At 43.4% G+C, this 63,384-nt stretch overlaps 2 protein-coding genes across 2 annotated transcripts; both read left to right on the top strand.

The window, feature by feature from the left end:
* Positions 1–32,583: 32,583 nt before the first annotated feature.
* Positions 32,584–40,498, top strand: Thg1l (tRNA-histidine guanylyltransferase 1 like). The gene is given in 7 exon segments (XM_036196524.1): positions 32,584–32,795; positions 33,959–34,135; positions 35,535–35,704; positions 36,919–37,007; positions 38,067–38,174; positions 40,270–40,317; positions 40,319–40,498. Coding segments are annotated over 7 exon segments (897 nt in total). The 5' UTR covers positions 32,584–32,604; the 3' UTR covers positions 40,433–40,498.
* Positions 40,499–43,690: 3,192 nt separating this feature from the next.
* On the top strand, positions 43,691–62,716 carry Lsm11 (LSM11, U7 small nuclear RNA associated). Its single transcript, XM_036196936.1, has 4 exons — positions 43,691–44,194; positions 51,023–51,162; positions 58,649–58,732; positions 59,242–62,716. Exons 1-4 carry the CDS (start codon positions 43,744–43,746, stop codon positions 59,653–59,655), a joined length of 1,089 nt encoding a protein of 362 aa, XP_036052829.1. The 5' UTR covers positions 43,691–43,743; the 3' UTR covers positions 59,656–62,716.
* The last annotated feature ends 668 nt before the right edge of the window (positions 62,717–63,384 follow it).

Here is a 63,384-nt window from a genome sequence, read left to right as displayed (position 1 = left end):
CATCCGCCATGGCCCAGCCGAAGCTCCTGTGTCCCATTTTCCTCCCGCCTCTTCACTCGCCCTCTCTTCCGGATTCTCTTCAGCCTTGTCCTTGGTTACCCTACCCCACCCCCCGCCTGGAGCGCGACAATGGCGTTGCCCAGGAAACGCTTGTGGTTCCACGCCTTTTCAAATGACCTGCCAGGACGAAGGTGTGGGCCTTTCTGGCGGGCTGGGGAACCCTGCCTGAGTCTTCATTAGGCCCCAGTGTCGTAGGGTCTTCTAACAGTTCTCAAGGGATAGTGGGGACATCTTACACCTTACCACCAACCTCATTCGGCGTTCTTACTGGAACAGGTCTTTGGCTGGTAGAACTGTTCTGCTAGTTGAATTTTCAATCACCCTACTGTCAAAATGCAACCTAAATTCCTCCACGTTCTGAGTGAGATTCTACCAGCCATTATCCTTGTCCAAGGTTCCATCATCCTTCCCTGTTTCCACATGGATGTTGCAGTCCTATTGTCTTGCTCTTCATCTTTGTCCCACTAGTCCCCAACTGCCAGTGGTTATAAAAATACAAGTCTTAACCTGTCACATTTACCCCAAATCTTTCTGCTGCTCTAACTGGTCATGAAATAAAAACCCCAAATTCTTGGCAGAGCCTGATAAGTCTGGTAGTGGCTTGGGCTCTACCAATAATTTCTTTATGTGAGTTTTGTGCGCTTCAACCACATTGCACCCCAGGCCATTCTTTTTCACTACAGGACGTTTTCATCATTTCAAGCTTTTATGTCTCTGAAACTCCTGCTTATTTTTTAAACAGACACAGAACTGCACTTCAGAGAAAACAATGACTCAGCATCTGTTGGAATCTCCTTTATGCACTCATACCTGATCACATCCTTTGAAGTGCTTTATTTGTGTGATTATTCTGTTGCTTCTTCCAGTTGATTGTTACCTCCTTTGGGGAAGAACTCATTATGTCTTGCTCATCATTGACTCCCTAATGCCAACTGTTGAGTAATCGTTCAATAAATTCTTATTGAAAAGGAAATGAATAAGAACTTCCACTGCCTAATAAAATAGTAATGCTACTTACATGAAGGGTGCATTCTAGGTTTTTTTCGGTGTGTGCTTCTTCTTTTAAGTAGGATTGTGCTTGTTTTTCATTAAATATCACCAAGTAAAAGAATTCTCGTTTACTGCATCACTAGACATCTTGACTAAATGCTACAGCTATCTTGAGGTAGATGAGGCTATGTCTAAGACAATCAAAGATGAATTCAATTCTTTCTAACACTTTTCTCAAATTACTAAACAGAATTTTATACATAAATACATGGAAGAACACATCACACACAGACAACTGAACCTCTAAAATGTGCTTAGGAAGTTGAGGCAGGAGGATTGATTGCCACAAGTCTGAGGCCAGATTTATGTCAGTTAAAGTCCAATGCTGGCTACAATATGAGATTCTGTCTCAAAAAAAAAAAAAATCAAACTATTAAAATTAAAATTGGATTTTAAAAACCTTGCTAGGTTCTATACCTCAATATTTCCAAAATATAGTACTTAGCTTAAAGAAAGCAACAAAATTAAATTGTTACACTAAAAAAAAATTTAAAATACTATGAAGAAAAGAAAGGAAGTAAAGAGAATGGCAGACAAGTGTTACTGAATTAAAGCTCCAATCAGTGGTAGAAATAAGGTTAAAAGTCTATTTTGTCTAATGAAGAAATACTTTAACATACAGTAAACTGAAAATAATTGGAGAGGGGTGGATATGGCAAAGACATATCAAACAATGATCACAGGAGATTGGGAAAGGCTATGTTAAAACATTTTAATATAAGAAATGTCACTAGAGACAGACAGACATTTCATAATACAGAAGAACTAACTAATCAGAGCATGGTACATACCAATATAGTAGCTAGTCAACCTCACTACCTCAAAATAGATGACACAAAAACTGACTGAATGGAGAGGAGAAAGACTACTCAGAAGTTATATTTGGATACGTCAATATTTCTTCAAAGTCTTAAAAGTTACATTTATTTATGGTGTGTGTTGTGGAGTGTGTGTGTGTGTGTGTGTGTGTGTTTGTGTGTGTGTGTCTGGGGAAGTTATACACATTCCACAGTATGAGTCTCTAGGATTGAACTCAGGTTGCTGGGTGTGGTAGCAAATACCCTGACCCATTCACTGAACTATCTTGCTGGCTCAATATTTCTTTCTTACTAACTGGTAACATGGCTAGAATAGCAAATCGGAAAGATTTGAGAACAGCTGAGCAATTAACAAGAATTCTGTAGTCAGTAACAGTTTTCTACATACTCTTTTCAATGCAACTGAAGTGTTCTCCAGGGACTGTATGCAGTGTCCTAATCCAAGCCATATTGCACCTAAGAGGATCAAAGTCACACAGACTCTGACCTCAGAAAATTATAGATCAACAAGTGACAGAAGGAAATTATAAATGTATAACACTGTTTCTAAACAACTGATGATTACAGAAGAAATTGGGAAAATCAGAAAATACCTTCTATCAAATCAAAAATGTAATATAAATAGAGCAGTTCAAAGTGGAAATTTTATGAAAGATTAAAAAAGAAAAATTTAAAAGCCAATAATTAAAAAATAGCCTTTACCTTAAAACACTAAAAAAGGACCAATGTAAGTACAATAGAGGAAGTAACAAAAGAAAAATCACAATAGAAATAAATAAAACCAGCAAAATAATAGAGAACACCAGTGAAACTTGGAGTTTATTCTTTGATCTTACAAAAGATCTAGGCTATAGATCTTACCAAAATAGTAAAGACATGAAGACAGTATTGAATACCAAGACTAGTAAATAAAATGGAAACATTCTAAACACTACAGAGAGACAAAAGTAATACAAAATATTGTGAACAAACTTTATCAACAGTTTAACTGACACCTTAGATGAATTAGTAAAATCTCCATGTAGAAATGACAGAATCAACCTAGGTGTCAATCAAAAAATGGACAAAGAAAATGTGGCATATATGCACAATGGAGTATTATTCATTCATAAAGAAAAATGAGATCACTTCATTAGCAACAAAATAGAGGGACCTCGATATCATAGTATTAAGTAAACTAAGCCAGATGCAGACACTCTGTATATTTTCTCTGGCATGTAAAATCAAAAACAAAAAGAAAAAGACATGAAAATAGGAGATATTACAACCTCTGAGACCAGCTCCAAGGCTGATGACAGGGCTCAAAGAGGAAAGTCACTGCATAGTGAAACTTTTATCTGAGGGCTTTTTTAGGAAGTGAATGAATTCAGATGCATTCTGATGGTTTCTTTATTCTCTCATGTTGAAGCCTCCCCATTCTCTCGTGTTGGCTTCTCTAGTGCCATCACACTCATGTTGTTCTCTCGTTTCTCTGTTTTATCATGTCTTTTTAAAGTTTATACATCCCAACCAATTATTTCAGGCAATATGAAAGTCTTAAAAAAAAAAAAAAAGGTCACATTCCAAAGGAAAAGATTGTGTGTAACTTCTAAGTATCTAAGAACACTGGTAGTCCTCATTAGGGGCTACAGAGTCAAGTTATTTTCTGTATCTTGACTAGTCAGAATAGGAGGTCAGTTATGGGTGCAAGAACTAAATAATTTGCCAGCTAGCAGTAATTGGGCTTTTTGTGTTTATGACCTAGCCAGATAGCTCAGTATGTCCTTGTGAACTAGCAGAGGGAATGTTTATCTTAAAAACTATTAGCAAAACACCTGGTCTAATCTAAAGTTACTCTGAAGTTTTAAATCAACTAATGGTAACAGTTCTCCTGGCATCTGGGGAAAAGGAACTAGTTTCCTATGTCAACTTGAGCTATGATAAAAATTAGGTCCTAAGATTCTCATAGTCTTCATGGAACAAAAGACCTAGTTATGAAACATATCCTATTATTATTTCTATTTATCAAAATTATACAGCTTAAGGAGAGATAATATTCCTGACAATCCACAGATAAAATGTGCCTAGTACAGGGAATATATTCATGAGATAAACACACTACAATACAGGCAATGGGGGATTTTTCCATAGCCATTTAGGAAAAATTTGCAATAGCACATGTGAAGATTACAGACAGAAGTAAACAATATTCCAGAATGTGTAGCACCATGGCCATGCCTAATGACATTTCCCATCACAGAAATATTCTTCTGGTGGGTTGACACTGAATATTAATTGCCATCTGCTGTTCAATGCCATGGCTCTTGGCAAGGAGGATTCGCCCAGAACAAGTTTTTATTCATGTGAAACTATCTTTTGCTTTGGTGATGAGTTGAATCAATCTTTTTCTTTATTCTCTTACTGGGCCAGGGAAAGTTTCAATATTGAAAAGACTACTTGGGAAGTGAAAGGGGGCCAGTGAATGGGAGGGAGCAAGAGAAGAAATAAACTTTTATCTGAGGGTATATAGGAATAAGTTTCTGTCTATCTGACTGGTAAAATAAGGAAACATACATGCTTTCTGATGGCACCTTTCTACTTTACTTCATCTTAAAAATGGTCTCTGACACTTTCTTTCTCCACACAACTACATATCTCCACACTGTGGCATACAACTACACATTTTTTTTTCATATACATACAGCCATACATCTCTATACACAATTACATCTATTTTCACATGTCTATACATCTTTGTTTTACATACATTACTCTTCTGCATCTCTTTTTTATATAGGTTCTTCTTCCTTGCCTCCACGCAGTTATAATTCTCAACACAGCTATAGCTATGCATCTCATATACATAGCTCCCTCACTATATTACACTTTACACTGTTCCTACACACTCTCATACAGCTTTTTGCACACTTTCTATACATAGCAGCAGCTCTTTCAGTTTTCTCACACACTCACTCACATACATATACTTTTATTTCATTCACTCACTCTTTGCTCACTCTCTCATTCATTAATTCCCTCACATTTCTCTCACCCTCTAAACTGTGGTGATATTTTGTTTGTACTGTAACAAATGGCAACAGATCTAAGAGCTGTTAACAACGTGATTCAGCCAATGGGCTCTCTACAGTCTGGAATTCCTTTGCCTTCTCTGTTACTTAAAGAATTGCCTCTTATAGTTATTGATTTAAAAGACTGCTTCTTTCTTATATCTTTACAAGAAAAAGAGAAAAATTTGCCTTCATGGTGCCTACTTATAACAATTCTCAGCCTGTTAAAAGATATCAATAGAAGGTTCTCACACAGGAAATGTTAACTAGCCCTACACTGTGCTGATATTTTGTATGATAGCCTTTGGAAATGACACATAAGCAATTTCCTCAATCTATAATGTACCATTACATGGGTAACATCTTACTAGCTGATTCAAATGTAGATACTTTAGAAAGAATGTTTGAAGAAGTAAAGGAAATGTTGCTTATTGGGGATTACAAATTGCTCCTGAAAAAATAGAAGAGGAGATTCTATTAATTATTTAGGATATAAAAGAGATCTACAAAAAATTAGACCCCAAGGTGCAAATTAGGAGAGACTGATTATGGACTCTTAATGACCTTCAAAGATTGCCAGGAGACATTTCCAATCTGTGGCCCACTATTGGGGTAAAAAAAAATCATGAACTGAGTAATTTGTTTAAAACCTTAGAGGGTAATAAGGACTTAAATAGTTCAAAAGAATTATCAGCTGAAGCTGAGAGAGAATTGGCTTTGGTGGAAAAGAAATTAAAGGATGAACATGTGGATGGTTTGGATCTGAAGGTTGATTGTATTCTGGTTATTTTACCCTCTAAGCATTCTCCTACAGGAATTTTAGAGGAGAGGGAATATATTATATTGAAATGGGTATTTCTACCAAATAAACAGAGTAAGAAATAAAGACATGTATGGAAAAAAATGTTTGATTTGATTTTAAAAGCAAAATTAAGACTTTGTCAATTAGCAAGAATAGATCCAACAGAAATTGTAGTAGCTATAACTAATGATGAAATTGACAAATCATATGTAGAAAGTGAACCTTGGCAAAGAGCTTGAAGTAATTTTTTAGGAGAGATTAACAACAAATATCCCAAAAGCAATAGAATTCAATTTATAAAGAGAACTAACTGGATCCTCCCTCATATTGTATTGGGAACACCAATTTCTGATGTCCCTACATTTTATGCTGATGCAAATATATCAGGAAAGGCAGGATACAAATCAGAAAATTTAAGTAAAGTGGCTCAAAGCCCTTATAATTCTGTCCAAAAGTCAGAATTATATGCTATTCTGATGATATTGATGGATTTTATAGAACCTCTTAACATAGTTACTGATTCTCAGTATGCAGAAACTTATTTTACACATTGAAACTGCTGAATTTATTCCTGATGAGTCAGAATTAACTTCATTATTTCTTCAATTACAAGAAATAATTAGGAATCATCCCTTATATATAACACACATCCAATTCCATAGGGATTTGCCAGGCCCTCTAGTGCGAGGTAATGATGAAATTCATCAACTATTCCTAGGAAATGTGCTGGAGGCCTCAGAGTTTCATTAAAAAACATCATGTCAATAGCGAGGATTTGACAAAGGATTTTCCATAACTTGACAACAAGCCAAGGAAATTATAAGGAAATGTCCTACTTGTTCTTTACACAAAATCTACTACCTGCAGGAAGTAACCCAAAGGATATACAAAGTAATGAAATCTGGCAGATGCATGTGTTTCATTTTGCAGAATTTGGAAAATTAAAATATGTACACCACACCATTGATATCTATTTAGGATTTCAATGGGCAACTGTTCTGAGTTCCGAAAAGGCTGATTCTATAAACATATATTTGCTAGACGTTATGGCCATCATGGGTATACCTGTACAAATTAAGACCAAGAATGCTCTAGCATATGTCTCTGGTAAAATGAAACAGGTTTTTTCTTATTACAATATAAAGCATATTACAGGTATACCACACAATCCCATAGACCAAGCAGTCATAGGAAAGATCAAATCAAACTCTAAAGGATATGCTAAATAAACAGAAAAAAAGTAATAAAGACACCCAACAATAAATTGCATAATGCTTTATTAACTTTGAATTTTCTCAATGCTAATGAAAAATGAACAACAGCTGTGGAGAGACATTGGATAATAGAAAAGACTACAGAATTAAATCAGCCTATATACTTTAAAGATGTGTTGACCTCAGAATGGAAACCGGGATATATGTTACATTGGGGAAGAGGTTTTGCTTTTGTTTCTTAAGAAGAAAAGCTATAGATGCCATCAAAACTGATAAAGATTTGATTCAAACAAGAGAGACCTCTTAATTAGAAGAGGTGATAGATCATCAATCAGCATGAACATTCAATTTAAATTATCATTAAGATTAACAAATGCTTCTCATTTGATCAGATATAATTTGCCAAAAGAGAACCTACCCAATGTTAGGGTCGGGCAGGGTTTTCTTTGTTTTTCAGGAGACTAAAGGCACCCAGCTAAGGAATATGAAGACCACTGGGCAAATGAGACAAAATCAAAAAGGACAAATCATCCAGAAAAAAATGTCCCAAGAAAAAGAGTACATTGAACTATTATCACATCTCCAACAGGATAAATTTCATAAATCTTCTTAAATATTTGTTTCTGTTTTTCTCTACAGACATATAATGCAAATGGTCTTTTTGTAGTCCCAGTTCAATTTAAAATTAAAGCTGGCTTTGGAGTTGGAATATGACTCTCTCTTTCTCTAAACTCAAGCATGCTTGTTAAAGGAAAATGCAAAATCTCTGTATCATGTCAGAAGAGCCACCTGATATGGAACAGGAGAAAAACCAAAATTAAGGGACTATTCTATTGCTACTAATCTCATGATCCTTTGGTTTTATTTTGACTCTTTAAAACTTTTTTAAGATATGAATTTTATATCAATATTTATAAGATTAAAATATATATATATATATATATATATATATATATATATATATTAAACTTCTTGTCAAGATGTTAATGGTTCTATGGAATACTAACTAATTCTAGAAGAAAGGCTTCATCTAGCTTCCTGTACATGATTTCAGGTTTGAGTCTGTATCAGTTTTCTGCAGTGAACTATGACCACATCTAACAGTGACCTTTGAAATCTTCAAATGGATGATGGGGCTCCACAATGATGATATCACAGGAACTATGATAATGCCACCAAGCTGACAAACACCATCCAAAGATTGGCTTTGTATTGCAGTTTGCAATCCAAAGCAATAAGTTATAACCTTTTATTATTTTAGACATAAAAGCAGAATATTTTGTTTGTACTCTAAGAAATAAAATTTGCCTGAAGATCCGAGAACAGAGCCAGCCACTAGATTAAACATAGAGGCTAGACAATGGCAGCACATACCTTTAATCCTAGCTCTCAGGAGGCAGAGATCTATCTGGATCTCTGTTAATTCAAAGCCACCCTAGACTACAGGAGATTGATCCAGTCTAAAAGAGAAACAGAGCAGGCAGTGGTGGCACACATCTCTAATCACAGTACTTGAGAGCCTTTAATCTTAGCACTAGTAAAGTTGAGAAAGGAAGTGACATGGCTGGGCAGAGAAAGGAATATAAGTCAGGAGAAGACAGGAGTTCAGTCCCCTTTGCAGCTGAGAACTCAGAGCATTCAGTCTGACAGTTGGAGAGGTGAGAAGTGGCTGTGGTTTGTTTCCTCTGATCTTTCAGCATTTACCCCAATATCTAGCTACAGATTTTTTTTTACTGTAAGACCAATCAAGATTCGTGCTGCATGAAATGCTTCTTCTTCATTGCTCACTCAGCATACATAGCACTTCACTCACATACTAAATAGCTTCCTCCTCTACATTGCCACTGTTTGATCTCTCTTAAGCCAAACTCTGGACAATTATATGTTACATTTTCAGAGCTTGACACATAAAGTCACACAGTTTTTCTCAGGCTACTAAGGTTACAAAGAATGGCCAGTGAGTAATGCTTGGCCTTGGACATAACTTTATCCCAGACAGAGAATGACATTGGAATTCAGGACTTAACACTAACAGTAGCAGGCTGAACCTTCAGTGGTCAGGGTACACGCAGAAAGAAAACTACTGCAGGGAGCTGTATCTCAATGTAAACGGTCTGGCCTTGATTTAGCAATAAGCAACACCTGGGAATTAGTCTTTGTGTGTTTTCTGTGGGGGCAGCTTAGTCTGTCTTTGAATTTGTTCTAAAGTCTAAAATTAGCTGTCTTTGAGACTGAGAATACTGTTACTTTCCTGTTTCAGTAAAGAAGAATATCCTGGTATTATTTCTGTTCATCAGAATTATACAGCTTAAAGAGAAATCATCTTCTTGACTATCCACAGCTAAATGTGTGCCCAATAAGTGTAAAACACACTGCTGAAGGGCTGTGGAAAGAACCCCACAGCTGTTCTTATTAGGGCGGTATAGCAGTGGCACCAAAGAAATTATGAACAAAAAACGAGTCATGTACAGCCAATAACCCCATGGCTTTGCCAAGTGGGGCCCACCAACAGGAATCATGCCTGGTGGGTTGCCCTGTTAAACACTACCTGTCACTGGTGTACATTCCAATGGTCCCCTGTAAAGAAAATTAAGGGTGGATATGATTAAAGCATATTACATACATGTATGAAAATGTTATCACAAGACCTATTGTTTTGTACAATTACTATATACTAATCAAAAAGCAGATTCAAAAGTATAAAATTGAACAACAGCTCTGAGCCATGTCATGCAGCTGGGGTGAACAGGACTCAACCAAGCGCAGTCCTTGGTTTCTAACCCTGGCCCATTAGAGGACTCCAGCAACAATTGAGTGCCAACCAGGAGCCCTCCCAACGCCTCCAGCACCAGGCAGTCAGGCAACATTATGGTATGTGAGTACAGGGTGGAGAGGTGGAAAAGAGAGGAGAGCACTCCGTGGACTGAGGAGAGAGAGATGGATCTGAAGAAGTGAGGGTGCTGAGGAACAGGTCTACATGAATGATTTGCTTGCTACCTGAATCCAGAGTTATGTCTGGGCCTGGACTACAGCCAAGAGCCAAGTCTTGGTGTAAGTCCCTGAAGCAACTGAGAGGGCCTGGAATGATGTCTGTGGCTCCTGTCACCACTGAGGGCTATTTAGAGGCCAGTAGTCTGGGCCACTACCTGGGGCCATGCTGGTGTCTGAAGGCCATGCTGCTACAGGGACCATGCTAATCTGCGTGGCCTGTGCTTCCAGCTGGGCCATGGTGAGATCTGGGCCCTGGGTGCTGCCAAGGACCATGTCTGGGTCCATGGTCCTACCACAGTCAGAGTCTATGTTGATGTCTAATGGCCCTTGTTGTCACCTAAGGCCACATGGATGCCCAGGGTCTAGGCCTTAACCAGTGACCATGTTGGTGTCTGAGGGCTGTGCCATCACCAGAGCCAAAATGATCTAGATGGGCTATGCTGTCACCTGGGGCCATGGTATATTCCAGGTCAAGGCTGCTGCTGAGACTCTGGGTCCATGGCCCTACAGTAGCCAGGGTCTAGGCAGCATACCAGAGCTGACCCATTGTTGGGGATGCAGGCAAGCCAGCCCTGAGGGTGTGAGTGCAGCTGTTAACCCCAACCCCTACCCTCCCCTCCCCATCTGCTATAGTGGTGGCATGGGTGAGGGAAAGATGCTCTCTTCCATGCCCCTTTCTCCCCCCCCCCCCCCACCTTGTATGTCCTCTATAGCAAGTAAGAGAGAGGGCCCTGGGCAAGACAGTAGAGCTGGCCCTGGTGGTATGAGTGTGAGTGAGCTAAACCGAGGGCCTGAGAGCAGGAGAACTGGCCCTGCTCCTTGCAGCAAGCTACCTTGAATCAGGCTTCAATGGGTGGGCTGGCTGAGGCACTGCTGAAGAGAACAGGGGACAGGGTGGTTGACAATGGGGAAAAACTGGTGAGCTGACTAGTCCAGCTTCCCAGGCCAGGACCAGGCATGTGAGTTGGCCCACCCCAACATCTACCTCATCTATGAACAGTTAGAGCAGAAGGGTATGAACCTACAGATTCAAAACTAAGTATCTCCATGACACAAGACAATGGTGGGAACTCCGGGGCAAGACGTGGTGAGAGCCCATTTGATAAAGACTAAAGGGTGAAGACACTGCACCTTCCATGACAAAAGTCTCCTTTTTCTCCCCTCCTTTCTTCTTCCTTTGTTTTGCTTTGATGGCCTTGTTTGGTTTTTGGTTTTTCTCTTGAATTTTGTTCTGTTTTGAGGGGGAGATTGCAAGGGCAGAGGTTGGATGTGGGGTGGGGTGGGTAGATGATTGGGATTGGGATGTGTGATGTGAAAATCGAAAAGAATCAATAAAAGTTAATTTTTAAAAAGTATAAAATCTGAATATCTCTATATTAGGTCAAGACATTAAATTACTTCTAAAGGTGGACACAATGACACATACCTTCAATCTTAGCACTCAGGAGGCTTCCCAAGAGCTTGCTAGATTAAAATAGTTCTCACAATCATTTTGACTTTTGACTGCATTATCTCATGAGTGTTTTCTAGGGAGTTTTTTAGAACCACATGATGCATGAGCCTCAACAGATGGAATGCAGAAATAGATGGGCTTCTCAGCTTGTTTGTTTGTTTGCTTGCTTGTTTGTTTGTTTAAATGCATGTAAGTGCTTGTCTGCATGCATGTCTGTATACCATGTTCATGACTGGTGTCTTCAGAGGGCAGAAGAGGATGTTGGATCCCCTGGAACTGGAGTTACAAATGGAATTACAGACAGTTGTGAGCTGCCATATGAATAGTGAAAATAGAATCTGGGTCCTCTGAAAGAGCAGCCAGTGTTCTTAATGACTGAGCCACCAGTGGGGGCCCACAGAGGCTCCCTAGTAAGGCATTACTCAGGGTCAGAAAGTCAGAGCTTGCTTTGCCCAGCAAGGCTGCATAAGAGGATGATTTGGCCAAAAATGTGCCTATCAGGTGTTTTGAAGGCTCTACACTTGTTGGTACTTTATACCTCAACCTTGAAAGAGGGAGGTCTTTTGCCTCTCTTCTTGCTGATGTATAAAAAGCCCATCATGAATAAATTCAGGACAACTAGTTATTGACCCAGGGCCCTCCCAAAGCTATCCTGTATCTCTGTCTTTTTCTTTGTCTATGTCTGTATTTCTTCCTACTATTTCTCAATTCCTCACTCCATTCAAGAACCCTTAAATAGGTTGGGGCTGGTCCCCGACACCAACTTTATAGCTTTTCCCACTGCTTTTAAGATTTTTTTAAAAATTATGTGTGTGTGCCATGAGTAGAAGCTAGAGGCATCAGGTCCCTTGGAGGTGTAGTTACATGTGGTTATGAGCTGCCTGGCCTGGATGCTGGACTCAAACTCTGACCTCTGGAAGCTCAGCAATTTCTCTTTACTTCTGAGACATTTCTCCAGCCCCTGTTTATTTAAGCCAGACATTAGATCAAATTTGGGAAGTTTTGAGCTGTTATTTTCTTTAAGTGTTTTTCTCTACCCAATCTTTTTTCTTTTCTTTTCTTTTTTCTTTTATTTGAGACAAGGTTCTCTCTACATAACAGCCCTGGCTATCCTGGAACTCCCTCTGTAGACCAGGCTGGCCTTGAACTCACAAACATCTGCCTGCCTCTGCCTCCTAGTACTGGGATTAAAGGTGTGTGCCATCACTGCCCTTCTTCTAATATTTTTATCTTCTTCTGGGACTTCCAATTTCATGAGTTGGGTTCCTTCCATTCTCTGCAAGTCTCTGTTGCTCCATTCTTGCTTTGAATTTTTTTTTGAGCTGAGGATCGAACCCAGGGCCTTGCACTTGCTAGGCAAGTGCTCTACCACTGAGCTAAATCCCCAACCCATTGCTTAGACTTTTGCATGTTCATTTTTCTGCTTTTCCCCCTATGCTTTTTATGTCTTTTCTTTTGATCTTTGTTGAACTGTCTTCAGGGTTACTGATTCTTCTCTGATTTCAGTCCTGCTGTGAAGCTTATTTAGGTTAAATGTTTATTGTCATTGTACTTTTCAACTCTAAAACTTCAATTTTTATTATGACAATTTATTTAATTCTTTAAAAATATGTATAATTGTTGTTGTTTGTTTCTGTTCTTTTACTCTTTTGGGAGCCTACCACCTATCTCCTAAATATATCACACACAGAGGCTTATTCTTAATTATGAATGCCTGGGTTTAGCTTGACTTCTTTCTTGCCAGCTTTTCTTAAATTAACTCATCTGTCTTTTGCCTCTGGGCTTTTCCCATTCCCTTACTTGTGTAAGTCTTACTCTTACTCCGTGGCTTGCTGTGTGGTAGCTGGGTGGCTGGACCCTAGAGTCCTCCTCCTTTTCTGGCTACTTCTCTTTTTCCCAGATTTCTCTTTGTATTTATCCTCTCTGCCTGCCAGCCCCGCCTATTTCTTCCTTCTGCCTTGCTATTGGCCATTCAGTTCTTTATTAGACCATCACGTGTTCTAGACAGTCACAGTAACACAGCTTCACAGAGTTAAACAAATGCAACATAAACAGAAGTAACATACCTTAAAATAATATTCTACAACATATAATAATCCCTTTAAAGATTTTGTTTTCCAGATCCAACATCTGGGCTTTACTCAGAACAAGTTTCTATCCAGGGGAAGTTGTCTTTTGTTTTGGTAATGTGAGTCTGGTAAATTTTTGTTTTTTCATCTCTCAAGGAAGTAATAATTACCAGCCAGATGTGGTGACACATGTTTATAAGCCCAGCACTTGGGAGGTGGATACAAGAGGATTAGGAGTTGAAGGCCAGCCTAGGCTATAAATGACACCCTGCCTCAAGACTAGTAAGCCTCAGGCTAGGGATGTAGTTCAGTTTGTAGAGAGATTGCCTAGTATGCAAGAGGCCCTGAGCTTGGACCCTACTGTGCATAGTGTGGTTGTGGTGGCCCAGGTCTACAATCCCATAACTCAAGCAGTGGGAGTGGGGAGATTGGAAGTTCAAGGTCATCCTCAGCTACATAGCAAATTTGAGACCAGACTGAGTTATGGCGACCCTGTCTCAACAACTACAACAAAAAGTGGCCCCCAAAATGGGAGGGAATCATAATTTGGCATCATCCTCCACTATATTTGGAGCTTGAGGCCAGCCTAAGCTACATGAGATCCTTTCTTTAAAGAAAGTGTTTATAAATAAAAGAGTCCATAGATGAAAGTGATGTTATTGGTGAGCAGTATAAAAACACTGGCTAACAACGTAAGATGTACAGTACATCCCTGGCTTCCTATGCTTGCTCTGTCACTTCCTATGAATAAGACACTGAATCTCTGATGCCTGTTCCTCCAGCTATAAAATGAGCATACCAACCATTATACTTAACTAGAGGACAATAGATACTTCATAGAAAAGGCTAAGCACAGCATTTGGTCCTTAGTACACACTGAATATGGGGCTTTGATTATTGGTATAGTAGAGGGCAGCTGACCACAATGCAAATCTCAATCCTGGTTGAGTGGGAAGATGAACAGAAATCTGGCCAAATTCACTGTGGAGATGGAAAAGGCAATGCTCCTCTCCAGACTTACATATAGTTACAAAGTAGAGCCTACATATAGTTACAAAGTAAAGATATTTGGGGCTTCTTTATACAGATAATGCTATTCTACTAAGTTCTGATTTATACTGCAGCTTCTCATTCCAAAATTCTTCAATTACAGAGCTGTGTCTTACAAATACTTGAAAGGGAGGGTCACATTCAGATTATATCTGTGATGAGTCAAATCCAAACATGCAGGAGTTGATGGTGTTTGGTCTAAGAATGTGTTCTCAAGTAGTCATCTTCAAAACCAAAATATCTCAGAGAAAAAAGATTTCCTTAAATGGTGTAAGTTCACATAGTGTCCATGATGGAATGTAGTTAAACCTCTGAAAGCCTTTGAATTCTCTTCCCAATTTAATAGTTCTTCAGTGGTAATGTTACAATTTAAATGTGAGGGTTAAATTGTCAAGGTCAGGAACTCCCAGAAAGACAAATAAGGCTTCCCAGCTGAGTATAAGATAGCCATGCTGGCCAGATAGGTGGAAGAACAGGCCTCTGGGAAAGGCTGGCCTGGGTACGCAGTGTCTGGCTCTTTCCCATGAGACATTCTCTGAGTAGCATATACTAGGCATCATTGCCCTTTGCCCTAGTAAAAATTCTCAACTTTATGGGTAGTTACATTTTTATAATATTCCTGCATCTAATTGTAAAAGACTGAATTGTGATTAAAGGTGCTGTATTAACTATTTTTTTTTTTGTTACTGTGATAAATTACTGTGTCCAAAGCAACTTATGGAAGAAAGAGTTTATTTTGGCTTATGGTCCTAGAGAGATAAAAGTCCATCATGGCAGAGAGGCATAGCAGCAAGTGGCAGGCATAAAGGCAAAAGCAAGTAGCTGAGAGATCACATCTCCAACCACAAGCAGAAAGCAGACAGCGAACTAGAAGGAAAACTATGAACTCTCTTTCTTTCTTTCTTTCTTTCTTTCTTTCTTTCTTTCTTTCTTTCTTTCTTTCTTTCTTCCTTCCTTCCTTCTTTTTTTTTTTTTTTTTTAAGACAGGGTTTCTCAGTGTAGCCTTGGCTGTCCTGGAGCTTGCTCTGTAGATCAGGCTGGTCTCAAATTCACAGAGATCTGCCTGCCTCTGTCTCCCAAGTGCTGGGATTAAAGGCATATGCCACCACCGCCCAGCAAAACTGTGAATCTTAAAGTGCACCCCCAGTAACATACTTCCTCCAGCAAGGTTGTACCACCTCTCCAAACAGCACCACCTACTGGAAACCAAGTGTTCAAATACTTGAGCCTGTAGAGAATATTTCTCATTCAAACCACCACAAACAACTTCTAAAAACTGCCTCTGCCTGTTGGCATAAAGGAACAACCTAAGACCACTCCACAGATGGGGCAGACCATTGCCCAGTTTGGTCCACCTTCTGCTCTGGAGGGTGTATTTACTTTCCACTTCTGCTTTCTCATCTACTAAATAAACCTAGACAACATGCTCACTTTACCCTCTACCCATGCATTGGTTTTAATTCTTTTTTATGTTGCTATAATTAAAAAGGCCATCTTGTTGACTTACAAGTGGGATATAATAATACTCTCAAACTAACCACAAATCTCACACTGGATTTTCTTTTCTCTTTAATGGCCACCCTATCAACATGACAGAGTACAATAGAAATAAAATTCAATGCATGTTCCAGATCCCATGTTTTGATTTGTGTGAAGATTTCAAATTGACTTGTTAAATAACCCAGTCTATTCATTTGAAAAAAATTAAATTGAAAAGTATCTCACTGTATCGATATGGCTGTCTAATTAGGACCCACACTAATTATGAGGCACAAAATTACACAGCCCTATAAATAATTCCTAGTTATATGGTATAATTTATAATTCATCAAGCATGGCTCTGCCTCCTTATCAATTATATTTATATTGATCAGAACATCTTAAAACCTTACCTTTTAAAAACAAATTAAAAACTTTGATTTAAGACTTGGAAACATTTTGTGAAAAACAAATTCTTTGTTTTTGTTTTTGTTTTTTTAATCAAACTCTTCCTTCAACACTGCATATCTGAAATATCTAAATAGATTCTCAGCTGGCCTAGATGCCTCCAGGTTCCCTTTGTTCTCATTTACTCCTCACACCTCAGCCAAATTAATTTTCCTAAAATATTAGCTACAACAAAGCCAAATCCTTAGCTCATGTTTCATCTCCTCAAGTCCCATTTGTCCTCTGGTTACCCTCCTACAGCCTGCTCTCCATCTCTCTTTGGATCTTCACGTGCCCTTCGATCCATCTGTATTAGACTCGGTTCTCTAGAAGAACACACCTGACAGACTGTTTTACAGAAGGGGCTTTATTAGATTGACTTACAGGATACAGTAAGATGGTGTAGCAGCAGCAGCTGTAGTGAGGCAGTCCAACCAGGTTCTTCTATCTGCTGAAGAAGCTGAAACCCTACAGCTACTCAGTCCATGAACCCGAATGTCCCAGCAGTCCCAGGCTGGTGCTGAAGGCCTGACGCCCCCTGCAATGTTACTGGTATTGAACTCATGGGAAGGTCACAGAAGCTGGCATCGGACGGCAGAGGGAGATGGTGACAGCAGCGATAGATGCCAAGGTAGGCTGGCACACAGGGCTGCTTCCTCTGCCCTCTTTGTACCTGGGCTTCCTTAAAAACTTCCACCCAGTGAGCAAATGCTCTTTGGAAACTCTCCAGCATTAGAGCCCAGAGGTACATCTTTGAGGAGAAAGTCTTACCCCTCCCCCACAGGCTGCTGATGACGAGCAACACCTGCTTATCCTGAATTACCCCTTTGCCATTCACTCCGTCTACATCAATTGCTTTTGATTCCCTAAAACCTAATAAACAGGATTTGAATGATTTTTCCTACTATTCTGGAAAGCATGCCTAAGTCCCAAAGTCAAAAAGATGTAAAGTAGTCCATTTCTAAGTTCAGAGTCCTTAAGAATCCACTGGTATTTGAAGTCGGTGACACATACCTTTCATTCCAGCATTCAGGAGGCAGAGAGGCAGGAAAATCTCTGTGAATTTAAGGCCTCTAGAACAGCCAGGACTGCATAGAAAGATTCTGCCAACCCTCTCAAAAAAAAAAAAAAAAAAAAAAAAAAAAAAAAAAAAAAAAAAGGAAAGGAAAGGGAAGGGAGGGAGGAGGAAAGAGAGCAAGAAAGAAAAAGAGAGAAAGGAAAATAACCCACTTTACTTAGTACACACCTCCTTTAAGGGTTTGATGACAAAAGCATCTGGTCAATATTCTTTTATTTTACCTTTGAGACCATGTTTTTATTTATTTTACAGGTAGGTGTAATGATGCTGCACTCGAGAGGCCTTGCTGGGTTTGGCCCAAGGTGCCCCGCAGTGGGTGACGCATGCCGTGCAAATGGAGCAAGCAGCGGCATGGCGGAATGGAAAGTCATTCATATCATGCAGACACAATCCACGTGGAAAGTTTATTATAATAGAGAGGGAAGAGAGACGGGGGAGGTGAAGAGAGAGAAAAGGAGAGAAAGAAAAGTGGAGGTGAGGTGCAGGCAGCCTCGTGGAGAAGAGAGAGGGAAAGGGGAAGAAAGGGGGGTGCCTCTTAAAGGAGGCTTTATGTCAGCACACAGGGCAGGTCCCTAAGGGGTGGGCCAAAATGCCAACAGTATGGGTGAGTGTGGAAGTGAGAGGGCAACTCAACTCACATGTAAGTTCGCTCCTTGTACCATGTAGTCCAGGGACTGAACTCAGATCCTCAGGCTTGACAGCAGCTGCTTTTCCCTACTGAGCCATCTTGCTGGGCCCTGGTCAAGATTTTTTAAGGTTATCACTAACTACCAAGAAATAAGAAGAGGAAAGAGTGGTTACTGGGAAATTTTATATTATTATACATAGGATTAATACCCCAATGAAGTAAGAATTAAAAAGCCCAACTGTTACATTAAAAAAAGACATGTTTGGTCTTAATCATTTGGTAAATGTTTAGCTATTGCTTTGTATGTGCCAGCAACTTTCTCAGCAAGAAGGATAGAGTCTTGAGAATAAATAGAACTCTTTAAGGTGTAATCCCAGTACTAGGGGGCAGGGACTGAGTAAGAACTGTCATGAGTTTGGGGATAGCCTATACTCTGTAGTGAGACTATGCCTCCAAAAAATTACCCTCCTCCTAAAATTTAAACGAAGTTCTTGTTCTCCTGGCACTTAGAGGACTCCAGGGGTGTCTCTGGTCCAACTGTGGCACTCAGAAATGTCATCAGAAATTTTCTTCTCAATCTCTCAGATTTCCTTCCCTTCATGGACTGTGCTGGCTAGTTTTATGTCAACTGGACACAAGCTAAGGTCATCAGAAAGGAGGGAGCCTCAATTAAGAAAATGCCTCTGGAAGATCAGGTTGTAGGCAGGCCTGTAGGGTACTTTCTAAATTAGTGATTGCAGTAGGAGGACCCAGCCCATTGTGGGTGGGGCCCATGCCTAGGCTGGTGGTCCTGGGTTCTATAAGAAAGCAGGCTGAGAAAGCCAGTAAGCAGCACTCCTCCATGGTTGTTGTATCAGCTCCTGACTCAGGGTTTCTGCCCTGTTTGAGTTCCTATTCTGACTTCCTTCAATAAACAGTGCTGTGGGAGTGCATCCCAAATGAACTCTTTCCTCCTCAAATTGCTTTGGTCATGGTGTTTCATCACAGCAATAGAAACCTTAACTAAGACAGAGACCTAATTCTTTTTTTTTTCATTTTGAAAATTTACTTTCTTTATTGATTCTTTGGGAGTTTCACATCATGCCCCCCAATTCTGCTCACCTCCTGGTCACTCCATATCCTCCCCCTCATCATTGCAGTGACCCCCCCACACACACACACAAAAGAAAATTAAAAGAAAAAAACCAAAGCAAAAAAAGCAAGCAAACAAAAACAAAACAAACAAACAAACAAACAAAAACCCCAAAACAACCAAGACACCTCCTCACTTCTCTCTTTCCTGACTCCCTAACATCTTTTCATTTGTCCTGGTGGCATGGGAGCAGTATGTCACATAGTATACCCTTTTGCCCAATCAGCCTTACTAGCAAACGTTCATTGCAATGAGTCACTGGTCTGGTTCAAGGCCTCTGGTTTCTGGAACACCATCATTATTGGATCCTCACTGGAACTCCTCTGGGATATTCTGTGACCACATGGAGTCATGAAGATCCTTCAGGCATTGTTCCACAGGACCAGAAGGGACCTAATTCTTGAGTATGTTCTTCCCTGGTGAAGGCAATGTGAACACCTATGTAGCAATTCTAATGGAAGAGGAGCCCAGTGAGAAACACTGAACTTGCTCATTGACCTGGCTTGAGTTGGATATGCATCTCTTATTCTCTCCATCCATGTCTGAGAGACTGGGAAGGCCACCACAGATATTTGTACTCATTACAGAGAAGACAAGCAGGGTATCCAGAGTGGGCTGTATGGACCAAACCTTCTCCTAGAAAAGGTCTGGGTCTGCTTGGGAAGGGGAACTCTCCTCTGTGCTAATTTGCACTATGCTCACCTTGGAGCCAAGACAAGAAAAGGTTATCTCTACCTGAGTCACATGGTCTGCATATAGGAACAGACTGTTGGACTGCTATGACCTAAACATAGGAAGATAATGATGGGTAATCAAAAACTATGGCTATCTACTTTGTTCCTTAAACCAGGAAGAAGCAGGGTAGTGCAGAGGACACTGACTACAGTTCTAGAAGCCAAATGCTAAAAAGCCACTTCATTAACCCCCACTCCCACAAACTGTTTCTTTTAGGATGTTGAGGATCTGTCTTGACTCAACTTTAGACTCATTGGGAGGAAAAAGTGAGATCCTGTGTAAGAGAATGGTTTGGAAACTCTTGGCTTCTGCCTGTGTGATGGTTAGACCCTGTTGTCAATTTAAATGGGCTTGAAATCCCCTAGGAGATACACCTCTGGAGTGTGTCTTTTGAGGGACTTTCCAGAGAGGTTTGACTGAGGAGACAAGACTCAGCCTGAGTGTGGATCTCACCATCTCCTGTGCCAGGGTTCCAGGCTGAATAGAAAGGGAGAGGAGAACAACTTGAGTACCAGTACTCATCTCTCTTGCTTCACTGCAGATCCAATGTGACTAGCTGCCAGAAGTTTCTACTACCATGTGTTTATCACCATGGCAAACTGTATTCCTTCAAGCTGTGAACCCAAGTCAACTCTTCCTTCCTTTCTTAAGTTTTTCTTTGTCAGGTATTTTCTCACAGAAGTAAGAAAAGTGACTAACACATCCTGGAAGTTATTGTCATTGTTTATTATATCTTTCCAGACAAGTATTCCCTCTCACATATCAGAGGTATTCAGTAGATATTTATGAATTGTCTTATCCGTGACATGAAAATTCCTGTGTTCTGGGTACTTTTACAGAATCTTATACAAGCAAACTGCCTGGGCAAAATGTTCATTCAGCAGAAGACCCTGGAGCCTGTGAAACAAGCTGTCAGAGTCATGTTGGGTCTCAATTTAAATATTGCTTTGTCAGGGCAAAATCCCATGGGTGATCCTAGCTCCCTAAACAGCACAGAGACTGCAACGTGCCTTAAACCATCATTTCAACCGACCATAAGGCACCATCGACAATTCATTGTTTCACTGAACATGCAATGTAGTAGGAGGTTAAGAAATATTTGTCCAGTGATTGAGTAAATTCATGGAACAAATCCGCAAAGTCTAGTGGAGTAGAAAAGCACATCTAGTTCCATTTTTGTTCTCCTAACTTCTTTTCCCCGACCTTCTAGCAACTAAATCCTTCTGGAATTCTGCTGAATAGTGCAGTTGACCATATCTATCCATTTAAGGACACACACACAATCAATGACTATCTTAAAATAAAATTCACTCATTCTGAGCTATATAAGAAACACCTCAAAATAAAAAATAAAAAAACCTCAAGGCTCTGTAATTATTCACATCTGGAATATTCATTCCAGATGTCATAACCTTGTGCATCCTGGAATGTCCTAATGCTTCTCTCTGTAAACTATGACAGGACTAAGCAGCCCTTCCTGGAAGCACACCCATGACTCAGGCAGAAATTGGATTAGAGTGGTTCAGAGGGAGAAGGAGAATTCGGGGGCAATCCTTCTTTCCCTCTTCCACCTGCATCTCATTTGCATAATGCAGCTCTTAGTGAAATTGAAATGAGTCAGCATGGAGGAAGAAGAACTGAAATATGACTTCCATACAAAAGCCAATTACTTCTCCTTCCATTAAAGTGGCCTTTGAAGTAATTGCAATAATTAAAAAAAAATAGAGGCCAGTATAGATGTAGACCATAAATGCCTGTCATGTTCAGAATTCTTTATTTTTAATAGTGGAAAAATATACATAAAGTTTACCGTTTTGACCTTTTTAAAGCATACAATTCAGTTAAGTACAACCACATTATTGTGAACCAATCCCAGACCTCTTTTCATCTTATAAAACTAAATCCTGCATCTATTAAACAAAAGAACTCTCCATCACCCTCTCCCCCAGCAACCAGTATTGTACTTTCAGTCTCTGTGAACTTGATTACCCCAGGCATGTCACATGGATACAACCACATGCCATTTGTGTTTTTGTGACTTGCTTAGTTTATGTGGTGTGGCACCCTCAATGTTCAGCCACATTATAGCATATATCAGTGTTTCCTTACTTTTTCAGAGTGACTAACATCTTGTTATAAATCCGTACCACATTTCATCTTGCCTATTCATCCATTATTGGACATTTGGGCTATAGCCTCATCTTAGCTATAGTCATGGGTGTACATATGCCTCTTTGGAATCTAAAACAGATTGCATATCCAAACAAAATCCAATATCCCTTCAGGATAAAAACCCTGAAGAAACTCAGGATGGAGGGAATATAGCTCAACATATGAAAGGCTATCTATATATAACAAATAGATCACCACCATTAATTTAAATGGAGAAAAAAAAGTCAAGCCTTTCCCCACTAAGATCAGGAATAAGACAAGGGTGTCCATTCTCACCACTCTTATTTAGCAGAGTACTTGAAGTTCTAGCTAGAGCAACAAGACACAGAGGGAAATAAAAGGGATACAAACAGGAAAGGAAGAAGTCAAAGCATCTCTATTTGTGTACGACATGATTCTATACCTGAGAGACCTCAGCCTCTACCAGGACACTCCTAAAGCCTACAAGCACTTTCAGGAAAGTGGTAGGCTACAGAATTAGCACATTTAGTCATCTTCCTAGAGGGAAAGCTATTAGGGAAGCAATCTCATTCACAATTAGCCAAAACAAACAAACACAAAAACACAAAACGAAAGACCTTGGAATAAACCTAACCAAGGAAGTGAAAGATCCATACAATGAAAATTTAAGTAGGGCAGTGGTGGTGTGGAGAAAACCTTTAATCCCAGAACTTGGGAGGCAGAGGAAGGTAGTTCTCCGAGTTTGAGGCCAGCCTGGTCTCCTGGTGAGTTCCAGGAGAGCCAAGGTTACGTGGAGAAACCCTGTCGTGGGAAAGAAAGAAAGAAAGAAAGAAAGAAAGAAAGAAAGAAAGAAAGAAAGAAAGAAGGAAGGAAGGAAGGAAGGAAGGAAGGAAGGAAGGAAGGAAGGAAGGAAGGAAGGAAGGAAGGGAGAAGGGAGGGAGGGAGAGAGGGAGGGAAGGATAAAAAGAAAATTTAAAACACCGAAGAAGTTGGTTTGGGTTCTGTTGAGTGTAAACCCCAAAGTAGAATTTCTAGTTTATGTGTTAATTTTTTTTTCTCACAAAACAGATGTGACCAACTCTACAGCCACATTCCCCATATGCTAAGTTTTACAAGGCAATTTTGTGAGTTCAAAGAGACTTAGAACTTCTGTGCCCTCCCTCAGAGGCTGGTTCTTCTGGAGCTTTGTGAGTGGGTCCTCTGGCACAGCCCCTGTTTGAGGATAGGTAGCATCTGGTCATCTGGTAAGTCTGTCAACTTCCTGTTTGTTTTTCATAGTGTCTCCCAAAGCTTTTGTACCTAACTTGTACCTAGCTGACACACAAGAAGAATGATTTCCAACATGGAGGCTGGGGGATGAATCTATATGCTGTATCTTGAATATGTGGCTCAGTATCAAGTAATTACGGTAGATGGTAAGTAATTGAAGAGATAATATGATGCTAGAAGTGTAGCTTTAATCCCTATTTTTTTAAGCTTCTTTTACATTTTAAAGCTACTTTTTCCTTTGTAAAATGGGTTTTTTTCCCTCAGGATAAAGATGAGTCTACTGGACACGGTGGCACATATCTTTTATCCCAGCACGCAGGAGGTAGGGGCAGGCAGATCTACATAGCAAGTTTTAGGCCAGCCAGGATACATAATGAGGCTATCTTACCTGCCTCCAGCCCCCAAACAGGAGAACTGACTATGAAGGGCTATTAAACAGCATCATCCTGCACTTGGAAGTGTTCAATAGATGGGAACTATCTGTATTATCACTGGCTTGTGACTCCTCTTAACTTGGTAGATGAAACATCAAATGCTATTTATCAATTGATTTTTTAGTTAGTGCATGCACTAAAATGCACCCTGTCAAATTACTGATTCATCCTTCATCCACGTCATTGGCAGATCCAGTGATATTTCATTCACTTTGATGACTTGGCCTCTGATTTTGCTGTTCCATTCTGTGACCTCGATGCTACTGGAACCTTACTTCTCACTCTGCTCCAGCACAGACCATGCTTTCTGCTGAAGGGCTTGCAATAGGAGATGGGCGCTACTCTTTCATTCTGCTCCCACCCACCAGATTGGAGTGGAGGTGGGGTACATGGACAGGTTCCAAGATTCTCTGTACAGCTACTCTCAGACATGAGTGCTGTAGAGGCTTGGGTGGGAGGGGAGGCAGAACCCTCCTTAAGTATGTAGCATTTGGCTTTTAGCATTTAGGCTAGAAAGTGCATGTGAAGTTATTGTGCTGGGACACTTAGAACCACCCTGACCCTCCACTGTTACTCAGCCTTCTTGGGGTAAGAACAGCTTTAGCTCTCTCTGGCCACAACAGCTGTCTGTCTCCAACTTCATCTAAGTTTGCCCAGTGTTCCCACAGGCAACTCCTAGCTCCTGACTCCCCCTCTAACCTCTGAGACCCTTACTCAACCTATCATGACCTTTCCTAGGACTCACAGGCTGTGAGGGAAGACAGTGATGTGATTCCACCCTGTCTGGAGACACACAACACCTTTCTCCTCTTTTGGGCCAGCTACTCAAGAGAACTAGTCACTGGCTTCAACGCTCAGATACAGACCCCAAATTCAGGAGACTCATGGAGAAATGAAGATTTCCAGGCTCTCCTGGTGCCTGTTTTGTTTTGTTTTTTTTTTCTTCAATGCTAACACCAGAAAATGCAACAAGTCCCAGATTCCTTTTAGGAAGCAAAGGAGCTGTGCGCACTCCTTAGCTTCGCTAGGAGCCTCCACAGCCCAGCACCACCTGACCAAAATTAACCATAAAGGTTTTGGAGGACTGAGGCCAGAGAGGTAGAAAGTAATAATGCAGGACTTAGGGAAGATCTCAGCCCTTTTTTGGGGGTGGGGTGGGGTGGAGGAATGGAAGAGGTAGGAGGTCACTGTGGCTTCTCTGCTGCTTCTCTGATCATTTGGGTTCTTACACCATATCTGACTCCCAATTTTTTATTGATAAAGAATAATTAGATAAATGCTTCATTTTACCAAAAAGTCTCAACACATTTTCTGGTTTCCTTTCTTTCCCTCTCTTTCTGTTTTTCTAGATGAGCTGTGCATGATCCAAGATAACTGTCTTACAACTAACTAACTAACTAACCAACCAACCAACCTAATTTACTCTTTGTGAACCAAGATCTACCACTGATGATACTTCCAGCCTTCCATTAAAGCAATGGCTTGCAGAAATGAGTCACTGCCTTACCCCAGGGCTGCCCTTATCATTATGCCAAAGAAACACCGTTAAAAACAGGAACAGAGGTAAGAGTAAAAGTGTAAAATAAGAGTTAATGTTTCTAGAGGATGGACAAGGCTTGCATAAACATCTCAGATCTTATACTGATTGGTCTGTGAGACTATCCGGGTAACAAAGCGGATACAATTGTAGTATAATGCAGATGAAACTAGAAGTCTGAAGGCACATAGGGAACTTTCAGGACATACTAAAATCAACAAAACAGAAGACACATTTGGTCTTGGAGATGGTGACAGAACCCAGTTTGATGATCTTAGAAGTGATGATGAAGATACTGATGACATCAAATTCTCCATCTACCCTGTTGTAAATTCTCTGAGGTCAATCTACATAGTCTTTCCAACTATTAAGAGTGAAATTTCACTTAGCTAGAGCACAGTGTGTTGAAGCATTAATTTTTATTTTAAAATATCTTTGAAAACTGCATGTTTTGTTCTTTTAGTGTAATGGAATTTAGGGTGAAACATTATAATAAGCCCTTTCAAAAGAAAGGGGAAGAGCCGTTACATCTTTGGCTACTTTCTTGCTGGCAAGTGAATGTCTTGAATTAATTGCCCCAGTTCCAGCAAATCTGCTTACCCAGCTTTAGTTTCCCATCAGTAGATGTTCTTTTGAGATTTTGTTCATCAAGTTTAAGGACAGCATAAATCCACACGTGGAGCCAAAGAAAACAGAACTATTTCCCATATTTATGTAGACAGATTGTTCCTGTGCTAACTTTCATATCTTATACATTTATTTTATCATTTACATCACTCTGCCACCCAAAATTATCAAACATTTGAGTGTGTAAAATTAGTGCTTGCAGAAACTGAACACTAGGCATTAACCTGTTACCTTGACATTCGAGATACTGACGTACTAATCGAGAGTATTTTTATTTGATGTTTGCTTTTGTAAGGCATACTTAAAAATAGAACATGAAAACAAGATGAGAAATAAGTATGTTGTTCTAATATTTACATTGAAAACCTTTCAAATAAAGTTTTTTAAATTTTTGTTTGTTTGGTTGGTTTTTTTTTTTGAGACGGGGTTTCTCTGTGTAGCTTTGGAGCTTGTCCTGGAACTCATTCTGTAGACCAGGCTGGCCTCGAACTCACAGAGATCTGCCTGCCTCTACCTCCCAGTTGCTGGGATAAAAGGCATGCACCACCATTGCCCAGCTAAATTTTTTAAAGGATTTTACTTTAAGTGTAAGTGTGTGGGTCTGAGTGTGTGTGTGTGTGTGTGTGTGTGTGTGTATACCACATGTATGCAGGTTCCCACAAAGACATTGCTGATTCCCCTAGAACTTGATTTACAGGTGGTTGTGAGCTCCCATGTAGGTGCTGGGAACTGAGTCCAGGTCCTCTGCAAGAGCAACAAGTACTCTTAACCACTAAGCTGTCTCTCCAGCCCTTCACACATTTTAAGCATGTGTGTATTTGTGTGTGTGCTGGGGGGATCTGCATGCCATGATGTGCACATGGGGGTCAGAAGATAACTTGGGGCAGTGGGCTCTCTTCTTTCTCCATGTAGTGTTCCAAGGTTCTAACTTGAGTCATCAGACTTGGTGGCAGGAACCTTTTTCTGCCCAGCCATCTTGCCAGCCCAAGACCATTTTTAACAACGCGTTAAATATTTTTCACTTTGCAAAACAGGCTACACAAAGAGGTGCTGGTTTATTTTCAGTGCCATCTGCTGTAATTCCCAGTTTGGGGTCTTTATGGTTGATCAGCAGCAATGTAAAAACAAATAGCTGATTTTTATAATAAACTCTATAATCTAAGCTTTTCTCAAAATAAGCTTAGGTTAAGGGAAAATCGGCCAAATCTTACTGAAGTGGTTTCTGAATGGAAATGTCTCAGAAATAGAAATATAACAAAAACATGTTGGCATTTAAAAAAAAAAAAAAACAGAAAAAAAAATCCCCCTTGTTGTTGACAGCCAGGCGCCAGGCTAAAAGAACTGCATGTCCTCATGTCTCCTGAAGATAAGAAAGGCCAGAAATAAGCAAGCAGAATTTGTCCCGCTTTAGTGAAAAACCCATAAAGAGAAATGATTCACGGGGAGGTATGGCCTTTGGCTGCCTCTTTCCTTTCTTCTGCCTGTCTGGAATCAAGAGGCAGTGATGAGACCCGTAGCCACTGGAGACAGAAGCTGCATACCAAAACTGGAGGCCTCAACCTCTGAGGGCGATGTGCAGTGTGTGAGCTTGTGTGTGAGATGTGACCAGTTCACGGCCAGGCACTGAGAAGATCCTTCAAAATGGACCAAATAAAGTTACAGCCACGGGATGTCTGTTTGCATTTTAAGATATTTTGGCAGGAAGGGACATAATTTCTCTATATGTACATATAGAACATAATACAATGTATGTCCCTATGTCAACCTTTAGAATTAATCTAACATTCTGCCACTTTAGTCTTTTCTGGCAACCTATATTTACCTTGCCAGATACTTCCAGTATCTCCCAGTTTAGTCTCCGATACAAGCACATAGCTGTTACCTTCCATAAGTCTCTCCTTTTGATTACGAACCTTTCCAGTGGATTGCATTACTGCTCCAATTACTTACTCTCCCGTTCTGCATAGGAGGAGAATACTCCCTGCTGGCGCCAAGGCCCGGGAACATCATGGAAGGGAGGGCAGAAAGAAAGATGGAGAGGAGTGCCATGAAACACTGTCTCCCGATAATGGGGCAGCTATCACAGCGAGGAGCACTCGAAGCTGTGGCTACATGCATGCACAAGACCTGTGCCAAGAAAAACAAGGTGTGAGAGCAGGTGCAGGAGAAGAGTTGGGGAAGAAGGGGGCTCATGAGGGGTGTGAGATAGATAAAGACAATAATGGGGAGTGACGATGATCACAGAACACTGTGCTGTTGTTTGTTTTGGCTCTTTTGTGGGGCCCGCCACCCAGCTCCCAAATAAATCACACACAGAGGCTTATTTGTATCCTTAATTATAAATGCCCTGCCATAGCTTGGCTTGTTCCTTGCCATCTTTCTTTAACTTAAATTATCCCATCTACTTTTCCCTCTGGGCTTTTCCCATTCTCTTACTTCTGTAAATCTTACTTGGCTGGCTGTGTAGCTCGGTGGCTGGCTCCTGGAGTCCTCCTCCTTCTCCGCTTTTCCTCCTTTCACTTCTCCATCTCTTTTCTCCTTCTGTTTGTTCTCTCTGCCTGCCAGCCCCACCTTTCCTGTCTCCTGCCCCACTATTGGCCATTCAGTTCTTTATTAGAACATCAGGTGTTCTAGACAGGCAAAGTAACACAGCTTCACAGGGTTAAACAAATGCAACATAAACAAAAGTAACATACCTTACTATAATATTCTACAACATATGTGTATGAAACTGATAAAAATAGAAAAATAATGAACAGAAAAAAAAAAAAAAAGATGCTGCACCACCCAGTGGTGAAACTTCTCAAATCACTTCCTAGATTTTGCATTGAGACAATTTGGGGATCAAAATGCCTCCCTGAAGAAAAGCAGTGATGAGCAAGAAATAAACTCAGACAGTGGTGATTAATGACAGCTTATAATTAGATTACCCCAGTGTGTTTATAGCAGTTTTGAAGGTAGTACTGAGTCAGAATTTGTACATTGTGTTTGGTTTGACTTTGAAGTCCTTTTCAATCTGGAACAGCATGCTGGGTAGTTTTTGTCATCTTGACACAAATTGGTGAAGAGGGAACCTCAGCTGAAGAATTTTCTCCATCAGGCTGGCCTTGGGCTTATCTGTGGGAGCATTTGCTTGATTAATGTTCCATGTGGGAGAGCCCAGCTCACTATAGACAGTGCCATCCTGGGAATGTGGTCCTGGATTGTGTAAGAAACAAACTGAGCCAGGCACGGTGGCACACGCTTTTAATCCCAGCACTCAGGAGGCAGAGGAGGAAGGACCTCTGTGAGTTTGAGGCCAACCTGGTCTACACAGTGAGTTTCAGTTTCAAGACACATAGAAATACATAGTGAGACCTTGTACTTAAAAAAAGGAGGGGGGGAGGGAAAGGGAAGAAGAGAGCAAACTGAGCAGCAAGCCAGCCTTCCAAGTCAGTTCCTGCCTTGACTTCTTTTGACACTGGGCTGTAACCTGTGAGTCAAATAGCCCCTTCCCTCCCCAAGTTGTTTTGAGTCACGGTGTCTCACCACAACAATGACAACCCTGGCTAAGATAACTGAGACGGCTGTGTTATTAGAACACAGACTTTCTCCCCCAGGCTTTCTCCTGGATGCCATGAAGTGGGCTGTGGTGCTCCACTAGACCCTTCCCCAACACAGTGAACTGAAATCATAAGCTGGATAAATTCTTCCTATTTGGGCTTATTTATCACAGCAGCAGGAGCTAACAACCGAGAGGAATAAGTGAGACACAAAAAGCTGCATTTTTTCTCTCATATGTGGACTCTAAAAAATATGTGTAACTAGAAGAGGAAATATTAAGGAAAGGAATGGGATCAAGCAGAATATGTGTGATGAATAGGGGAGTATAACGGGATGAATATAATCAGAATATGTTACATGCATGTATGAACATGATGTCCATTATTTTGTACAGTTGCCACACACTAATAAAAACATTCATAAAACAAATACAGTAGAACACTGGTATTGGCCCGAGCTCCTGGAGAGTCCTGTGGTGATTCCTACCTCATTTGTGGCAGAAACCAGGAAGGTAAACACAGTTTTAAGTTCAACTCACAAACCAATAGAAACCTCAGAGCCACTACAAAACCACTAAGGATTTGATAGATAAGTGGATGGGAAGAAAGTGGGAGTTTCTGGGCAAGTCAATACTAGGATTTGGTGTATATCTTGACACAAACCTATGTAGTACACCTACCCAATAACTATGCTAACTTACCCTACTATCCTAGTATGCACACTAAGGTTTTCATCTATGGGGTTTTTTGTTTTGTTTTGTTTTGTTTTAACTTTTTAAGTCTTAAGAGACGAAAAAGGTGTGGCAGAGATGGCTCATTGGTTAAGTGCACTTGCTGCTATTTCAGAGGACTGGAGTTCAATTCCCTGCACCCACATCTGGGGTCTCACAAACAACTGTAACTCCAGCTACAAGGGACCTCACACCCTCCTCTGGTCTTCTTAAGTACACATGACTACACAAGCAATAAAAAAGGAAATCTCCTTTAAAAAGATGCAAGGAGAAAATTATTTAAAAGAAAGAAAATGCACTATTGCCTGGCTCATACTTGAAAAGGTTCTGTAGGAAGCCTGGGACTTGGCAATTTCAAAAGTATCCTCCGATTTTAAGATGTGGAGAAGAGTGTGACCCACTGGTTCGATACTTCAGTCAACTCTAACCAACCTTGTGTCTGTCATGTTGTGCTGACCAGGATCTCCAGTGGCTGCCCGTTTTAGCAAAATCAATGGCATTGGCTTGGTGACTGGCTGAAGGCAACAAGTCCCCTTGCTCATGACTGTGTTTTCCTTTTTTGTGACTAGCAAACAATTTGTGAGACAATACCACCAGACTTGGAGAATATGGCATTTTCCACAAATTATATAAATCAGTTTTAGTATCCATTAGTGATCCACATTTGAATTATTTCATAGAAAAACTTGATTATCTGAGCCCACCATTCCATATTTGAAGCTAGTCAGCATTCTTTTGTAATCATCACCTGGCATTGAATTATAAATGAGAGACAAGGCAAATGCCTTGTTTCTTTTAATAACCAATCACCAGGCTGGGCAATGGTGGCTCACACCATTAATCCCAGCACTTGGGAGGCGGAGGCAGGTGGATCTCTGTGAGTTAGAGGCCACCCTGGGCTACAGAGTGAGTTCCAGGACAGGCTCCAAAGCTACACAGAAAAACCCTGTCTCAAAAAACAAAAACAAAACAAAGAAGTTAGTGGTTAGTGTAACAATTACCTCCAACACCATCAAACACAGCTTTCCTTGTTTGGGTACTGTTATGATGTTGTGGGCTTTGACCTTTGCTGTGTGTCATAATCAATAACCGTAGTTCTGACTGAGGCTCGAACCTGGTGGAAGCACCCCTCACATAGGCTCATTTTTGTCACATCCTCTTATTACTTTGAGTGGTTCTTCCCCTTCTGGTGCAACATGTGTCTCAGCCTCACTTTGTGTTTTCTAACTTGGAGGCCGTTATTGCTTCTAGGAATTTGCTCTAATGAGGAGTGGTGTTGGCAACTGAGAACCGATGCTTACTGCTTACAGGGTGCTATTTCATCTGTGTTAACGGGAAAAGCTGGGAAACACATTTTTAAAATTCATGAGTTCAAGCCTGGGCAGATGGCTCAGTAATTCAAATGCTTGCCAGGCAAGTATAGACACCCAGGTTCAAATTCCCAGCATTCACATAAACTAGTGGGATGTAGAAGTTTATACCTGTAATCCCAGCACTAGGGATGCAGAGACAGAAGGCTCCCTAAGATTTGCTGGCCACCTAGTCTAGCTGAATCAGCGAGAGACAGTCTCAAAAATTAGAGGGAAAGGGACTGAGGAGGACACTTGATGTCCATCTCTGACTTCCACATACACATAAACACAGATGCACACAAGCTCATACACGTACAAAATTCATCTAATGGCATATGGCAGGATAGCATGCCTCAGGTATTAGCTACCAGGAAGCCCGAGAAAGGAAGGTCCCACCATGTGGCTTCCAGGGACCAAACTTAAGTCATCACACTTGGTGTCAAGCACCTTTATAGACTGAGCTGTCCTTTCTTTGTTTAAATCACACTTCTTCGGAACAACCAGTAAATACAACTGCAAAGAACAAACAAGGTCAATGGAAGAAAATACAAAATTGTACAGAAGACTGATTTCTATTTTATGTTCTTTGTTTAAATTTATTGAGAAGAATCTGGAAGGACCTATATCTACAGAGCTGTAAAGTGATAATTTAGTGTATTTCAGTATTTGCAAAGAATTTATAAATGGTACTTAGAAATAATTTGTAAAAAAGAGGGAGACAAAAGTCACAACTACACTTTCAAACTTGGTCACAAAACAACGTTTGACAGCTTCGCGAGAGTGATTTGTTGCAGGCTGGGGAACACAGTCCTGGCAACCGGCTGAAGACAGGAGAGTGGAGGGAGAAGCCTCCACCATGGCTAGAGCGGCTCCGTCAGCGACAGGAACTTCCGGGGTGGGGCCCATCCAGTGCTTCCCCATGGGGAATGTGGCTTTTCAACGCTGCTGAGCTCGGCAGTCGCTTGGCCGCTACTTCCGTTACCTTGAGACGGTTCCTGAGGTTTGGGGTGACCATGGCCAAGAGCAAGTTTGAGTACGTGCGGGATTTTGAGGCTGACGATACCTGCTTGCCACACTGCTGGGTTGTGGTGCGGCTGGACGGCCGGAATTTCCACCGGTGAGCTGATGGGGCGGGAGACCGCGTGAGGCGCCTGCACTTCCGGGAAATGCGCCGCGCCCAGTTACTGGGGCAACGCAGCAGCCAATGAGCACTCAGCATTGAGCGTCACCGGAAGGGCTTGCTACGGTCAGAATTTGCTGCCTCCTGGCTGGGATATTTAAAAGGGGCCGAATAGTGTAGTTAGTGAAGATAAGTAGAAACCAGTTTGCAAGAAATTTGTCGTGGGGGGAAAAGTCACTTCCTGGGCCACTACTTAAACTTCAGCCAAGTGTGCAGCCCTTCTGTTTTCTTTGAGGGCTCACTGTTAAGAGCCCTGCCCAAGCCTACCTGTGGGCAGGAGTTGATAGTATATCCCTTTCTCATTGTCAGTTTCATATTACATGGACTGACTGCACTATAGTAAGGGGAAAAAAAGAGGGAGGCAAAGTAAACCGATGGGGACTTAGTTTCAATAAAGTGCTATGTTATTACTAGTTATTATTATTTTATAACTGTATAAGTACACATAGTGTGTACTGAGCACTTAATAAGAGCCAGGCATAATTGCATTTTGATCTCCTAATCATCAGGACTAATAAGGTAACGTCTTCTATTTACCCAGTAAGGTGAACGCCACAGGAAAGTGAATTGAAGCCTAGCAATTGAATCCCTATTTTTTCAATTGGTTAAAAGCAAGAAAGAAAAACTTGCATTTGTGTGTATGTGTGTGTGTGTGTGTGTGTGTGTGTGTGTGTGTGTGTGTGTGTGTGTTTATGTATATGTAAGTGTGTGGTCAGTTTTTGGGTACCACTCCTCATTCCTGTCCACCTTGTCTTTTTTGAGACAGGGTTGCTCATGAAACTTCCTTAGAACTCACCAAGTATTCTAGCTTGGTTGTCATCTAGTCCTTTTGTCTCCTCTTCCCCAGCACTGGGATTACATGTGGATGCCAGAAACACCGCCCCCCCCCTTTATGATTCAGGGATAGAATTTGGTCTTCATATTTATAAGACAGTTAACCTACTGAGCTATTTCTCCATCTAAGCCGCAGTTCTCAAGTAAATATGTTAAGCTGTAGCTAGCAGCACACTTCCAGTATCATCCTCTCTTAACTGCTCTGTGAAATGATGTGGTAATGACCGACTCTGCACTGTCTGTGCCCTTCTCTTTTCTCTATGAAGGTTTGCTGAGAAGCACAACTTTGCAAAACCGAATGACAGTCGAGCTCTCAATCTGATGACCAAATGTGCCCAGACAGTAATGGAGGAGCTGGAGGACATTGTGATTGCATATGGACAGAGTGATGAGTACAGCTTTGTGTTCAGGCGGAAAAGCAATTGGTTTAAAAGAAGAGCCAGGTGAGTTCCAAAACCAGCCCTCCATGAGGGTGTTTTTTCTCTGCTCTCCTGTTTATCTTGACAACAGCTGAGAGTTTAATATTTTGGGTGATGTTGCATCTACAGAGTGCACATTTCCTATTTTGGCTGTTTCCTTCAATTGAGGTCTGAGCATTCTTGTGCTATCTATTGTTTTCAGATGCTTTCTTTATCTGATTCTTTCCCATCAGTCCAGCTCCCAGGCTGACTTACATTGACTACTTAGACTGTAAACAGAGAGAAGAAAAATAGAGTGTTAGTGATTCCTAGGTAGCTGGGCCAGTGTCATTCTTTCCATGTACTGAAGTATTATTTAAACTTTTAACTAAGAAAATAGATTTGATACTTAATTTGGTAGTATGTTGAAACTCTTAGAGGAATCAAATTATATGATGAATTGGTATGTTTTTAAAATATTGGTTTCCTTTCTGCCAAGACTGAAAACAATACCAAAACCCCAAAAGAAAAACAACAAAATCTTGAACCATAAATTTATACTACATCCTATGGAGGAAATTTTGGAGTGTGCTGGATAGTTTTATGTCAATTTGATCCAAGCTCAAGACCTCTGAGAAGGAACCTCAATTAAGAATTGCCTTCAGGCCGTGCGGTGGTGGCGCACGCCTTTAATCCCAGCACTCGGGAGGCAGAGGCAGGCAGATCTTTGTGAGTTCGAGGCCAGCCTGGTCTACCAAGCGAGATCCAGGGAAGGCGCAAAGCTACACTGAGAAACCCTGTAAAGCTACACAGAGAAACCCTGTCTCGAAAAACCAAAGGGGAAAAAAAAAAAAAAAAGAATTGCCTCCAGAAGATCCAGCTGTAGACAAGCCTGTCAGGCATTTTCTTACTTAGTGAGTGATAGAGGAAGAGCCCAGATCATATGGGTGGTGCCATCCCTGGGCTGGTGATCCTGGGTTCTATAAGAAAGCAGGCTGAGCTAGCCATGGTGAGCAAGCCAGGAAGTAGCACCCCTCCATGGCCTTTGCATCAGCCCCTGCCTCCAGGCTCCTGCTCTACGTGGGTTCCTGTCCTGACTTCCTGCTCTGACTTCCTGTCCTGACTTCCTTCGATGATGGACAGTGATATGGAAGTGTAAGCCAAATAAACCCTTTCCTGTCCGAGTTGCTTTTGGTCATGGTGTTTCATTGCAGTAATAGTAACCCAGACTAAGACAGTGAGTCACTTATGTAGACGCAGGCTACATTCAGCACATACAGCCAAAATGTTAAAAGTTTGTCTTAGCTGAATATCTTTTATCTTCTGGCTGGTCGGACAGTTTGTGTAATTTCTCTGTTGCATCCACAGGTCCTATCTTGGTGTCGAATTAATATCAAACACTTTCTCTTCCCTTCTTCTACCCAACCTGCCTTGCGTTTGCAAGTAAGTTCATGACTCTCGTGGCCTCCCAGTTCGCCTCCAGTTATGTGTTTTATTGGCCGGATTACTTTGAGGACCAGCCCCTTCTGTATCCCCCAGGATTTGATGGAAGAGTCGTGTTGTATCCTAGCAACCAGACCTTGAAGGACTACCTTAGTTGGCGGCAGGCAGACTGTAAGTGGCACGATGGACATAGTTCAAGTCACACGCCAGATCTGTACATTAAAGCTGTGGATCTGATACAAGTTTGGCTCATTAGTACATGTTTGGAATCAAGCATTAAAAAAAAAAAAGGTTTTTTTCCCTCTTCTCTATAGCCCAGGCTGACTTCAAATTCTGCCTCAGCTCTAAAAGGCCTGTGTAAGAGTGTGTGTGCCACCACACCCAGCTCTCTCTCATACACTAGTTAACGATATTTGAAAAGTTAGGTAATTTTATAAGGAAATGACCTGTAGTTGTTTGCGCTGGTGTGTGTGTGTGTGTGTGTGTGTGTGTGTGTGCGTGTGTGCGTGTGTGCGTGCATGCATGTGCTTACCTATGCTTGCCTCTGCACGTGTTGTAGAGCCAGAGGAGGAAGTGGGATGTCCTGCTCTGTCACTCTGCTCTGCCTTATTCCTGGAGCAAGTCTGGCAGACAGCAGAGATCCTCCTGTCTCCAACAGCTCCGGGGTTCCAGGTGCATGTAGCTGTGCCCAGCTTCTTACACAGGTGCTGGCATCCAAACTCAGGACCTCCGGCTTGCACAGCAAGAACTCTTACCCACTTAGCCATTTCTCCAGCTCCTGTTTGCTTTCTAAAATCTAAAGATAAGGCAGTCTTGCATTTCCATGCCGTTTATGCAGAGCCTGTGTGGTGGCAGCTACCTTTTTGCTGCGCAGTACCTGCTGTTCCCTGCCAGTCCCCTGCCGTTCCCCACTGCTCTGTGAACTTATAGAGCATTAGTGCCAGCATCAGTGGCATTTGTGTTGTGATGCCTGCCTTACATGACTACAATGAGGCTGGTAGTTGCATGTTTTTATTTTGCCAGAAAAATTGGAAACGAAATTGAAATAGTATGAATCAGGTTGCTTGGAAAATGTTTCTAGAATGAACACCTAAGTCAACATATTTGCATAAGGCATTACTGAAATGACCACTTGAAGCTGGCTTCAGGAAATAAGTTTTACATGCCTAGCCCTTTCCCCATCTGTTCCCTGTGTAGGCAGACTGGGCAAGCCACTGAATGTCTCTGAGATCTGTGTACTTTAAAGCGGAGAGAAGCTGGGTTGAGGGTTCCTGGAAGCATAGTCTATATGTAAAACACAGTACATATAGTATAATACATAATAAAATATGTTTATATATAACTATGATTCAGTATATATAAATGTTATTTTGTTTTCCTCACAGGTCATATCAATAATCTTTATAATACAGTTTTCTGGGCCCTTATCCAGCAGTCTGGACTAACACCAGTCCAAGCCCAGGAGAGATTAAAGGTATAAAGATCCTACACAGAAACACAGCTGATCTCTCATAACATTTCTGGAATGTTCTCTGTGGTTCCGTAGCTTCCTTTATAGGTCCATTTTGAAAGGCTCTAGAGATCTCAGTGGCAGACGCTCTTGCCTTGCTTGCTGTCAGCAGGAATTGATTATTACTCCCCCTAGGCTGCTGTGACAGCATGTTTACACTTGGCTACAGCTGCAGCTTCGCTCCCCTCTTTAGACGTGCATGAGCTCCTCTCCATAGTCCTGTGCGGCCTCTTCCCTCATGCCGGGTCCTCTTGGGCTCCTGTTGCTTCTTAGGTTTAGAACCCCTGAGTATAGTGACAGTCAGTGCTCTGAGAGTCAAATAACCATACTTCTGTGAATCCTTTCCGCCTCAGTAAAATTTAGAAGTAATAGTTCTTACCTCATAGGTTTATAGCAAGAACATGCCTTGATGCATTAACCCATGGGGAAGTAAGTGCTGAGTAAGTACCTGGCCTTCCTTCTGAGATGACACTGTTGCCTGTGGGGTGACTGGTTCTCCAGTGAGTGATGCACTGTGACAGGTCCTGATAGGTCTCCTACTTTGTGATTACTGAGGTAGTTGTCTTTACTAATACTGTCAGTAGTGGAGACTTCACACCAGTGGGAGTGCCAGCAGCCGTGTCTAGTTAGAGCCCACCTCAGAGTTTGCTTCCTCTTAGAAGGGTAAAGACAGCCTTCCTCCGTTTTTTATTCCCGGAAATGGAGGTGACGTTGAGATCAAGTAAGAAACATTAACGCCCAAGTTTATATATAGAGTTCTTGATTACTGTTGGCAAACTGGAGTTTACAGCAGAAGGGGGATGAATGTAGACATCTAGATTAGATTAGGATACAGGGGCTAGTAATAATCTCCATTAGATTAGAATGTCAGGGGCATAGCTCAGCGGTAGAGTGATTGGAATTTTAATTCAAATGAAAATCCATTAGGTAACAGTACGATGAGCTCTATCTAACAATCCTCCTGGGTGGTGGGCTTGTAAGAGAAAGACCAACTGAGCTTTTTCTCTCTTTGCGTTTCCTCAGGGAACTGTGACAGCAGACAAGAATGAGATCCTGTTCTCTCAGTTCCACATCAATTACAATGATGAGCCACAGATGTATAGGAAAGGGACGGTGTTGGTGTGGCAAAAGGTAAGGCTACATGTTCAGAGAAAATGGTGATCAGGACATGAGAGCCCTAGTCTCCCCCAGGTTTTGTTTTGCCCACCACCCCATGTCTGGGTAAGGTGCTAATGTGGCATCGACACTTTCCAAAAGGAGGCTCTGGAGAGGAACAGTTTGGATGCTCATTTTTTCAGTCAGCAGTGGCCTGGAATCTCTCATGGTCGATATAAATAGTATCACAGAATTTTAAATTAGTCCTTGTTTTCTGTGTCCTCATATCAAATAAACCCTCTTAACGGGCAAAGTATGAGCTGGAGAGATGGCCCAGCAGTTAAGAGCATTTGTTCCTTTCTAGAGCACCCGGGTTCAGTTCCCAGCACCCACATGGTGGCTCACCATCATTTGTAACTCTAGTCCCAGGAGATTGAGTACCTCCTTCTGACCTCAGGCATAGCATGTATGTGGTATCCCTATGTACATACACAGAAGCAAAATAACTCACACATATAAAGTAAAAATAAGCCAGGTGTGGTGGCGCACATCTTTAATCCCAGCACACGGGAGGCAGAGACGGACAGAACTCTGAGTTTAAGGCCAGTCTGGTCTACATAATGAGTTCTAGGCCAGTCAGGGCTACAATAGTGAGACTCTATCTTAAAAAATAAAATAAATATTTTTTAAGGAGTAGACTATAGATTGGAAGAATTTTGCTTCCATAAAACATTTAAAAAAATACTCTTCCCCGTATCATTAAGTGGTCCATCCACTCCAAGACAGCCCAAGTACTGAGCACTAAGAGATACTATAAAACAGGGATAGAGGTAGCAAAAGAGACTTTGGCTTTCAGCAATTTCCTGAGATTCCCCCAGAAATTCATACTTGCCTTAGTATTCTTGGATGCGCTATACTTAATTCCACCAATATTTTCTCTGCTGTCAGCTCATAGGCATACTTATTTTATTTAAATTGATTTATTTTAGTGTTAGTTATTTCTGAATGAGTGCTTTCAAGAACTAAAGGTACCTTGAGAGCCATCGGCCCCACTGGCAACCTCAGCTCATGTATTTGTTTTTTCTTACATATTTGTCCTTTGGTACAGCTTTGGATGCTTATGTGGGCAGAGGAAAATGCCTTCAGTTCCATAGTCAGTGCTAACTAGGAAATGAGTCCCCTTTGTTCCTAAGTCTGCTGTGTTAGTCGGTGCCTCTGGAGAAACAGAATAATAGGATGAATATAAATATAAGTATGAATATGTACTATGTGTGTGTGTGTGTGTGTGTTATTAAATCAACTTACACTAACATAGTACAACAGTTGTCTTTCACCTAAGAGGATGAGGACCCCTGGTTCTTGGGCTAGGTGTCTCAGCAGTTGGAGTTGTCCCTCAGGGCTTATCTCACACTGGCAAGGGAGAGAACCCTGTAATTGCACAGTTCACTGGGCTGGGTGGCTCAGTAGTCCCACCTTGGCACTGAAAACCTGCAAGGCTCCTGGATTGCTGGTCCCAAGTCAGTGCTGGGAGCTGGGTTTGGTACCAGAAAGTGCCACCCACACTGAGAGTAGCTCTTCCATGTCAGGTAAGACAGACTGGAAAATTCCTCAGGTGAGTGAGTCTTCCTACTCAAATGATTCTAGTTGGTGGCAAGATGACATTAAAGCCAGTCATCACAGCCACTCTTCATAATACAGTAAAGTGATCTTTTTACAACTGTTGTTGTTGTTGTTGTTGAAAATTTTGTGTTGCTAAGGATCAACCCAGGGCCTGACATATGCTAGAGAGGAACTCTACCACAAATCTCCAGCCACGGCCCTAAAAGTACTGTTTCATTCTGTTTGTTTTTGAGTCAGGAGCTCACTGTGTAGCCCTGTCTGGCCTAAAATGCACTATGCAGGGCCAGACTAGACTTCAACCCATAAAAATCTGTCTGTCTCTCAAATGCTGGGATTAAAGGTGCATGCTCCATGCCAACCTAATTGTATTTCTACTTAGAAAGAAAGATGTCTACCCTGTTGATAAAACTCTTAACAGTCAGTGGCATATCAAGTAAAAAGGTGAATTTCTCCCATAATTCTCTTTGTGTCACTATCCCACTCACAACACTGTCCCTACTTTTGTCCATAGGTGGATGAAGTCAAGACACAAGAAATTAGGCTTCCAGAAGAAATGGAGGGGGAAAAAGATGACCGTAACCCGGACCAGAACCAGGCCACTGCCCTTGTACTGCGACCTCATAGGGGATGCTTTCTGGAAGGAACACCCAGACATTCTGGAGGAAGGGAACTGACCCTGCACCCTGCACCCTGCAGTTCTGCCGTGCTTACCCATGCAGGGCTCCCTGAGTCTCCTCCTAGGTGGCTCGAGCATTCCTAGCCCCAAGAACACTGAAAGGAGTGGTGTGGCTGGACCTGGGTGGAGACAGAGAAAGAAGCAATGGACGGGGCCCCAGTGTATCTTACTGTGCTTAAACAGAATACCTTTTTTTTTTACGGTGTTAGAACATGACTTCTTTGGCTCTTTTCAAAATCATGATCCTATTTTTATAAAAGAACTATTAATGCTTTGCTGGCGGAGTCATTTTTAGCTGTGGCATGAGCCTTTCAAAAACCTGTCGCCTCTTTTCACCTCTGATAGAAGAGGAGCCGAAACTTTACCCTCACCCACCTTTCTTAACTAGGGAACGTGGTGACTGAAAAATCCCACTCCTGACAGCCATGTACTTATGCTCCTCTTCAGCGTGAAGTTAAATATGGGTTCCTGCCTGCACGATGCCTCCAGATTGAGGGATCCCAGGGAACACTTGAGGCTTTGTGCCAGTTCCCCAGGGCGGCAGCTCCAGCCGAACACATAAGGAGTGGTTTGGGTGTCCTGCACCATCCCAGGATTGATTTTTCTGGAACCGTTAGCATGATCATCATCATCGCTGACCAGGGACATAGTTTCCAGTCACTTAACTCTTCTGAAGAAAAGGTATTTTGGAGAGCTATATGTGTGTGTGTGAATGAGGATGGAGAAACAGCTACTCCATGGACACCGGAAGTACTTGAGTTGGAAAAGCTGACTTTGGGTTAATTTTCAAATAGCCTCAATGCAGTCAGAACCGTAACATTTGAATTCAGAAGCACCAGGAGGCCTGATACGGTGGTTTAGCCTAGTCCCAGCTCTCAGGAGGTTGAGGCAGGAAGAGCAAACGTTTGAAGCCAAGCTGGACTACATGGCAAGACTGTAAAAAAGGTTGGAGTTGTGCTTGGGGGCTCTATTGATTTCAGAGGTTTGGGTTTTTTTTTCTTGTTTTTTTTTTTTTTTTTTCTTTTTCAAGACAGGGTTTCTCTGTGTAGCCTTGGAATTTCAGAGGTTTTAAAATAGCCCCTCCTGCTTATGGTGGGATGGAGTCGGCAAGGGGACAGAGTAGTAATGGAAATCAGTTGTTGCCAAGGTGTGTTGGACTCAGTGGGAAAGTCACGTTTCCTCTTGACCTTGTTTTATATTTTAGAGGAAAAAGATTACTTGCCTCTATCAGGAATTAATTAAAAGACAGCCCATGTCCTGCTTCCTGGTCTGGATTGCAGAATTGACAGCCAAGAAGAAAATGTATTTTTGAAAGTGCAGCGTCTGGCCTCATCCCTCACTAATTGACACCCCATCTGCTGATGCCATTTTTTCCCTTCCTCTTCCCCCCACTCCCCAGGAAGAAGGAAGAGAGCTCATGTTTGGTAACTGCTAAAATCTTTTTAAGGGGGGGAAAAAGTATAATAAAGATTTCAACTCCTTGGCCTACTTAACTGGTTTCTACAGAGTGAGTCTAACTTGTGGGTATGTCTTTGAGAAGGCTAGGGTGTATGTACCGACATGGCAGACATCCAGAGAGAGACTTCTGGATACATTTTAAGAATGTTAGTTTGAATGCTTAATTTTGAAGTGTCAGTGTAAGACACCCATGTGGATATTTGGGACTCAGCAATGTGATTTTTTTAAGCCCAAAGGCTTCTGATACATGGCCGTCAGCATTGTAGCGCTTTTAGCAAGCAGTTCCCTCAGCACACTGATGAGGTGGTGAGATCATTAGCTCTTGATGAGCAAGCTTAACTTAATGGTGAGTCGATAGCATTTTATATCAAAATTGGATGAGTAGGGAATAAAAACCAAGTTTCATGACAACCCCTAGAGAAAGTTTGTGCTTTCCGAAGATACTGGGAAGCCTGCCCATCTCTGGACTTGTCCTAAGACAGTCATTTACTGGTAGTTACGCGACTTGGAGGTTTTCACTCACGAAGGGGATTTTAAAGCAATAAACTAGGTTTAGTACTGGTGCCTGGAGAGATGGCTCAGCGGTTAAGAGCACTTGGCTGCTCTTCCAGCAACCGGGGTTCAATTCCCAGCACCCTCGTGGCAGCTCACAACTGTCTGTAACTTCAGTTCCAAGGGATCAGATACCCTCACACAGACATACATGCAGGCAAAACACCAATGCACATAACAGTAAACAAATCTTTTTAAAAAAGGAAACCATCACTGCCCCAATGCTTGATTTCAGTTTTGTGTGATTTCTTCCCACTGCACTTCTCACAGTCTCGTGTTAATTTTCGTCTTTGTCTTGAAGATACTCAAGTATCCTTTTGGGTCACATTTTCAAACTTACAGAAAGTAAATAAGACCACAAAGCAGCTAGTGTAGACTTCAGACTGGGCGATGCCTTGAGAAGGTGGTGGCGGTGAGGAGAGTGACCTGTGTGGCTGGAGATGGCGGGAAATAGGTCGGCTCCGCTGGATTGAGAAGGTACTATTACAGGACACGCACTTAAAAAAAAATAGTTTGGGACTGGAGAGATGGCTCATGGGTAAGAGCACTGGCTGCTCTTCCAGAGGACTGGGGTTCTGTACCCTTCCTGTCACATTTCAAATGACAGGAAAACCCCAAAGAGGCTCAATAATTTGAGCCTAGACAGGCTAACTCAACCCCTGTCAGGAGTAGTACTTAACAGGAGAGCGAAATGGGATATGCCCTGTTCTCCTGTCTGATGCCTCCAGCTCAAACAGAGAATGCCCTGGGACTTTAAAATGCAGGTCTCAGGGTCTAGCCCGCAGGAACAAACACCCTAAAGCTGTCAGTTAAGATCAATGAGGTTTTTTTTTTTTTTTAAATAAATGGTCAATTTTTGTACTGCCTCCAGAATGTTGGCTTTGTTTTTGAATAATTTGCCCCTAATTGCGTATTTTGTTGACGTTAGATCTCAGATTCAGAAAAGATAGTAAATGTCAATGGGAGGGGTTAAATGAGAACTAAGAAATAGTATCTACTTCAGTAACAAAAAAAAAAAAAAAGAAAGGTCAGAGGACGGCCTCAACCTATCAGTCGTCTGTGGGGGCGGAGCGAGGCCCGGGCAGGTCACGCCTCCCGCCACGCCCCCACCCCTCGCCACGCCCCCTGCAGCTCTTTGGAGCTGGTCGATGCTGCCCCCTGGTGGCAGCGGGTGCACAGTGCGTCGTCCCCCCCCACCACACACACCCCCAAGCCGCGGCTGCGGCTGCGCAGTGCCGCCCTCTGCCGGCCCGGCTTCTTCCTCCCTCCCATCGGCCTCGGCTTGCGGGCCTTTCAAACATGGAGGAGCGCGAGTGGGGGGCGAGGTCGGCTCGCGCCGGCAGCCCGGCCAGCCCGCCCAGCCCGCGGCTGGACGTCAGCTCCTACAGCTTCGACCCGCTGCTGGCCCTGTACTCGCCGCGCCTGCCTCCCATCCCCTACCCCAACGCGCCCTGCTTTAACAACGTGGCGGAGTACGAGAGCTTCCTGAAGGGCGGGCGCACCGGGCGCGGCCGGGCGCGGGGCACGGGGGAGCCGGCCTCGGCGGGAACCTCCACCGGAACCTCCACGGGAGCCGGGACCTCGAGCAGGGCCCGCCGCCGCGCCGCGCCCACCCCAGATCCCGAGCGCATCCAGCGTCTGCGCCGCCTCATGGTGGTCAAGGAGGACGCGGACGGCGCGGCCGGGGCTCGACGCCAGGGCCCGGGGCGCAGCAAGAAGGCACCACGCAATGTGCTCACGCGAATGCCCCGTGAGTGCTGCGGCGCGGCGGGAAGGCTAGGGAGGCTTTGCAGAGGTCATCTGCGGGAGTCTCGGGGGTCGTGGGGCCGCGGGGAGGGTCGCCGGCGAGACACAGAGGCTCTGCACGAGCTGAGGACGGGGAGAGTGACGACCCACCGGGGGAAGATGTGCACAGGCCGTTGATGTCTGGAGGAGCGTTCCCGGGTGGAGAGCCGCTGCAGAGGGGCTGCGGGAGTCATGAAGCATGCGGAGCGATTGTGGGGCTTTGCAGACAAGAGTTTGGGGAGCATCAGAGGTCTGCAGAAGTGAAGACAGGTGTTGGGGACCACTGCAGGGAGGTGGGCAGGAGACGTACAGAAGTTGAGTTGAAGCACAGCCAGTCTTAAGGTGGATGGAATCTGAGGGTCAGCGGGAGAGTGAGGCGATAGATCTGTTGTCAAAGCACAAGAGGCATCTCATATCCCAGCATGGGAAGTGACAGCTCCGCCTGGGGTGCCGTTTGCAAAATTGGCTGCGGGGACTTGATCCACTTATGTTCACATTAACTAAATCACTAGTGTTAGAATGCCGCAGACACAGAACGCCACCAAATCACAGGTGTGGTTCTGCAGCCACTGGCTGGGGCAGAATATCTGTCAGGCTCAAGTTGGCCAGTGTGCAGGTTGTTTTAAATTCTGAAGGTGTAAATGGCACAAAGGAATTTCTTGCAGCTTCCTAATCGATCTTCAGGGTGAAGCTGTAAACAGCAAAGGTTCTAATGTGCTAGGTAGGTCTTGTATAAATGGAATAAAAACAGCCTAGGGTTATACCAAATAGTTCTGACATGTACCCTGTGAACACAATGACCTACTTAGCGGGTCAGAGCTTCTGTAGCCGGCTAATTAAATCGTTACAATGTTAAAGGGACTTCTTGAGAGGAGTGAACTCAGCAAGGGATTTTGTTTTGTCATGTTCCTAGAAATTTGTTTATTAAGACAGAAACATCCTGAAAAGCTGTGTGCTGCTGGTGGTGCTTTTGCTGGATGACAGAGTGTACCAGAGCCCCCCTGCCCAGCTCTGATTTTCCAGAGCTGACTTGCACAGCAGTAGCAGAAAGACAGAGTGTGCATGGTTCTGGAACGAGCAGTCACAGTACCTTCTTTTTGCTCTGTGTTTTGCCACCGTTAGCTTATTGAATTGCACCCAAGTGGCAAGAGTGTCACATTTATTCCCATCGATTCTTCTTACTGCCTGGCTACCAAGATTGTCAAGGGAAACACTGAGGAGTGGTTCTTGTTCTGCCGTGTTAGGACTGCGTGAAGACCAGCTCCATCTGGGTTCTCTTTCTGGAGCGTTCATTTCTGGATTGAAGACCTCTTAGTATTAGCCCTCATCACTGGAAAAGGTGAAGCAGTTGGGAGTACCATGAGAGGTGGGTGGATACCGCACAGAATCACCTTCAGAAAGCGAGTAAACGATGACAGTCAGAGGCTTCAATTTGTTAAGGGACTTTTTCCAAGGGTCACCTTTAGGATTGGAAGTTAAAGAAGGACTTGGATGAAAACAGTTTCCAAAACTCAAGTTATTGAGTGTACTTAACATGTAGCAGAGGTCAGTGTTTTCACAGATGTATAGGGTTCCCCTTGGTTTGAATGTTGCCTTCATCGACTTCCAGTTGTTGTATTTTAGGCGAATTAACACCGTTGGACCTGACGTTTCCAACGTGGTAATGAAAGTAGTGTCTCTCTGTCACCGTAAGGGTTTAATTGATCAACACTTTGAAAACATTTGCAACAGTGACATCCTCTAGTAGGGGAGGTTTCTACAATGTCTGCTGTCATTTTCTGTGGGTTCTTGTAGTGGTGGTCATTATTATCTCCAGATTGACATAATTAAAGGTCAGAATACTTATAACTGATTATTGTATAGAGGGTTGGCTGAACAAATTATTTGGAGCCTCTTCAGCTGTAAATTGTGTACATTGGAGTGAGATAATTGTGAGCGCCAGGAGGACCCAGCCTTCCATGGGGTTCTTGGGTTAGACAGTATTAGATAAAGCTCACCAGAAAAGCAGGTTAACTTTGGGGTAGGTCTTTGCTGTGAGCACATCTTAATATTTTGTTTACCTATGGTGATATTTTTTTTGTGCTCTAACAAATAAAACTTATCTGGAGATCAGAGAACAGAGCCAGCCACTAGATTAGACATAGAGGCCAAACAGTGGTGGCACTCACACCTTTAATCCTATCACTCAGGAGGCAGAGCTCCATCTGGATCTCTGTGAGTTCAAGGCCACACAGGGAACAGAGCCAGGCGTGGTGGCACACACTTTTAATCCCAGCACTTGAGATCTCACGTTGTTGCTTGGGAAGAACACACACCTTTAATCCCAGGACATGATGGCAGGAAACAGAAAGATATATAAGGTGTGAGGACCAGGAACTAGACGGTTTTCAGCAGCAGTTCAACTGAGACCCTTCGGGGTGAGGACTCAGAGGCTTTCAGTCTGAGGATTCGGGGAAACAGGATCAGCTGAGGAGTTGGTGAGGTGAGGCTGGCTGGCTTGTTCTGTTTCTCTGATCTTTCAGCTTTCACCCCAATGTCTGGCACCGGGTTTTTTGTTGTTCCTTTTTTTTTTTTTTTTTTAAATTAATAAGACCATTTAGCAACCCGTGTTACATTTACCTTTTAAATGACTGAAGTTGTGAATGTGTGAGCATTTCAGTCTTTTAATTGGCAGCTGTCAGAACCTTCCCAGAGTCCTTCTGTAGCCCACCCTGTCTGGGCAGCCAACCCATCATGTCGGGCAGCGTAGTAGGTCAGATAGGAACTTCTGTTGTTACCTGTGTGGTCCCTAGCCCAGTGATGCTGTGAAGGACCTTGTTGCCACTCCTGAAGTCTGCACTAGGGAAGGTGGCGACTGTACTCTTGCTCCAGCACCACCGTCTCAGAAACTCGGGAGCTGTCAATCAACCAGCCACTTGCACGGTTGGAGGACAGTTGTTAGGAACTATGGCTACTTTTCTCCTCTTTGAGACGGTTTCTCTACGTAGCCCTGGCTGTCCTGGAACTCACTCTGTAAACCAGGCTGGCCTCAAACTCACCGAGATCTGCCTGTCTCAGTCTCCTAAGAGTGCTAGGATTAAAGGCGTGCACCACCGTCCAGCTGGAACTATGGCTGCTTTTAATGCCTCGGGTCTGCCCAGCAACACTGTTTCAGCCGCCTGGGACATGTCACCCCAGGTTGTTGTCAGTCTGGCCACAGAAATCTCTGTAGCTCTTAGGCCTGTTTGATATGCTCTCACCTCTGTTCAGGAGGCCATCATCATACAGCTCTCACCTTGGTAGACTGTACTTCATCCCCACAATGTCACTCTGAAATGGCTCCAGGAGGCACTACTTCAGCCCCACCACCTCTCCCATCTTGCAGATGTCCTCAGACAGGAGAGGATTACCTCCTCTACTCATGACAGCCATAAGTGTGCCCTGTGTGACCAAATGCAAAGTTAGCTGTTAGCAGACTGGGGCCCGTGCACGTGCTGTGGACGCAGCCTGTGCTGTACTCTCCCCTGTATTACCGTCTTCTGCTGAAACACTCAGCCTAGGTGAATCCTCATCCGAACGGGTTCATTGACTACTTGTGGTCTTCGTCTTGGGCAGAGTGGGCAGACCCAGGAACTAGCCCCAGGCACACCTAGCAGCAGCTAGACAGTCGTTGGAGGGTTCCAGAGAGCGGCTAGGAACAGAGATTGTGCGGCCTGAGACTGTGAGCAACTGAAGGAGTGCTGAGATGTCAAGCCTGTGGACAGAGAAGGGCAGCCATGAAGATGGAGGAGTTGTAGCCAACTATCAAGAGTTATTAGGACCGGCTGTGGAGGAGTGGACCACTAGGAGAGAGGTCCTGCCACCTTCAACTTGGAGTTGCCAAACTAAGAATCTGTTGGATTTCCGTCTGAATACGGCAAAAGGACCCTCAGCCAAAGCACCTGTGTGTTAGTTAGGTGGTGCGACCTAAGCAAAATGATGGATGCAAAGTAAGCCTGCCAAAGGGCCTGGCTCTCAGAGAGCCTGGAGTGGCAGAAATGAGCAGGATGGCATAGCTGGTGGAGGGAGCCAGGAGATGTGTGATATGCTAGTCATCTGATAAGATTATGGACCAAATTGTGCTTCAGAAAGAACTGGGATGTTCTTAATCCCTGAGAATCTATGGCTTGAACTTCTTGGTAAGCACAAGCAGAGAGGGCAGAACTCATCTGGAGTTGCATAGATGTGTCTTAAGAGTAGCAGCAGTAGAGGAGGGGACTTTTGAAGAACTTTCTTCAAAATAATGCACATACACACACACACACACACACACACACACACACACACACACACATTTTCCATACAAAGTTTAAGGAGCCTGCCTCATATGCATTTGGAGTCTGTCATGGAAATGGCTGGAAAAGAATGTTCAGTGTTAGTAGAATGGAAGGCTCATTTCTGCCTCGATAGCTTGTTTTCATAGGCGGTGCGAATGCTGTATTTTGACCACTTGTGGAAAGAAATGAATGCTTCCTGGGACTACAGCTTGTTGAGTCTTTGGAGGAAGAGAAATCAAAAGAGTATTACAGATGTAAGAATTAAGATCCCCTAGTGCTGTTTGCTTAGTTAAGATGCGTGCTTGCTCCCCCCTGTTCTAGGAAGCTATAGTAAGGCCCCTTGTTTTGTTCAAATTAGAAAGAGAACTTCCACTTTGTGAAAGCACGAGCATGGGAGATGGGACAGTACATATTTGTGTGCAGAGGGAATAACCGAGACACTGTGATGCATTTCAATAAATTGAATTATAGAGACCTATTCCCAAAAGTGATCTAGAAGGTCACTAGTCCAATTTCCTTTTACAAATGAGGAAGCTTAAACTGATAAGGCAAAAGTCACTTGCCAAGGTTACTCTAAGTAAGGGTCTGAATGCTGCTTACATACCTGATTTTAGAAAGCCTGTGACACGCACAGATCTGTGTACAGATGTGAGCATGCACACACACACACACACACACACACACACACACATACACACTTATCAAGGATACAACGCCATTGCCAGAAGACACGTCAGTGACCAGCAACATTCTCTGCTTCCTTTCTAAGACTGATGTTTCTGTCACTTTGCCTGCGACTGTACTGGGTTACCTCATTTCCAATCTGTCACATAGACTCCCACTTTCGTCTGTTGAGTCATTTCCTTCCAAGAGGATTTTCCTTCATTTTTCACAGTATTCATTTCTACACCAACTCATGAATGAGGAAATCAGCTATCTGAACTGAAGTCCAAGGCTGTTCTCTCTTATACTCCTAGCAATAATGAAGTTTTTATTTTAAAATATATTGAGGTTCTTTGGGAAAGTGTTTGTTTGTTTGAATACTAGAACCAGCAGAGGACAAAAGAGAAGCTGACATGAAGTAAGAAAAGCCTGTTACCGCACCAAGCTCTGCAAGAGAAGCCCTCACTCTGAAAACTGGATCTTTCTTGCCCATTATTCATCCCTTGCATGGTCACATTGCTATGTTCACAAGGTGCTTGTTAGGACTCTGGGGAGCCGGATGCTCAGCAGACATCCATTTCCTCCGAGTGTGAAGATGTACACCGAATACCAGTAACTTCAGGAGCTCCTGCAGGCTACACATCAAAAGGCCATTCTACAATAAAAAAACAAACAGGATGCCATGTTTGAAACCGAATATTATATATGACAAATGGAAAAATAGAAATTTTAAACTTAAAAAATATATAATTCATCTTAAAGGCAGACATAACAACGTATTGATTAAAATAAAATAGATAAAATTATAAACATCGAAGCAAATTTACATTTTCTGAACAGCTAAACTTGAATTTACAGAGATCTGCCTCCTAAGTACTGGGATTAAAAGCATGTGCCACCGGGTTGGGGATTTAGCTCAGTGGTAGAGCGCAAGCACAAGGCCCTGGGTTCGGTCCTCAGCTCCAGTTTAAAAAAAAAAAAAGTGCCACCACACCCAGTTTATAACTTTAAACTTTTATGGCACGTAATATAAAATTACTCAGATGAACAACTCTCTGTACCCATAGAAATAACTATAATGGTCATATTTTTAAAATGGGTTTTTCTTTTTATATTTATTTATTTTTGGTTTGTTGAGGCAGGATTTCTCTGTATAGCCCTGCCTGTCCTGGAACTCACTGTGTAGACCAGGCTGGCCTTGAACTCAGAGATCCTCCTGCCTCTGACTTCTGGGTGCTGGAATTATAGGTGTGTGCCACCATGCCTGGCTTAAAATACTTTTTTGTTTTAATGAATAATATTACATTCTCTGAAGGCCATTTCCTTTAAGGGGGTAGCATGGAGTTAGAGGCAGTATGAGGCAGAGTTTCTTGCTTTCAAACACTTGCATTGGCTTTTGGTTCACAAGAGGATTGGCCCAGGGATACAGTTCATCAGAAGTGTACTGAAAAACAGGACTGGAAGAACCCAGTGACTGTTGGGAGCATTCCCCTTTCTTTCTTTTTTTGCCTACAGACATTTTTTTTAGAGTGATGGTACATCTTAGAATCACCATCATCATCAAGTAGAGGAGACATTTATAGATAGTGAAGGATTTAGATTTGAGTTACGCATGTGGCTTTTCCACAGTCTGTTGGAATCTGGCCTCTCTTTGGAGTGTGTTGGCGGTACCAATCCTGCCACTCACAAGGCTTCTGTTGGCAAAAGTGAGGTTGCCTTGATTGTACCCAGTATGCCAAGTGTGCCGGGTGTGCCGGGTGTGCGGGAGGCCTTGGCTGGCCTGCCAGTGAAGGCAGGTGTTACCCGTCACTGATGAAGGGCTTCTCCTGTTTCAGTGCATGAAGGTAGCCCTTTGGGGGAACTCCACCGCTGTATCCGAGAGGGAGTCAAGGTGAATGTCCACATCCGCACCTTCAAGGGACTCCGGGGTGTCTGCACAGGCTTCCTGGTTGCATTTGACAAGTTCTGGAATATGGTAAGTAGCCTTTCTTAAGTCTCCTATGTGTCTCAAGGGCATGAGTAACCTTGTTAATCAAAGCCCTAAGAATAACTTCTCAGAACTGAAATCTTATCCATCTTGACAGTCACCATTGAAAACAGCTTTTCTGCTCCCTTCCCTTAGAGCAGGGGTGTTTGGCCTGGGAAGTTTGGCTCTTCTCTCCCTCCCAGGATCAGGGGACAGTGTATGGAGATTTAATTATTTTTTTAGTAGTCACATCTGTGGGAGATGCTGGAGTGCTGCCTTATAAATATTGACAGCACACAAGTCAGCCTCCCTCCACCAAACAACAAACTGGCTTGTCCTGTGTGCCCTTAGTGCTAAGGTTAAGAAACCTAACCTTAAGGAACACTTATGTCATTACTTAGTAATTTTGAATAGGCTACCAGCCATTCTTTTTGTTTGTTTTTTTCTGAGATAGGGTTTCTCTGTGTAGCCCTGGTTGTCCTGGAACTCCCTCTGTAGACCAGGCTGTAAACAAAGTCTCACTATGTACTCCTGGTGGAACTCACTATACAGACTTTCCCCTGCCTTTCCTTCTGAGTGCTGCCATTACGGTGTGCATCACCATGCCTGACAGCCATTCTTCTGTCCCTGTCTCAAAAACCAAGAGGAGCGGCTTCTGAGGAGTGTGACACCAGGGTTTGACTTCTGGCCTCCTTGAGCACACACACACCCTGTAGTGGAGCCTGGTCTCAAACTTGCAGTCCCTCCCCAGTCTCCCTTCATATCTCTTCATGGATGAGCTGCTGGTTCTACTGTATCTTTTATAGATGAAAACTGAATCCAGAGAAGTTGGATCCATCCCCGATCTAATATTAAGAAAGTACCAGGTTTTAGCCTGAGTCTTTATGGCTCCTAAAACCCAAACCCTGCTTTTATTATCTGTTTGTCTGTTTGTTTGAGACAAGGTCTCTTTATTATGTGGCTCTAGCAGTCCTGGAACTATCACTATAGACCAGGCTAGCCTTAGCCTCACAGATCCTCCTGCATCTGCCTCCCAGGTGCTGGGATTAAAAGCATGCAGCATCACCATGTCTGGTTTGAAACTCTTCTTTTAATTGTTATGGAATTTGAATCCTAGAGGCTTCATCATTTGGTAATGCCTCTGAGCCTCAGATTTCTCATTTCAAAAAGTAGGCTAACATCCTGTGATCATTTTACTGTTGATAAGAGCCAAGTTTCTTTGTTTGTCTTTCTGGACAGGATCTCACTCTGTAACCTGGAACCCATCATGCTGCCTAGACTGGCCTTGAACTTACAGCAGTCATCCTGCCTCAGTCTCCTGCCTGAGATTACAGGGGTGAGCCACCATACCTGGCCCTGGGGGAAGAATCAAAGAGAATGTATTTATTGACAGTAGTGGTCATAATTACTGTTTCTTTAGATGTGTAGGCTGAGTTTGCATTTTTCAGAGTAATTTCCATTGCATAATTTCATTGATCCTGACAGTTGTCCTGAGGCTGACGCTGATCTAGTTGATGAGAACTACCTGGTTGTTTTTCCTGTCACCCTGGTGAACCTCAGACTCACTGAAACTCACTGAAAGGATAAAGGAGGAGTCATGTTTCTTGGCATGTGGTTTATAGCTGTCCTGCAGCAGAACCACCTAGAGTTTCTGTTGACAGTTCACATGGGATCTCTAACAATGGCCTTGGGGCCAGTGAGATGACTTAGACAGGTAACGTCTGCTGGTCACCAGCCTGAAGACAAGATTTCCCCCTGGGAGAAAGCAAGAACTGAGTCCTGATCATTATCTCACTTCTATGCCCGCCATAGCCCACGTGTGTAGGGTAAAAAGTCTGCTTCCAGGGCTTGAAAACCCACTAGTCCCTGAGCTCAGAATCCCACCAATGCCTGGGTTCACCCAAGCTCAGGACTTGAAATCTCACCAATGCCCACCCTGGAAATCTCTACCTTGGAAAACTCTACCCCCAAGAAACCCTATATAAGCCTTTCTTGTAGGGTAAAAGGTCCAAGCCCACTTCTGGGTCCCAAAACCCACCAATCCCTGAGCTCAAGAAATTCACCAATCCCTGAGCCCCAAATTCCACCAAGTCCCAATCTGGAAATCTTCATCCTGGAACTCTCCACCCGTCCAAGAGACCCTATATAAAGCCTGCCTTCTGCTCAGTTCCCTGCCACTTCTGGCCACCCTCTTGTGTCTCTCCCAATGATCTCTATGTGAGGTTTGTTGTGCAGTGTGACTGTGTGGTCTTCTTGGCTCCCGACTGCCAGGATACCTTTCCTCTCAGCTGTAACACTTCCATTGGTTTTGTGACTCGGATAAGCTCTTCTGTGCCTGAGCTCCCCCCCCCCCCCATCTGCTGCACTGGGATCCTATCCCTCATCTCCAGTCCACCTGCAACACACTCACCCTCCAGCTCACCGATCCCTTGACACCCCATCCACTAGTGGTGAGTGTTCCCTTAGGTCGATGTAATGGCTTCCCTGAGTTCAAGGAAGTGCGCGTTGAGCACCTGACACCCTTCTGGTACTCTTGGAGGCACAGGTACCCCCAGCCACAGTCTCTGAGGGCGCAGCTGGCCCTCTTCACATGACCTCCACACACACACACCTCAGAGCTGCAATCCTGCAGTTTCCTTAGGCCCAATTGGGCTATTGCACCCCTTTCTGTTCCCTCCTTTTCCATCTCTCCCTTGAAGCTGCCTATAATCACACAGCTTCTCTCGGACCTCATGGCTTCTTTGACTTGGTTCTTGATGGTTCCCTGTTGATGAGACCTCATCCCTGAGCTGGTTTTTTTTCATTGCTTCTAGGCAAGCCTTCAGGCCTCCTGGAAAGCCCTGGTATTCCTCATCGGGCTGTTAGTCATGACCCCTGTTGAGTGTAGTGATAACCCATGGAATGGCTTGGTCCTCCTCCCTGAGTCCTGTGGATGCCCTGGACTGCAGGCTGCAGTGACCTTTTTTCCTCTCACCCCAACCCCATCCATGGAAACAGTGTCTTCCATACCCTCTCAACCCCCTGCTGTCCCCCCCCCCCAACCCTTGGATGCCTTTTAAAAATCCTCCAGCCTCTCTCTGCACCTGGCACCTGACCTGAAGGCCTTAAACTTGTTCACCTTCACAATCACATTTGGCCTTAATACCCCTTCGATAATCAGCCCAAGTGGCCTCCTAATGGCACCCCAGATTCTAATATATTCTGGACCTTTACAAATGCTGAGAGTGATCAGGAAATGGAAAAGTATTCCCCGTTCCCTGTATTCAAGCTTTCTCTTCTCTTTTTTCAGCTCTAAGCCCTGTTTGTTTTTATCTGGTCTCCCCCCCCCCCCCCCCCCACACACACCATGTAAATGCTCTGTCTTTTAAGTTACATGAATGTGCAAAGTGGGAGCCAGAGCCAAGGAGGAAAGCAAAGGAGTAGGGCAGCTGCAGCATGCACACCCATGCACACACCCTGCATCATCTTCTGTCTATAGCCAGGGCTCAAAACTTTCCCATCTCTAAGCCTTCTTGGTTCTCAGTTTCATAGGCATCCAGGTGTCTTTTCGGTATGAGTGGCATTAAACCATTGTTTTATGCTGTCACACTTCAGTTAAGTGCTGGCTCTGGAATTGAGGGTATGGCTTCCTCTCCTCTAGACCCAAGCATGCTTGTTTAAAGGTTTCCTCCAAAATCTCTGTCCCATATCAGGCGAGCCATCTGCTGTGTGACAGAGAAAGGAGAGCAAAACTAAATAAAGAGACAGACTATTCCTGGTGGGGACTATTGCTGCTCATTTTCTACCCTTTTGGTTTTGGTTTAACTCTCTAAAACTTTTGCTGTGGTGTAAATCTTATCTCAAGATATGTAAGACTGTTGTGCAAACTTTTTGGAGTTTAAGGGCTGGAGATATTGGTCAGTGGTAAAATGCTTGCCAAGCTGTATGAAAGAAGCCGTGGGCCAGCTCCCCTCTTGATCCATCTTTTTATTGTTTTTTTGTTTGTTTCTCTGTGTAGCCCTGGCTGTCCTGGAATTACTTTGTATACTAGACTGGCCTCGAACTCAGAGATCTGCATGCCTCTGCTTCCTGAGTTCTGGGATTAAAGGCATGTGCTACCACACCCCAGCTGTGCAAACTTTCTGTTCCTCAAGATTTGTAAGCATATTGGATATGATTAAAAATCTGTAAACTCACCGGGCGAGGGTGGCACACACCTGTAATCCCAGCACTCAGGAGGCAGAGCCAGGTGGATCTCTGTGAGTTCTAGGACAGCCAAAGCTGTTACACGACAACAACAAAAACCCAAAAAACTCATAACACTGGGGTTGACAGTTAAAAAAAAATCTATGCTTAGGTAATCTTAAAGGAAACATGGCTTGCCACCATCTTAACCGCTGTGCCCCCTCTGGGATGGAGGCAGCCATATGGCTGACAGCCATCTTTGTTAGGGCTACAAAGAATGTAATTTGCCATATGACTTCACTCCCATATTGATTAAAAGTGACCACCCCACCCCTGGCCTTTTGGGTCTCCCTTTCTCCCTCCTCAGCAATAGGCTGCCACCTAAGTCAACCCTCTCAGGGTGCCCACTCTCAGCTCACTGGCAGCCCTTGGTCCTCCCGCTGCTCACTTCTGCTCCACCATAGGACCCCCTCTGCCTCCTCCTACCAGCCTAGACCAGCCACGGCTCTCCCATTGTGGGACCTTCCTTTGCATCTGTTGAAAAAATTAGACCACACTGTCCAAGGATGAGCACCTTGTCTGTATTCTGGCTGCAGCCGAGCTTCTTATATTTGAATCAAAGAAGTTACCCTTTGGGTCAACTCTCCACCACCTGTCCCTCCTTCTCCAGACATTACCTCCTTCCTCAGTTCTGTCTCTTCACGTAGCATTGGTAAGGATGCCACACCTATCTTTCCGTCGTGCCCAGTCTCAGCATTGCCAACTGACTCTCTTACAGTGTGCACGAGCATTTGTTTCTGCAGGCCTTTGCCACCCACCATATTTGGTTCCAAATTCTAGAGTTAGCTGCTGCTTCTCTCTGTGAGCTCTAACCATCCATCTCTCTTCCCCTATTCTGTAAGTGTCCTCTCTCTGGCTCCTGGAGCCTGCCAGCCCTCTAGGGCCCCACCATGTGGGCAACTCTCTAGCCTGCCCCCCCCCCCCAGCTTCCTTAAGCCCTTCTGGGCCTCTGACCTTGTCTCTCCTGTGTCTTCGCTCCTCTGGAAGTCTCACAGCTTCTCTACGCCTTCCTGGGCTTATTCCTTGTCTCTCTTCTCTTACGTGGAGCTTGTAGAAACTCCCTCCGGTGGAATTCATTTTGTGACCCTTTCTCTCTTTCTCCATGGTCTCAGATTTTATTAAAGTCTCACTCGGTTACTACAAACAGCTTGGCTTCCGTACAGTTCAGTGGCCAAAATTGGCATGCTCAATTTTCAGAGGGAGCAACGTGTGCCACTGCGTAAACAGATGATCGGAAAACCTTTTATATCTAAACTTGCTCTCTCCTTCTCTATTTGTTCCCATCTGCATGTGTATCCATGGCTGCTCTTACGTGTGACTATTGATCATCCAACACCCCTTCCCCACCTCTAACCAACCAATAGCCCATTTTAAGAGGGTTGGGAAATTGCTCTAGATCAGGCTGTCAGAGGCTAATTTAGTTCCCTATAACTCCCTCATCCATCTCTCCTTCTCCAGGGCATTCCCATGCTTGTTTTCTGTTACTGTATGAAAAGTCCTGTCCTGAAAACAAAAATCATAAAAACAGGGTCTATGAAAGGGAGGGTTAAAAACAATGCTTGTTTAATAAGGTATTACAGCTATACCCTCATGTACTCATATACAAGAATGTGCCTCAACTGGGAGCTGAATTTGTAATAAGAGTCACCTGGGTGGTATTAGTTTTTAAAAAGGACATGAAGGGGTCATGGAGAACAACTGAGGCTTGTCACTGTGTGGTGGGACCGAGGTTCCTAAAGAGAACCCAGGAGAGGCTGTTGGTGAAAATGCAGCCCATTTGCAATGAGAATCTAAGAACGTGAATAATGGTCTGAGGATGGGAAAGCGTCAGTAGTTCTGAGGGTCTAAGAAAGTGTAAAAGGTCTGAGGGTTCAAAAACTTAGTTTTGAAGGTATAATAAAATGCATTAAGGTAATAAAACAATATTTCAGTTATCTTTCTCCCCCTCTACTATTATTAAGATTCCAAAGGCTCAGGAAACCTATATGCAAATGATTTACAGTCCACATACATGGGGGAGTCTGGAGACTGCTCACCACCAGGTTGCCAGAAGGAGATACCAGTCCAATAGAGAACTGCATATTGCCTTTCTTAACTTCCTTTCAGCCCCTTCTTTTAATTCTACTGATCACACCCTGCCTTGTGAACTTTTTGTCTAGATTTCTTCAACAATAGATCCAGAAGATTTCTAACCAGACTTTTAGTCAGCTGCTATTACAGGATTATTAGCCCCTGATTACAGAACCAGAGGCCTGTGACCTCAGACTATACCCTGATTGTGAAGGTCAAGTTCACCCCAAGAATTTTTGATGCCCCTCAATCAACAGGAAGTAGTTTAATAATGATGTTGCCCCCTTCTTGACCCCTAATTGTTTATTAATAATAAACAAAAAAGGGGGGTATATAGGGTAAATGAGCTCAGAGTTCCAGGGCTTGACAACCCACCAATCCCTGGGCTCTAATCCCACCAATCCCTGGGCTCAAAAACCTACCGATCACTGAATTTGAAATTACTCCGATCCCACCCTGGATATCTCCACCCTGGAAAGCCTGCCTCCACTTGGTTCTCTGCTGCTTGTCTCCTGAGCAGAGGCAGCCATCATCTTGTGTCTTTCTTAATAAATCTCTTGTGTGAGGTTTGTTGTACAGTATGACTTTGTGGTATTCCTTGGCTCCCAACTGCCAGACTTTCCTCTCAGAGCTGCAACATTTACGATGTGCACCTTCTCCCCACATATAATCAAATGTAAGAAGCTTTTTAGCTGTGTGTTAGTGCACACTCTTAATCCCAGCACATCAGAGGCAGAGGCGGACCTCTGTGATTTTTGAGACCAGCTCTGTTTACATAGAGAGTTCCAGGCCAGCCAGGTCTATATAATGAGATTCTGCCTCAAAAAAGAAAAAAAGAAAAAAGTGGGGGGAAGGGTGGGGTAGAAGGGAGAGAACCAAACTAACCAAACGGAAAACCTTACTTTTTTTTTTTTTTTTTTAAAGAGTGGCCTTGTGTTTGAATTTAAAAAGCTTCCTGCATATTTATGCGCACTGAAGTTTCTGAGTATCTACCATGGGGTTGTAAAAACTTGCCGTTGTCAAGCACATCTAATATGCTGGAAGAAGCTTAGAAATCCTAGGCAACCGCGCCAGGCCTTACCATATTGTGACCACGCTGAGTCTCCTGCTTAGCTCTGCTGTAATTAGATGCTCTCCTGCCTTTTCTGAGAGCCTCTATAAGTAACATCCTTTTCCCTTTCTTCCCTTCGGGCTCCTCCAGGCCCTCACCGATGTGGATGAGACCTACCGTAAACCTGTGTTAGGCAAAGCCTACGAGCGGGATTCTTCGCTGACTCTGACAAGGGTAGGCAGCTCCCCCTGACCTCCTGGATACCCACCCTGCCTTCTAGCTTAGACGCCGTGATCACAAGCCCACTGCCAGGGAACCAGGTGTCTGTATCAGAGTCTTAGTCCCTCACCGCCTGCTTCCCGCAGATCCCAAAAGCACCTGCTTCTTACCTGCATCTGTGTGGTTCAGCTTTGTATCACAGAGATAAGGGGTCCTTTTCTCTAGTCATAGTTACTGAGTCATGTCTGGAAATTGGAAAGTGACCAGGAGTTCACAAGGTGTAGCTAAGGCATCTGACCTTGTGTACATTGACAGAGTTATCCTGTGGGCATCTGACCTTGTGTACGTTGACAGAGTTATCCTGTGGGCATCTGACCTTGTGTACGTTGACAGAGTTATCCTGTGGGCATCTGACCTTGTGTACGTTGACAGAGTTATCCTGTGGGCATCTGACCTTGTGTACGTTGACAGAGTTATCCTGTGGGCATTACCACAGCTAATAGTTATCATTGCTTTCCTTATAGCTGTTTGATCGGCTGAAACTTCAAGATTCCTCCCAAAAGGAAGCAGATTCCAAGTCTGCAGTGGAAGACTCCACCCTGTCTAGACACTCGCAGACATCCACTTGGAAGGTGGCTTCAGTGTGGGGACGAGGAGACACTGACCGGGGCTCACACAAGCGCTCCCGCTCCGTCCCTTCTTCCCTGCAGGCTTCTGCAAGGGAGGAGTCCAGGTCTGAGCCGTCAGAGAGGACTGCACGGACGGAAGGGTCCAGTGCGGGAGGCACCTTCTCCAGGGCCACCACCACCCTTTCACGGGGCCAGTCCCGAAAGAAAAAGAGAAAGCCCAAGGTGGATTACCAGCAGGTATTCACACGACACATAAATCAGATTTTCATTCGAGGCGAAAATGTCCTGCTGGTTCATCTTGCACAGTGACCAGCTCAGCCCCACGTGACCTTCAGGTTTTAGAAATAAAGTGCATGAACTGTTCTTATGCTATATCCTAGTATCCCAATCAAAGTGTTGAGTCGCAGTGGTTCCCACTGGTCCTGCCCGTACAGAGGACAGAGCTGGCTCACCCTCTGGAAGCCGTGTTGATGGGAGGACAGGTCAGCCATACTACCAGGCAAAAGCCATTCACAGTACATGTGTCTGACAGGCTGCCATTGTCTGCTACAGAGTCCCAAGCGTAAGCTGTTCCCTTTGACTTAGGGTTCTAGGATGAGTGGAATCTACTCTGTGGAAACTGTAAGAAATGCCTGAGAAAGAAAGATTTCCTTTTTAAAAGCTAGTGCTCCGAGCACCAGGAATTTGATCTATGAGCAACAGTGTAAATTGCCTGAGAGCCCTGCACCCATATCTTGGAACTGACCTTTGCTCTACATCATTCTCTCTTGATCAAGAAGTGAAATTTCTCACCCTTGAATATTAATAAGGTCCAGGAAAGTTACCAGCTTATGCAGGAGTCAAGCTCAGCTTGGTGGTTGCTCTAAGCAGCCCGAGGTAACAGCTCGGTTTTGAGCCCCCTCTTCTCCTGGGCAGGAATGCAGAAGCTTGTCAGTGTTCTCCTCACCAGAGGTGGCCTCTGCACATGGCATACCAGATGGGACTGTGCTGTGCTTGTGGCTTGTGGTCCTCTCTGACTCCTGTGGCATGGTGCTAGTGTGCATGTGCTCTGTGGTATCACCCCATGTGTTGTGTGTGAACTGTCCTGATGTGACCTTGGCATCTGACTTCAGCGAGTTCTGCATGAACTCAGTAATACACATATATCACATGCCTGAGAGTCCCCTTTCTAGGCGGGGCTGGCCTTGTGTAGAAAGTCTCTCAGAATGGTGTTGCTATGAAAGAGGGGTCATACACCTTTATTCCCTGTGTCTCACCAGTGAGGCTCTTAGAGGTCAAATGGGTGTGTTCTAAGGGCACTTGACTCCCATTTAGACTTGAGTACAGGAATACCAAAGGACCCAGGGACGCTCCTACTTGAATTACAATCACCATATGCTTTTCAATCACAATGCAAAATGGGCTACATCTTGACATTGACTGTTAGGCAGTATTGATTTTCAAATTTTTGTTTATACTTGCTTTATGTTAGATAACTTATGTTCAAAGTAAGAAAAGAAATAGATAATTAGTCCAAATGTATGTATGAATAGAACATTTTCCCTGCTAGGTTTGTGGATAGCGTGAGTAAGTCTCCTGAGAAGCAGGGTAAATAAAATTCTATTAGCTGGACCACTGCCTCATCGGAGGATGAAAAGTGAGCAGATGTCCCCCTTCCCCGTCAGACGCCTACCTCACCAGGGCATTGTGGAAGAACTTTAGGAAGCTGTTTCACAGCCTCTAAGCATATCTAAGTGCCGTGAGTAATTTCCTTACTCTGTTGTTGTACAGCTGTAAAAACCCTCTTGTCCTATGAACAAGGCAGGTGCTACTTAAGAAAGGTATCTTCCCGCTGTCATTGTGGTTTTGCAGCCGTCATCAGAAGGCTGTGAGAACTCCAGCAGCTGTGTGTCACGGTCTATTCTTTCCTCCAGAGGGAAGCAGGTCTAAGGAACAGCTTCATTAAGGAGAGAGTGACTCTCTTCGCTGCTCCCCACATCCCGGCCTCTGCTTTTCAGGGGTGTCTGTGGTGGTACTGAAGGGAGAGTGTGCAGCTAAAGACAGCGTTGTTCCCAGAGGGGGCTCTGTGGGCTTCCTGTCTGTTTTCTGTTTGCCAGCTCTTGTTTCTAATTGTGTTTAAGTGGGAAGGCAGAGCAGATCCTCTGAGGTCCGTGGAGGCTCTCGGTACAGACTCCGGCTCACCACTCTTGTCTTCTAGCCTAAATTCCTGTCCGCCTCCTGTGCCCTCTGTTACCCAGTCCTCACCAGGCTGTATGACCTCCATCTCCTCCAGTGTTCCCTGTGTGCCGTCCTCGCCTGTCCGCCTCCTGTGCCCGTCTCCATTACCCAGACCTCACCAGGCTGCACAGCCTCCATCTCCTCCAGTGTTCCCTGTGTGCCGTCCTCGCCTGTCGGACCTTTGGTCCCTTGGCTAGAAGCTGTAATGGATGCTCTTTATTCCTGACTCTGTAGAAATGTGCAATCAAAAGGAATAGAAAGAATTTCTGTTCGTGCTAGTGACCCTCCTGATTTATTTTATACACATGACAGTTTCATGTTGCTATATAACTCTCCCATATTTCTATAAGGATTGATTTATAGCTTTCCACTCAACGTAACAACTCTAAGCCATGACAATTGTGTGTACTCTATGTTTAGCTCCTCTCCATTTATTTGTTTAATTTGGACAGTGATTCCAAAATGAATACTCTCTAGGAAATGTGTAATTTTGTGCAAAGCGTGGTAATTATTTTCAGATAAGTCAATTTAATAAATTATTGCCTTTTCTTTATTATTGGAAAATTTTTCAAAAATAAAGAAAAATAGGTTCCAATAACATATTGTTGCTCAAAAATGATATCACATAGGTCATAATGAGTCACTGTAGTGGCTGGACTGGGCTGGTTGCTTAGTGGTAGGCCCTATGCTTGGTGTTCATGAGACCCTGAGTTCAGTTCCTGGCGTGAAGGAAAGAGTGAATGAGTCAATCAGTCAGTGAAAGTTGCTGTGGAAACAGCTGAAGTTTTCCTTAGGAGAAAGACAGACCCTGGGGAAAGGGGTTGGTGGGTTGAGGACTAGAAGACACTAGAATGCCCCTTCCTTCTGGAGCCCCACAAATAGAGAATGGAGTAGAGCCTCCTGACTGGTGTTCTGTGGGGATTAGAGTTTTCTTTTAAATAAACACTTTCACTTTTGAATAAACAGCTTTGATTGTTCAAACTAATCTCTAGACACCCGAATAAGTCCCAGAATATTCCTGTATTCTTGTTGAGGTCTTTTCAGGAGTATGTGGCTTTATTAGGTGGTAATGTTGCCAGCAATTAGCATGGCTGGCGATTGACTTGCTTTTTTTGTTTTTGTTTTTGTTTGTTTTTGAAACAGAGTCTCACTGTGTCTCCCAGGCTGGCTTCAAACTCACAGATCTGCCTGCCTCTGCCTGCCGAGGGCTGCAGGTAACGGTGCCCTACCCCTGGCTCAGCTATTAGTGTTACCAGTTTAGTTTTTGTGGACTTTTTAATAGAAATTAGAAGTAGGCAAGCATCCGCACCCGAACAAGGTTGTTAAAGGTCACTGCTCAAGGCTAAGGGAGGTAGCATCCAGGACAGGGGTCCTGGGCGATGTCAAGGACTAAGGTCTACAGCTTAAATAGCCAAAGGAAGCCAGGCTCCTACAGGCTCAGGCAGCCATGCACACATGCCAGGATTTCTGCCCAGGTCTAAGCGGCTGGCTTCACAGAGTGGTCTGCTCATGGTTTTTGGGTTTGTGCTCAGCTTGCAGAAGCTGCTGGTGGTGCTCACACTGCCTGGGAAGACCACACATTGGTCAAGTTCAGACATGTTATGCATGTAGGTTACAGGAAGCTGGGGAAGGAGCCAGCAGCTTCTGAACCTGGTCATGGGCAGAAATACTATTTTGAAAGTAGCAGGCATTAAATGGGTAATGTTAATGTGGAAGCAGGGTGCTCTGGTGTGTCACGTGATTAAGAAATGGCCGCCAGAGCCCTGCTGCGTGCCATTCTGTGCATAGAGCCAGGCTTGTGCTCCACACCACACAGCTTTC

The sequence above is a fragment of the Onychomys torridus genome, chromosome 8 (genome assembly GCF_903995425.1).
Source record: "Onychomys torridus chromosome 8, mOncTor1.1, whole genome shotgun sequence".
NCBI lineage: Eukaryota > Metazoa > Chordata > Mammalia > Rodentia > Cricetidae > Onychomys > Onychomys torridus.
This window is presented reverse-complemented; position numbering and strand designations above follow the sequence as displayed.

Coding starts and splice junctions, on each gene's coding strand:
- Lsm11 (XM_036196936.1), top strand. CDS start 43,744: ATGGAGGAGCGCGAGTGGGGGGCGAGGTCGGCTCGCGCCGGCAGCCCG. Junction 44,195..51,022: donor TGTGCTCACGCGAATGCCCC/GTGAGTGCTGCG, acceptor CTCCTGTTTCAG/TGCATGAAGGTAGCCCTTTG. Junction 51,163..58,648: donor TTGACAAGTTCTGGAATATG/GTAAGTAGCCTT, acceptor GGGCTCCTCCAG/GCCCTCACCGATGTGGATGA.